This window comes from Cimex lectularius, unplaced genomic scaffold (genome assembly GCF_000648675.2).
Source record: "Cimex lectularius strain Harlan isolate CLEC.00 unplaced genomic scaffold, Clec_2.1 scaffold79, whole genome shotgun sequence".
Lineage (NCBI taxonomy): Eukaryota > Metazoa > Arthropoda > Insecta > Hemiptera > Cimicidae > Cimex > Cimex lectularius.
In genome coordinates, this window is record NW_019392727.1 from 949662 (window position 1) to 1021750 (window position 72089).

At 33.7% G+C, this 72089-nt stretch overlaps 4 protein-coding genes and 1 non-coding gene across 9 annotated transcripts in view; 2 read left to right on the plus strand and 3 right to left on the minus strand.

The window, feature by feature from the left end:
* Positions 1–1026: 1026 nt before the first annotated feature.
* On the minus strand, positions 1027–5370 carry LOC106663402. Its single transcript, XM_014388223.2, has 4 exons — positions 5216–5370; positions 3365–3514; positions 3147–3300; positions 1027–1214 (listed from the first exon to the last, which is right to left on the minus strand). The coding sequence occupies exons 1-4, from the start codon at positions 5259–5261 to the stop codon at positions 1073–1075; spliced, it is 492 nt and encodes a 163-aa protein (XP_014243709.1). The 5' UTR covers positions 5262–5370; the 3' UTR covers positions 1027–1072.
* Positions 5371–9567: 4197 nt separating this feature from the next.
* LOC106663323 (epidermal growth factor receptor substrate 15-like 1) lies at positions 9568–26124 on the plus strand. Its single transcript, XM_014388073.2, has 18 exons — positions 9568–9673; positions 15481–15609; positions 16873–17016; positions 17247–17402; positions 18786–18896; positions 19499–19657; positions 19736–19893; positions 19984–20134; positions 20338–20484; positions 20540–20629; positions 20706–20903; positions 22110–22280; positions 22365–22455; positions 22522–22577; positions 23371–23425; positions 23500–23573; positions 23756–23926; positions 25441–26124. Exons 1-18 carry the CDS (start codon positions 9647–9649, stop codon positions 25765–25767), a joined length of 2415 nt encoding a protein of 804 aa, XP_014243559.1. The 5' UTR covers positions 9568–9646; the 3' UTR covers positions 25768–26124.
* A 5847-nt stretch (positions 26125–31971) lies between these two features.
* Positions 31972–40325, plus strand: LOC106663368 (60S acidic ribosomal protein P0). 2 transcript variants are annotated; one of them, XM_024226737.1, is made up of 8 exons: positions 32044–32071; positions 34323–34415; positions 34496–34671; positions 34760–34994; positions 35072–35257; positions 35336–35494; positions 35567–35736; positions 40259–40325. In XM_024226737.1, the coding sequence occupies exons 2-7, from the start codon at positions 34362–34364 to the stop codon at positions 35708–35710; spliced, it is 954 nt and encodes a 317-aa protein (XP_024082505.1). In that variant the 5' UTR covers positions 32044–32071; positions 34323–34361; the 3' UTR covers positions 35711–35736; positions 40259–40325. The 2 variants fall into 2 exon arrangements, with proteins under 2 accessions (XP_014243665.1, XP_024082505.1); XM_014388179.2 differs by lacking the exon at positions 40259–40325 and having other exon boundaries at positions 31972–32071; positions 35567–35787.
* Positions 40326–41643: 1318 nt separating this feature from the next.
* LOC106663357 (putative phosphatidate phosphatase) overlaps positions 41644–72089 on the minus strand; it is a 53919-nt gene continuing 23473 nt past the window's right edge. Inside the window, exons 1-6 of one of the 4 annotated variants that reach the window (XM_014388162.2) lie at positions 54957–55405; positions 47928–48085; positions 46043–46245; positions 45857–45977; positions 43575–43748; positions 41644–41858 (exon numbers count right to left, since the gene is read on the minus strand). In XM_014388162.2, the coding sequence (XP_014243648.1) occupies positions 41679–41858; positions 43575–43748; positions 45857–45977; positions 46043–46245; positions 47928–48085; positions 54957–55002 (882 nt within the window). In that variant the 5' untranslated portion in view covers positions 55003–55405 and the 3' untranslated portion in view covers positions 41644–41678. Of the gene's footprint in view, positions 41859–43574; positions 43749–45856; positions 45978–46042; positions 46246–47927; positions 48086–49430; positions 49456–51408; positions 51510–54956; positions 55406–72089 lie in introns of those variants that run through there. The other 3 variants (XM_014388163.2, XM_024226738.1, XM_014388161.2) reach the window with 3 other exon arrangements.
* Positions 63102–63226, minus strand: LOC112126864. Its single transcript, XR_002910268.1, has one exon. It is a non-coding gene; the product is annotated as a U5 spliceosomal RNA (small nuclear RNA).

Here is a 72089-nt window from a genome sequence, read left to right on the forward strand (position 1 = left end):
TTGGACAGATTCAAGGTGTGGTTGTTCAACATGTCATTTCCATTAGTTTTAGTGGTCTTTTCTAAGAATTTCAGAGCTCTTATTTTGAAATAATATAATATTTTTTTTATAATTTACTTGATTGAGTCAATATTATTATTCATTTTGTACAGTTTGCAATAGTAGAAGTCATACCAACCCCTGGGGAATCAGTGTTTTTTTTTTTTTTTAAAGCTTATTTGCAAGTTCCAAGCTGCTGGATTCAAACCCAGGACCAGAATGAGGTAGTTTATTAAAACACGTGGTCACTAAGTAACACACATATTTTTTGAAATATTTAGAATAGAGAACGCATTAAATAAATACAAAGTTTTTAAAAATATTTTATTTTAACAGTATGATATACAATGGCAGAATATACCAAGTCTTCGTGTTATAGCATTAGTCAATATTAACACTTTTTATTGCAAAAATAAATAAATTTTTACTGCTATTTCATCACGAATGAAGAATATTGGTTATATAATTAACATTATAACAATATTAAAAAACTGAAATATCTGCTACTTCAGTCTCTTTTATTTTACTAATGTTATATGTATAAAAATTATTACTAATTTTTTTTTAATGCTTATTTAACATGAACTAACTACATCACAAATTGGACGGAAGTAATAGTTTTACGTAAAAAAAAGTTAATAAATATTTTCCAAAGATATATATAGTGAAACGTTCGGAGATTAGTCTTGATATATTGAAAACTGACAATTGCAAAACAGCGATTTCATAAAAGTTAGTCTAATATCTATAATTTAAAAAAATTGTCGATTATATACAAAACAAAATTTAAATTTAAAATAATACCGTGAACGGCAATAGTTTACAGTCTATTTAAACTCTTATCCTTACCAAACAGCTCAGTGTATGTATGCAAATGAGATTCATTCGTATGTCTTAAAGTTTGATTTTTATGAAAAGGTTTTACATTTCTAGTTGTATACCCAACCAATTTTTGTATTTCATTATGTACTTACAACCTATCAACTAGAAAAATAATGTTTTTATTTGGGTGAAATGACAAATACATATTCGTTTATCTTAGTATTAAGAAATGTATAACCATAAATAATGCTGTTAAAGAAAACATGACGGATTTATTAACCTTTAATGAAGAGCTACCATTGCAACGGTTGTCAAAACTACAGAAGCAAAATGTGGTCTCATCATAATAGTCTCTGTAAAAATAAAAAATAAAATTAACAACCAGTATTTAGGCAAATAAATACAGAATATGAAAACTCAAATTAATTTTTATATTATACTAGTTAACCAGAAAAGTTAATTTGTTTTATCATTTGATATGGTTTTAATACTGTTAATCAACATTTCTACTTTCATAGGAGGTTTAAGTTTTTCATCATCCAATACCAAAAGGATTATGCATTAGATCATAAAGAAAAAGTGTCTGGAACAGTTCCCTATAAATTATAAAATATTTTCTTTCTAATGGCTTCACACTGATAATTTGTCTGTGCTTATTCTATGAATTTAAGCTGGGTAGTCATAAAATTTGCATTGTGTTCAGTGATGAAACAATGAGTGCACTGCTCACAAGTGGTACAAAAAGTTTAAAAAAAAGTTCTACACCAACCACAAAGCATCACTTTTCGTTAGAAAATGTTGGTCATTTGGTGACAGCCAATGGTACGACTTCCTCGTATTACCATACAGGATCCATATTTTGTAGCATGTTGACTATCCAGTAGAAAGGGTGTTGTGAAAGCGATGAATGGCAAATATTTAGATGCTGAAGCTTGCTACCGTCGTGTTATGAGGAACTCATTTGCTTAGCTTCTTTGATTTCATCGCTTATGTTGAACAATCTGGTGACCTCCTGACATACTTGACTCAAATGAAGTTCAGTATCTTCCCCCAATTTGTTGTCATTCCAGACAGTGGTTCATCTTCAATCCCCTCATACACAGAAGCAAATTTTTTTAACCACTTTTGGGTAGTGTGCTCACTTATTGTTTCATCACCAAATGCAGTGAAAATTTTACCGGCTGCCCTAAGTACCAAGATAAATTTCATACAACAAGCATGCACGAATTTGGTTTTCGATGTCATGAGAAAGAAAATATTTTTTAATTTATAGGTAACTATTTAAGGAACTTTTTCTTTATGAAGTGATGCATTATCTTCTTGGTATTACATAATGTAAACACCTAAAACTCCTATGTAAATAGAAATGTTGATTAACTTTTAAAACAAAAAATGAAAAACCACACAAACTTTTCTGGTTGCCTGGTTTAATAATGTTAAATTGATGCAGAAGTTACATACATCCAAAAAAGTTATCTAAACTGATTACAGAATAAACAAACAGTAATTGAGCAATATACTGCTACTTTTGTTGTACTCTGTTCAGAGTACACTCAACAAAAACTAATGCCTTAGAGTTTGCAAAAATTAAACCAAAAGGATGTAAATATTAACAAAATTATGATAAGTATTTTATTTTAAACATAAAACAAAAATGAAGATATAACAAATATAAAAACAAAATCTAGTTATTATAGTTTGTCTACCTAAAAGAAACTACTATATGGCTTTTCTATTAACAGTAAAGAGGCACCTGAAAAAGTTCATCAAAGTACCATCGCAGAAACTAACAGCAGAACTGCTAAATCTAGGATGTGTTAAGACTGGAATAATAATTCGATCGCTAATTGGACATTGCATACTATGGAAGCATATAAGCTCAGAGTGGCGAAAAAAGCCTGGGCAGATATTGCAAGGAACACGTCCTCTGTTGGAGTGAAGACTTATGTAGGCTGAGATTCATACTCCTGGGAGAAGAAAAGCCCAGGCCTTAAAGATATACACAGGAGTCTTAGGATTTTTTGGGATATGGTAAGAACAATGAGGAGCTAGACAACAACTGAGAAGCACAACAGACCAATACTGGCCATGGTGTGCATGTTGTAAAGAGACCTCCATCTCTAATCTAATGTTAAATACGCTCAAATCTGACAACTTGAAAATTATGATATATTATCAAATTGAAGTGTTTATAATACAAATGTATGTGAATGAAAATGGAATTTAAAATATAAAAATCAACTGTAATTTAATGATAAAATAGTAAAATGTTATTGCATACTTACTTTTTAACATCCAGTTCTTTTATAGAACTGAAAACATAATTTCCCAGCTTTACATCCACAGCAGCCGGTTTGCAACCCTCATAGTGGTCAGCAGGTATGTCGGTTCGAACACCTTTCAAGGCACTCAAACAATCCCTCGTTACCACCTCAGAAGCTACAAAATTACAACAAATATTACCATATGTTGTGTAATGAAAATATGATATTTTATTGCATACCTCCTTTTCTTTCTATAACTTTAACGCAAGTGTCACCATCTTCTGGGCATGCTTGGCTCCAGTGCCAAAACCAGTTAAAAGGGCTACACCCAGGCTGTGTAGAAACGCATTGATAGCAATATAATGTAGATCCAATTCCAAACGATTGAACTGTCAACAGAAACAAATTTAATATTATATTTTAAAAAGTTATTAAAGATGTATGAGTAGTATGATAATAAATAAAATATATAAAATTGATATAAATGTGCATTTGAGAAAAGAGATTTTTAATTTGATGTATGAACATGACTAAGCATTTAATTAGACTGACCTATCTAGATTTAGGTACACATTTACACAACTTTTGGTTCCATAGACCTTAATTTAGCAATAGTTAGGTGGGAACAGTCTTAAGTGTAAACAACATTAATACATCAATGAAATGCAATAAGTCAAAACAATTAAATTATACATAAGTAACATTATACATATGATACGAACAAGGGATATATTACATCTTATATATGTATAGCTGTCCAAAACCAAAAAAATAAAAGACTGCACAAGTAAAAAAATTCGAGTAACACCAATATTTAGAATTAATTAAGGTTTTTAGTTGAGGTAAAAAAATCAATGGCACTAGCGGGACACGAACCCATGATCTTCGGCTAGATACGCCGCTGCTCTACCACTTGAGCTATCGTTACCTCGATCCACTCAGACACTAACTTCCCATCTCAACCGCACCTTTTGAATTTTCCCTCTTTTTTGCCATTTGACATGGCGCTCATCACTGAAAGGTAAAGGTCCTGGGTTCGAATCCAGTGGCCCTGCATTCAAACCCGACATACTTACAAATGTTTTTTTTTGTTTTTTTTTTTTTTCAAAAACCGGCGCCCTGAGGATTTATATGACCTCTGATGTTGCGAACCCTTGTAAAAAAAAGAAAAGAAGCTAAATCATGTATAAGGTTGTTAAATGCTGCAACACACCATTCCCCATAGATTTTCCAATTTATCATTAACACCTACTGCAACTATTTCTGCTTATAGGGTTGTACCAACCCAAAAAAAGAAGAAAAAAAACCAGCCCCATTGTTCAAGTGTCCAAGCGAGATGCCGACGTGCAAATAGTCACCTTTCTGCTCGATGCCTCTCCTAAAGTAGCTTTTTTGGGACATCTACAGACCAGGCTATTCTCATGAAGCCTTTTATAGAACAACCTTACATTTTGGCCTGCTTGGAGTTGACTATCTATCAAGGAAGCCGTTAAATGATGTTTGTGTAGTGTGGTAAGAGCAATAAAATTGTATCTAGCGGTTGTACATCGAGGTCAACCACTACCCTCTCTGCGATCGAGACTTCTTGTAGCACTAAACCGCTATCATCATGGATAGGAGTAAACCAACACACCTCTGTGATACTACGTCTTTACGCCTCAGTCACACGATAGGAAAGAACAAACCCAAATACCAGCGCTAATGCAATTCCATTACCATTAGAGTCCCACACGATTAAAAGACCTATTGCCTACTAAAACCAATAGTTCTATTGTGGATTGAACCACCCACTACGAACATTCTCTCAGAGTAGCATAAAAACTAAACAAAAATCCATTAGCGAATTCATACTTTTCATTACTGTTATAATATTCAAATCAGAAATAGCGGACCAATAATTAAATAAACTAGTAAACAGCGAGAAAACTTGTGTTAATTGTTAAGATATAATATTTTTATTATTACTGATAGACAAAAATTGTTGAATTAATTGTAAAGAGAAATATTGAAATCCTCAAGAAAAACTGTTTAGCCACGCCCATCTGTGTGGTTGTCTGAGCAACAAGTGTTCAGGTTTAAACTGGTCTCACCTCTTTGACTCAGGGCGATGAAAACGAGCAGAAATAACTTTGACATCGTCAAGAGTTTATAAAATTAAAACTAAAACTATGTAAAACTATTTGAATCCACTGAAGCAAAACATAAACAGGCCGAGTTCAAAAACCTAAACAAACCACACCGAGACGGTTATCGAAGGACGTTCATCGATATGTTGTCATAGACATCGATGGTTAGAAAGATTGATCATCATTGATTGCAACCGTCATTCTGACATAACTGACTTAACTTCTGGTAGAAAAGGAAAAAAAAGTCTTCAATCTGAGCATATTACAGAAAGAAAAGTTTACGTTAGCATGAAAGTATTCAGTTATTAAACTATTGCTTTTTTTAATTTTTTATTTTTAAGTTACTGTTTACACTAGAGTTAACATTTTGATCGGCCAACATGGGCTCTCTGGGACCAGAACCCTACTGCGACTTAGCAGCCTGCCACAAAATTGGATACATCTTAAAATGGGTCCTTAATGAGTCCAAAACCTGGTGGACAATACCACAGGTGCGAGGCACGCGAAGAGATTCATAGAAGGACCATCCGCAAACCTTACAAAGAATTTACTAGAAGGCAACTGTAACCGAACCAAGATTCTGGTTGGACTCCTGACAGGACATTGCCACTAAGAAAGCACATGCAACGGATAGGAGTACCGACAGAAGAAACACTGTGCAGATACTGCCAGGAAGAGGAGGAGAGTGCAGAACACATTTTATGTTTCTGTGAAGATAAGGTAAGTGTAGGTTCTTGCAACTAGGACAAGAAAAACCACAAGCAAGATCCTACACTAAGGAGCCGCTGGCAAAGATGTGGAGGTTGGTTAATAACTTGAAGCTGGGCAATGAGTTATAAATAACAGGGAGTCACAATAGTTCTATTCAGGTCGAGGTGCAGTAGGCCTTGTGGCCGCCTCTTTTATCCCTATCCCTAACATTTTGATCTAGCATAGTGACTATTATATTAATCCATTTATGTTTAGTAGTCATAATGGACCATATTAATTATTTCAATTAATTATTCTTTTTATGTAAGGTCTTGGTTGAGATGAAAAAGTTAGTGACATGAGCGGGATTCGAACCCACGATCTTCAGCTGAATATACCGCTGCTCTAACCACTTGAGCTATCGTGACATTGGTACTCTCGGACACTAACTCCCCATCTCAATCTACCACCTAGTTGAAGGTCGTGGATTTGAATCCCGCTCATGACATTAACTTTTTCCTCTCACCCAAGACCTTACATAAAAAGAATAATTAATTGAAATAGCAACTACTGTTTTTCATGTTTAATAATTTAACTTTGTATTTTTCCTTCTCTTTCTATGGGAAGTATTCTGTGTACTAAAGATAACTAGATTAGTGGACATACTCCATTTTAGATTAGCTTATTATTATTGTACGTTGATGGAGAAATATTGAGTCCTCCACCGACTACTAATCAGAATGAGTTCAATGTATTTATTTGTGAGAATGAATTATAGATGTAAGTTTTAGGCTAGGTTATATTTTGTATATGTTGGGTCTGAAAAGAGCCAGCATCCTCCATTCTTGACACTACTATAGATCAACATCTCAGTCCACTAAAGGAAAATCCACAACTACAAAGCCTCTTTTCTGTATGCCTAAACCTCCCCTAAATCCATCATCCCAGTTCACTAATGAGGAACATAACAGAAAAGAAATTATTTATTTACCATAAAGGATATCCTGTCTAAGATTAAAAATAAATGGTTATGGAATTTAAAATGCAAGGCTAAGGCTAAGACAGTCTAAGACATCTTCTATACAGTAAACTATATCTTGAAAAGAATGCACTGAAGGGCTAGATTGTAACTCTGTAGGATGGTTAATAAAATGTCGTGGAGAGAACTTATACCTCAATAAGTACATTGGCAACCAGGAGGTGATTGTGCAACCTGGGATGAGAATATATTTCATTTTATAGCCGTCTGCCTTGCACTAAAATAATTTAACAAAAATACCCTAAATCTTGAGGAGCTGATACAGATTTTAAATGGATCGGGTTGGCAGGAGCCAGTAAAATACTGCAAGAAAGCATCAAATTCAGATACTTCCTCATCACATACTTTAACTATTAAAAGAATCTTGTTTATTATTACCATTCTTTTTTTTCTTTAATTTGGTGTTACATATTATACTTTATGATTTTTTTCTATTTGTAACTGTGCTTTTTTCCTGAATATTATCAAGCAACACAACCTCTCCAATGGTCCAGATGACCAGTATTGCCATTCATCTTTAGTTTTTTTTTAAATATTAATTTTGTATATTATGTTTCTAGTAAAGCTAGTTTTAAGATTATGATAACTCATATTGTTACACACAATAAAGTTTTGAATCAATGGTTTGACCTAGAATGAACTCATAATGAATTATGCCTTTGTAATTCTAAAATACAGAGAGCATTGTCTTTTTGTCGAATTGCTTGTGTTTAGCAACTTGTAGAGCAGGTTGATTGTAGTCTAGCCATTGTTCCTTGGTTGTGGGGTTTCTCCAACATATCCACTTGTCACTGCATTCGTTTGATGAACCGAAGGTCATTTAGGTTTTTCAAAAGATGTTGACAAATTTCTAATTGGCATCGTGCTTGCTCAATGGTCAACTCATCAGATACTGCTCTTAATGAGCGATTCACTTTCATCAAGTTATGAAGTACACAATTTATGTGGATTGGGAAAGGCCAAGCTCTCTTGCCAATTGCCAAGTACTTTCCATTGGGTCTGTCCCGCAGATGCTTCAATGCTGACCCAAGGCACTAGCTGGGGATACCTATCCCGAATCTACCACATCTTTATCCAGGGAGAGGCCAGAGCCACAATTAATAGGCTAATGTAGGGACAGGCACCAATAGCTTACTCACATAACAAGGAGCAACTAAAGCTTTGAGGGGAGCTTCAGGTAGACAGAACTTTGGGGGTGCCTAGTGATGCCGTACCCTTAATTCAGTTTTGACAAAAAATTTCTATTCAAAATACCTTGTAGAGCAGACTGGGAGAAAGGGATCCCAGTTAATGCCGAACGTATCTGGTTTACGGATGGCTCCAAAACCGAATAGGGGCCAGGAGCTGCATTTATGGAAAAAAAAGACTAGAATTCGTATAACCTTGGACAATATGCCACTGTTTTTCAAGCAGAAACTTTGGCCATTGAACACTGTGCCAGGGAGATAAAAAGGCTTGGGATTGTGAATAGAAGAATAGCAGACAGCTGGGCAGTGAAGGCAATTCCCATGTCGACGGTAAAGTCCAGTGTCATTTAGGACTGCATTAGGCAAATGAGGCATGGGGAAAATAACAAAAATTACCCTTGTCTGGGTGCCAGGGCAGGGGCAATGAAGAGGCAGAGATAAATTGGCCAAGGAAAGTTCAAATAGGACACCTATTGACCCTGAAACCTTTTGTGGCTTACCAAATTGCCCAAAAGGCGGATCCATTAGACAATGAGTTAATAATAAGTCCTTCGGTCAATGGTAATGTAGCCTAGGACAGAGGCATGCGAAAAAGTTTATCTAGTTAAAAAGTTTATCGAAAATAATGGCAGAACTACTAAATCTAGGACGTGCTAGGACTAGAATAATAGTTGGACTGCTAACTGGACACAGCAGAATCTGGAGGCATAGGTACAAACTCGGGGTAGCGAGACAAGCCTGTGCAGATACTGCCAACAAGAAGAAACAGCGGAACACATCCTCTGTTGGTGCGAAGGTCTATGTAGGTTGACATTCTTAATCCTGGAAGAGAAAAAGCCAGGGCTTGAAGGATACACACGGGAACACTGGAAAAAGCTTTGGGGTCTGGTAAAGAACCTCAAGCTTAACGAGGAGCTCTACATAAAAAAAATGGAGATAGACAATAGACCTGGTCGCGATTCATAGGTCGTAAAGAGGCCTATATAATCTAATCTAGGTTTTTTTTTTGTAGAGCAGCGGTTATATCAAAGCTCGAGGTGCCGCGGGATTCGAACCCGGGACCTTTACCTAACACTGATGAGCGCGATGTCAACGCCTAACCGTAGCGGCCACCGACGCCCCCAATCTAGGGGGTTTATTTTCAAAAAAATGAAATCGGTCTTTTTTTTATGACTCATCCTGTTATTATGTTATATCGATATTTCTTCCATGGCGCCGCAGATCCATAGAGTAAATTTTACATGTAGTGTCAAGAAAAGGTAAGGCTTTGGATATCGAAGCCAGTCCAATCCGAATCTTTTGGTCGAATATTTGAAAAAAGGCGGTTGGGATATGTGGTGCGACTGGTTCCGCCAGAGGGTGCGCTGATTTTTGGCATTTCTCGCGGAAATCGGAGACTTTATTGATCTCGGTTACCATTGGCGAGGGCGGATTTCACATCCATCCAATAGAAGATTGAACAGTCAAGGGATAGTGAAAATGGCGGCTTTGCCATCTCCTTCGCAGGTGAATACCATTAGAAATTACGTTGATTTTATTAGAAATTTCAATTTGGAAAACCGACCGCGTTTCCGAACGGGTCGGAAACTCTCGACCGACGGGCCGCATCCGGGAAAGCGGAGCGCGATTCCAGGCCCCCGACGGCCCTTCTACGGAGCCCACCGACGGAAAACCCTTTTTCCCGTAGACCGCCTGACAATTTTCCGGACGGCTTTCCGTCGGCGAACCGTGTTCCGACGGTCGTCACCTCTTACGTCCCAGGACCAGCCAGGTCGTAGATTCCCACTGTTTACAATTATCGAAAAATCGGCCGTGTTTCGCCTTTTCATTCTTATCAATACAGGTCTCGACTCACTTTCCGGCTCCCTTTTGGTAGAATAAACTCGATTTTGTTTTACAGTTTTATTTTACTTTCCAATCAGGGCCTTTCTCACCGGAAAACCCTTTCTAACCGTCTAGTCAAAGTATCCATCGAAATTTCGTTTTAAAACGGTTTTCCCGTTTGATCAGCATTTATAAAATATTGACATATCAATCGCCAAAACGCCTCTTCCGCCTTACGTGATATCATTATCGTCCTTATTTTAACTTTAATGATGGTATTCTTAAAATTAACCAATTCCACCTGACTTCTTGACAAATTATTTAAACCATTTCCATAAGAATTTATCCATATAAAACAAACCAATTTATTATTAGTGTTTTCATTGTTAAACCTTTCTCTATTCCACTTGTTTGTCAATGCATTTTTTATTATATTATTTTCATCTTTCAGTTAAATTTCTTGAAACTGTCTCAATTTTTTTTTTGTAATTCAAATGTAGACTTGACAAGATTTCACTTGGTGCCATTTGTCCAAAATGAATAACGACCTATTTAGTAGTTAGCACTACACCCCCCGCCTGTTTGAAATTTCTTATCAACTACTTCTGTAGTGATAAGATGTAGAATGAAAAGCTTTACAAGTGTTAAGATCAAAAAGATTTTGTAATATTTTCTCAATGCGAATTATTTTTTAATTTTTCGTTTAAATTATTGTTGATATAAAAACTGATACAGCAGTAGCTGAGCTGTTAAGGTGTCTGTTGTCGAAATCCAGACATCGCCCGTCAAATTTTAGAATAACGAATTAAGAATAATTTGAAAAATACTGGGTGCATAAGTATTTTCAGTTAAAAAGTAAAATAAAATACATATAAAAAATCGGAACTCGTCTTTTGTTGTTTATTTCAAACCACATATATTTTTATCGTTGTATTAATACTTATTTTGTTGTAAGCCAAATTAAACGAGATCCAAAATTCGTGAATTTTAATAATAGTTCAAATGAAAGTTCACCACAACACTGGAAAATCTAGTGATAGATTAAAATTTAACTAACAATGATTACCTAGTTTAGCTCTTAATACTGTATATTACCTCTTCTGACCTCGCAAAGGGGCTTAAGTTTCGGATGCATCGAGTTAGTGACTGGATTTTGTCTTGTGAAACACAATCCAAGACCGTTTGGAATCTGTTCAACGCTTGTTGGAGGCGGTGAGCAATGTCTAACCCATGTTAATCATGTCCTATAAGTGTTCTTTGGGATTCATGTCAGGAGAACATACAGGCCAATTCATTGTGGTTATCCAATTATTGGGTGACAACTCGAGCTACATGCGGTCGAGCATTATAGTGCATTAGAACAAAGTTGTCCCCAATAAATGAAGTGAATGGGACCACAGCTGCAGAACTTTCTTGAGTACCTTAGTGCAGTTAAAGATCCATTTTATATGATAATCAGTCGGTATGGGCATGGACTCCATAGCATAACTGTCTTTGAAAACGCTATGACTCACCCATGGCACATGAATAAAAGCGTTCTCCATACACTGTCCCAGTCATCTGATTGCCACAAATCAAATAATCTATGAAAGAACAACCCATTGTTCAAGTGTCAAAGCTAGATGCTGATTTGCAAATAGTTGCCTTTCTTCACGATTCTCTTATGTTGTAGAGAACTTTATGGGAGTCGTCTAGAGATTAGGCTATTCTCATGGAGCCTTTTAGAGCTCTCTATTACATTACGGACTGTTGGGAGTTGCTTAAGGAAGCCATCAAATGATAATTATGTAGTGTGATAAGACCAATAAAATTGTCTCTAGCCGTTTTACGAGCCATTCACTACCTTCACTTTGATGGAGACTTCTGGTGGCCCTAAACCGCTGTAGACCACCGCGGCACACCCAAGATTTGGAATATGTAATGGATGTGTTTTCCTCAAATAAATTAAAAACTAATTGTCACAACAATTTCACACAAAACCAATATGACACCACACACACCACAAGAATAGCACCACACTTTATGCCCTGAAGATGACCCGAATAAAGATCAAAATATCGGCCAAAAAAAAAAAAAAAATAATAAAATAAAAATGTGTTTTTATAAAATACTTCATTCTTGACTGTTCCTCATGGCTTAACAAATTACTGAACAACAAGATTACTTAAAAACATTTTTTTAAAATCATCAAAATAAATGTATAATTTAGTAAAAAAAAATAAGAGAACCCCCATTTGCATGTATATATTAAAATAATAATAACTAGAATATGTGTCATAAACTGTCATATATAAAGTAAATGAAAATTAAATAAGTTTATACATATAATTAATTTGTCATAATTACCATTGATTAGACTATATCAATTTTATGATATATTATGCAGTTATATCCTCTTTTGTACAATAAAAAAAAGAAAAGATTTTGAGTAATCTGGTCGTTACCAAGCATTCTGGTCTATCTATTCTTACTTACAACTATATGTACATACATTTATTCAACAATAAAGACAAAAAAATGGTACATATGTTATGTCTGGCATGTAGAGAAAGGTTGCTCGATGTCCCACTTAATTGAAGGGTGCCATTCCTTGGCTGTATATAGAGAACGTATAGGAATAACACCCGATATGTGAATTGTGTTTGAGCATAGCAGCAAGTATCTGGGTCCTCTGTTCCCTTTTTTGGAGGAAACAAGCCTGTTTCTACTGTGTCTTGTGTTTCTTTGTGTATTTATTAGTGTAAGTGTTTAGTGGGAGAGGGCTGATGGCGGAATATTGAGTAGAATGTAATGGTGAAATACCGTCTACCGTCCTGAGTGAGTGGAATGTAAATAAGAAAGAATGCATTTAAAAGTGAGTGGGTTTTGATTGAGACTGATGGCATTGGGGTTGAAAAACTGAAAAACGGCTGGACAGATATGACCAAGATCTTACCCCAGACTGAACTAATGATTCGCGAGGCTGCCAGTGATTTATTGTAAACAACATAAAAACTGGACCTGCTGGTGGGCTATGGGAAGTATTAGGATCAACTCTGCTCATGGGTGTATGGCCCCGTTCCCACTATGCCAGGCCGGTAAAACTGCCGGAAGGGGGGCCAGTGGCTGTACATTTTATATGAAGTTGTTCACATTTAGCCAGATCCGGTAAAAATACCGAGCCCAGCATTTTCGTCGGATGTTTTATCACTGCAGAGCGCCGGCAAAATGCCCGGACTGGCGTAATGTGAACAAGCTCTGCACTGCTGTAGCATATTCAGCAAGTAGCTCAGCATGTTTGGAAGGGGTATAGAAACCCAGGAATGTCGGGTCGTTTTGGCGTTCGCATTCTGTAGGTCATACGCATGCACGTGAATATCATGGAATCAAATGCAGAAACTTTAATTTCACTGGTCCAAGAGAGACCTGTACTGTGGGATAAAACCCTAGGTGAATACAAACTGCTGTCATTCAAAAATAATTGACGAACTTTATTTCGTCACTTCTCAGTTCACCCATTAATGTTTCAAATGTTCTTAGTGAAAATCTTTCCCGTAAAATAGGATGTACTCAATGTTTTCTTTTCACTTTATCGTCTAAAATACTACCACAACAACAATTTCGTCGTTCATCGTGCACTCAGTTCTGACCTCGACTGAGAACTTGAGTCTCCGTTTTCTTGCCAAATCCGGTCTAATACGAACGCCTTTGGATGGGCGCCGGTCCGGCATAGTGGGAATGAGGCCTATGTCTTTGAGTTATTTAAAACATAAACGAAGACAAAATCAAAACTACTAGACTCACTGAACATAGTGAAATGCCAAAACGCATCTGACAGACTAATACAGCGAGGATAGGTAGATTTGGATGATAGGTAGTGACCAAATTACAGGTTCATGCACTGTGCAGACCACAGGAAGAAATTTCATTTATTTTGAGTGTTCGCTTTCTTTTTTATCATTGATTTTATTTATATATTATATGTTTCTTTCCTTATTTTCATAGCAGCTTATGTATTCATATCTACTATTATTCATGCAAATTAAGCATGTTGTTATTTATTATGATATTAACAGGATATATCTTTTTATGTGCATTTGTGTTTCTAATACAGATATTAGTCGGGAATTTGTCTTTCTTTTTATGCAACGATTATTGCTATATAACTAATTTTAATTTGCCCAATTTTTTATGCAATCTTCTTTGGTTTATTTAATTTATTCAAATACAAATGTGCAATAGATTAAGTATTTAATAAATAATAACGTGATTAATATAATAATTTAACCCCTATCACACATCCTGTCACACATTTTGGTTTTTTGTCCTTTTTTTACCATTTTGAAATGAATATTTTTCAATATTTCACATATTAAAATGATAATAATAACAACATAATAGATAATTTTATTTCTTCATTATTTTTTGGCCATTTTTGAAGCCGGGAAAAAAAAATAACTACTTAATTTTACTACAAAATTTCAGCATCATGTGTTGTCCAAAATGCATATTAACTGTATAATTCTTCCGTTGTCATTTTTTGTTTTTCCGATCATCATTAAAAAATAACCCTTATCATTACAATGACGAATGGATATAATTTTGTGTATTTAAGATTTTTCAATCGAACATTGGTATGAAATGTTTGGATCCCCCCTCAATTTTCCCTACAAAATGATTCAAGTGTGTTATTAAAATTGAAAAACTACAATAAAATTGTCAATTAAGATAACATGAGGGTGCAGTTTTTAACAATTTCTAGTTAAATTATTTATTGAAAAATGGTTTTTCGTTTACAAAATATACTTGTTTACCTATCAGTTAATTTAATAAACCTTGTGTTTTTATCTCAAGTACCAAGTAAATAATTTTTTTTTTAAAGAAAACTACTTAATATCATATATATTTTTTAAAATATTGATTTATGATCTAACAATATTACATTTATTTCAACTAAAGAAAACATTTTTAAAATTGCTTTTTAATTGTCCTCGCTGGTTTAATTTTTAGTTTTATTTAATTATTATTTTTAGGGTACAGTGGTGGCCGAATGGTTAGGGCGTCCAACTCATATTTGCCATGCTAGCAGTTTCACAGTGTTTTTATTTTTAATTTAATTTTTTAATTTATTTAAAATTAAAAAAATTTAATTCATAACAGTATTAAAAATGTTGACCCATTGTCCACGACACCCAAAAAGTTGGACATTAAGCCCTCCAGTATGACAGGAATTATTATTTTTTCCTTTGTCATTGTAAAGTAAATTCATTGAATAATTTTTAAAGTGTAATTTAATATCCTTTTAGTATAGCATGAGTTTTCTAAATACTAAATTAGAGATTTGCATTAATCAACTGTTTCCATTATCTTTTGGTGTTTTTATGTCGTGTTTTCCCCTTGATATATTGGCACTTAAACAATTGTAATGATCTAATAAAAGACAAAGCCGTGGCTAATAAAATTTTAAAAAAATCTAATCTGTTTTTGTTTTTTTTAATTTTTCCATCTAGGTCGCAGGGAGTCACGCTGGTTTGTACGAAGTATATTTTGCCTCTGTTGAAAGACAAGGAACTGTACCAGCTGTAGAAGCTGCAAAATTTTTAAAGAAATCAGAATTGCCAGATTCACTTTTAAGTACTGTAAGTATTTATTATGTCATTACATTCTATAAGATTGACAATTTAATCAATTAATTTAATTTTAATTAGGTAATTAATTGTAATGCTGCATATATTATTAAAATTAACTAATCTCTTAGTACTCTCTCAACTAACCTCAAAAGTTCACGCAGTTTTTCATTTGTTATTGTTTTAATGCCATTTAATAACATTTCTATATTTACATCAGAGGAATAGGTGTTTACATAACATAATACTGAGAGGATAATGCATCAGCTCTAAAAAAAAAGTCTTGAACAGTTCACTGTAAAATATAAAATATTTTCTTTCTCATGTCTTTAAAACCCATGATTTATGTGTGCTTAATAAGCACTTACAAATTATGGGTTTGGAAGCCATGAGGAAAAAATAAATAAATAAATAAATAAAATTTATGTGAACTATTGAAGATACTTTTTCTTGATGAATTGACTTGACGCATTATCCTTTTTGGTATTACATGATGTAAACACCTACTCCTCCTATGAAAATAGAAATGTTGATCAATGGTATTAAAACAATAACGAATGCAAAACCACATGAACTTTTCTGGTTACCTGGCAAGATCATGAATGTCTATATTTATTTATAATTAATTTTCTAAACTATAAAATTTTTATTGTAATGTATATAATCTAAATAAAAACTTTTTTCTTCTTCAATCTGTTTCTATGCTCAACAAAAGTCTGGTGTATGTGGTAATGTTTTAGGCTGTTCTCTAGTTTAAACAGGTTTAACTTATTTACTTCTTCAAGGAAATCTATGAGTGAATTTAAAAAAAAAAATCTATCAGATTTGACCACTGCTTCTTGATATAAGAATTATTTTGTAATTGTTCTCTATACAAACCACACCTACAGATTAACACCTCTTGAAAAATTTGTAATAAATATTTTATTTTTAAGCAAAACAGACCAATAACTATTTATTAATTAATTTGCTCAGTTTCTTCATATCAATTGTTTGAGATTAACAATTCATAAGGGCTTTTAAATTAATCACTTCAACATAAAATTGTGATGGGGTTAAACACTTTATTTAAACTTTCTCCTTTTGTATCCTGGGCATTAATAATAAATCTGTACTTTTTTATGGGTTGTACTAGTATAGAAAAGATCACTGTGTAGATGTAATGAAATTTAATTAGAATATTCTGCTGCCCTTAGTATGAGTTTTTTTTTACTGAACAAAAAGGTAATTGGTTTACTATAGACTAAATAATATAAAAATACATTTTTTTTTTAGATATGGGATCTCTCTGATCCAAACGCCAAGGGTTTTCTTACTAAGTCTGGTTTTTTTACTGCCTTAAAACTAGTCTCATTGGCACAGTTAGGTCATGAAGTTTCAATTGCTAATTTGATGATGGATGTACCACCACCAAAGTTGGTAGGTTATAGTATTTTTGTACTGTAAATTCATATACATTTCATACTAATTCCATACTAAGATTGTCATCTTCATCACAAGTAGATTATGTTGTATTTGTATGTTCTCATCTATTACCAAATTTACGGTAATATTAAGATGTGAGATTGTGATATGTTGGCTGTGTCAAACTTTCTGATCACTAAATTATTTTTATGTTTCGTTTAATGTAAACTTGTCATGGATTTTAGGTGGGAATGGCACCTCCTAGACCTCCATCTCAGCCGACAATAAACTCAGTTCCAGCTGCTGTTAATGACTGGAAAATGACACCAGCAGAGAGGCTGAAGTATGAAACACTTTTTAATTCACTTCATCCTTTGAATGGAGTCATACCTGGAAGCAAAGTACGTTAAATGATTGTATAATGTTACATTTAAAAAGACTAATTCAAAATAATAAATATGGTTGTATTTTGGATGGGGTAAAATGTTAACGTAATAACTAGAGCTGGATTTATATGCAATAAAAATCCTTAAATACGTCATAATGTACACTAATAAAACCTCAAATGTGCACTAACTTTAAAATACACGCAGCATGTAGCAGGGACAGAGAAATACCCAACTAACTATTAACTAATTTTTTTTTAACCTAGACATAGTTTTTCTCTTTGATCTAGTACTTATTCATTTTGAAAGAAAATAGGACAGAAGAATTAAAAAAAAAAAAATTAAATATTATACAAAAAACTTACGTTCATAATTAAATTGAATTAAAATTGACAATGAGATACATTTCAAAGCTAGTTTCTGTAAAAATACAGTGCTGTATCACTCAAAAAATATTTTTGTACCTTGAAAAAGATTTTTCAGCTTTGACAGAGGTGATAGGACCATACTTGTAGGAACTTGGAATAACTGGGTCATTTACTCCCTGCATAACTTCATTTTTTAAATTTAAGATTTCATTAATTTTCTCCAGTTCAGTCAATCTGGAATTTTTGCAAAGGATTTTTTTAAATTTCTATTATATTAGGATTCCTGCATTGCAAGGGATTTTACTAATTTCTGTTTTATATTGAAAGGAAAAATCCAACCTGCTATTTTAGTAGAAGTTAAGTTGTCGCTTTTGGCCCTTTTTTTGGTTTACTAGGTTGAATGTATGGAAGAGGACTGAGACTGACTATTTTTATGTTTCAAATGAGGCCCTCTTTTCCACAACCAGACTTTTTCAGAAAAAGTAATTTTTCAGAAAAGGCAGAAAACTGCACCTAGAAGTTTGTTTTTACTCCTGAATTAACTAAAATCCAAATCAAATTTTATGCTCTTGGTTTTTCCTCTCATGTTCTTGCCTAATTTATTTTTAATTTTTAAAGTAATCAAAAACGTTTCAAATTTGTAATATTCCTCAAATGTGCAAAATTATACTGAATAAAATTTGAACCATACCACAAAGGTTGAGATCTGATCACCATGTTCATAAGTGTTAGCAAAAAGAATATGCAAATGCATACAAATCTGGGCTCTCATAATAACAAAAATGTGTAATTTGGTCATAACCGATCATTTTGGTCTGCCTATCCTAGCTGGGTTGGTCTTTCAGACCTGTTTTGGCATTTCACCATCTTTGGTGTGTAAGTAGTTGTTTTTGTTTTGGAAACTGCAAAAGTTTATAAATTTATGTATATATAATTGTTGTTCAATAAATGAACGGTTTTTCTTGGTAATAATTTAGCTGATAAATTTTTATGCTTATGATCGTAATTAGTTTGATTTAATTTATTCCAGGTAAAAGGCCTTTTAAGTGACTCCAAATTACCAATTCGAACTTTAGGAAAAATTTGGGATCTTGCTGATATGGATAAAGATGGTAGTTTAGATAGACATGAGTTTACGGTGGTAAGTACTCTGGCAATTTAATATTTAGGTTTTTTTTATACTTTAATCTACACTTTTATGAGCTGTTTTATGTTTCAACTTGCTATTCAAATTTTTCGTTGACATAATGTGCTTTAAGAACAGCTGGTCTCTTAACCTTTTCGGGATTGATTTTGGATGCTAAAATGCGTTTCTCTGCTTATATTCTTGACCACTATATGATGCATATTATTAAAATAAATAATAAAATCTGAACATCAGTAAAAAAATTAAAATTATTTACAAATTCACTAATTATTTCCATATTTACTGTTAATTAACAATTATTTATAAAATTATATCCAAATACATACATATTTACACATATATTACTACATATATGTTAATAAAAAAACAAAAAAAGAAGAAAATAAGGCAGCAAAAGGCCAAAAAGATAAGCAAAGAAATTTCTTTGACGTGCTGTCTTTGATACCTTCAAATAAAAGTATTTTTGAGAAAGAAAATTTACCTTCAAGAGAAATGTATTTCACAACAATATGATAAAAAATATATATAATTTAATATTGTAATATAAATTGATCCTCTCCTTACATTATTAGGATTGAATATTTATTTGTTTTTAGGCGATGCATTTAGTGTACAAAGCTTTAGAAAACTATACAATACCAAATAGCTTACCACCTGAATTATTGCCTCCTGAGAAATTAAACAACTCAGTTCCAGCAATGGTACCACAGGCAACTCCTATCGCACCTGTTGTCACTCAAACGCCGATGGTTAATGTAAGTCGATTTATTAAATAGATTTTTTTTTAATGTAATGACAATTCACGGTATTTTATTTTTTATTTTTTTTCAAAGGGTGGGTCTACATGGGTAGTCAGCAGGGAAGAAAAGGCTAAATATGACAATTTATTTTTTCTCACTGATGTCGATAAAGATGGTTTTGTTTCTGGAAATGAAATTAAAGATGTCTTCCTTAAATCTGGCATCCCACAAAGTGTTCTTGCTGATATTTGGTAAATAACAGTAATATTAACAATGCGGTATATATTCATTTTTTGTAATTTAAAAACAAATAACTGTATTTATTTATTTTTTATATATAGGGGTTTGTGTGATATGAAGCAATCTGGTAAACTGAATAGTGAGCAGTTTGCACTAGCAATGTGGCTTATTAATAAAAAATTGAAGGGAATCGATCCACCATCATCACTTAGCCCTGATATGATACCTCCTTCGATGAGGCAGACTCCGAGTGTAAGTATTTTGTTGCTGAATTATGCACTTCATATTAATCAGTAGTGATTACTTTAATTTAATGATTTTTCTCAATTTATTGCATAAATAGCTTTTGTAAATTTTTTTCTCTCCTCGTCATGATTGGTTCACATAGTATAAATAACGAGACAAAAGTCAAGTTATAATGAAACTAATGGTTTGTCCTACCTTCCCTTTACTAGGAATCTGTTGTCCCTTCTAATCCTGAATTAGATATGATATCTCAAGATATTGAGGAACTTGTGAAAGAACGATATAATTTAGAGAGGGAAATAATGATGAAGGAATCAGAAATCAAAATTAAATCTGGTGAAGCCGTGTCATTACAGGTATGAAATAATATCAGTGTAAAAAAACGGGGAATTCATTCCTGAACATTTCTAGGGAGAGTTAGATACGTTGGCAGCAACCCTCAAGCAATTAGATAATCAAAAAGGTGAGGCAGGGAGGAGGTTAAATGATTTGAAGAATCAGGTAATTTCCTAAGCCATTATTATTATTTATTTTTAATATTAATCGTATTTATTATTATTTTTTAAATTGTAATCAGGTTGAGAAATTGAAAAAGGATGCAGAAGAGCAGGAAGTTCTCGTGAAACAACAAGAGGAAGAACTAACAAGCAAAAAGAAAGAATTAGAAAATCTAAAAGCTGAGGAAATTAGGTTAAGCAATTTACAAACTGATCTAAATTCAAAGTTAGATTCATTGTCAGCTCAACTACAAAAGTCACAATTAACAATAAGCCAGGTATTTTTTTTTCTCCTAAATAGTGTTGTTTTTGTTTTCCCCTGTAACCGTGAAGTCACTGTTCTTGCCGATGGAGTTCTGCCATCGGCCTTATCATTAATCACAGACACCATAATTTTAATTATTTACTAATTTCACATTACAAATAACACATATATATATATTTTACTATACATACATAACACACATATACATCTACAAGTACACACAGTATATATGATTATATATGTGAGGAAATTCCCCCTTATTTCATTTAAGAACCAGAACAGGGGATCCACTATTGGCCGCCCGTCCAAGTACCATCATTATGTGAGGGGGTCATGCCTACTCTCTCACCCTCTCTTTCTCTCTCTCTCTGTAAAGGATCTCTCACTCTTTGATCGAACGTGATACACTGAGCAACCTTTCTCTACAAACAGGACACCTGCACGGGAAAATATTTAGTTATAACTGTGTTGATTGAATTAATAAAATAAAATGTTAAAAAGTGAACACAAGGGCAAGTTGTTTAGTGAATCCCTTATCTTTTGAAATGGATGTAGCTTAAAAATGCAGTTGTATAGTTTATTTATTACCAAGTGTGAAAACCAGAAATTTTATTTTATTTTTATTTTCCTTTTAGGCGATGATGGTCAATTTTATTTAGATGGATCAATAACTATTCATATTCCAAAACAATACTTTCTATTGTAATTTATTTGGGGTTATTTCAAGTACGAGGTTATATGAACCCTCGTAGGTTTTTTTTTTTTTTTTTTTTTTTTTTTTTAATAAATAAATAAATACATAAATAAGATATAAAAAAAGCCTGCTTGTAAGTAGTCGGGTTTGGATCTCTTAAGTATATATTTTAAGGTGATTAGGATGTTTGAGGGTGGGATTTTGTATGCAACATTTAAAAATGAAATCCCTCTGTAATTTTTGCCGACTCCCTTTATCTTCTTTTCCTTTGTTTAATGGATATTTCTTTTTTTCTTCCTTTTTTTTTTTTTTTAAATTTGCTGATTATTCCATACTTTCCCGGAGCTTTATTAGTTTTTAGTCATTGGATTGCTTTCCAAATTTCACCGGGACCTTTAGCTTAGAGTGATGAGTATTGTGCCAATGTCAACCAATGTGGCCACCACCGCCTTTTTTTTTTTTTTTTTTTAATAAAATATGTTAAATCATAATTAGCCTTTGTTAATAATGTTTCATAATTTTCAGGCTAAAACAAAAATGACTGACATAATTGAATTCCAAAAACAGTTAAAAGAGGCGATAGACGTATTAGAAAAAGCATTAGAGACATCAGATATTTCTGTTCCTAATAGGTATTTAGAATTGGAACCTGATTTTAGGTATCCTGCTTACACTAGACTGATTAATCCAAGCGAGGTAAATAAATTACATATTACAAAATATGAATTAAACTTAAAGAATCTTATTTGTAAATGTATTTTTTTTAAAATCAATTTTCAGACTGAAGAAATCAAACCGGTATCCCAAACTACTGCCAGTTTAACAAATGGCACTCGGACAGACTCATTTTCAGAATCTGCATTTAAAGACGGTACATATATTTTTTATTTTTTAAATAAATTATTGGAAAAAATCATGATAAAAATATTATTTTTAGATCCATTCACATCAAACAACTCCTTCCAAGCCACATTTCCTGATCAACCATCAAAGGTGATTATTTTGCCATTATTATTTAGCTATAATGTTACATGCAATACTTTTTCTCATGTAATAAAAATAGCAATAAAAATGTATATATATATTTTTTGCAAATGGAAAGTGCATAACTTTTTTCTATTAGCATTTGATACTTCCCGATTCAGTTAATGTTATAACAAAATTAAAATAAACCTTTTTTTTAATTGATTATGGATACCAGGAACTGGAGGAGTTCCCCTGAACACTGCACCTTTACAGCTTATTGTATTCCTTCCTGGTTCCATTTTGGGAGCTCACAACACGTGTAAATTGAGACCCCAGTGTGCCAGTGTTTGTCTATTGAAGAAACTAATTTTTGAAAGGGGTCAGGATTGAATTTAGGGTCTCTTGAGACCCAATCCTGCCGGACGTTCTATTGATGAGTGCCATGCCAACTTTGTCACTGCCCCCTCATGCATCAGAAAAATCCAGAGGTGATAGTGGGAATTGAACCCATGATCTACTAGCTGAGAGTCTGATACCCACGAACACTCGGCTACCGCGGCCCACAGCTATAGTTTGAAAAAGCCCAACTGTGATTACAAATAATTTATCCATGACCGACCTACCAGTATTTCTAAATGTAACTATCATTTAAAAGGAAGTTGACAGTGTGATTGCAGTTCAATATAATTCTATCAAAACCTGTACTATATTTGTGAGTACATAGTAAACTGTGAAATTATGGAAGCTCACTGTGTTCATCAATATCATGAATCAATTTCATTGAAGATTTGCAGATTTAGTTATTTGATTTATGTTTCAGATGTCATTTGGAAATGATCCATTCAGTTCTTTTGGCTCTTCTGTGATGAGTACAGGTGATTTGAATTAGACCAGTTAACAATTATTCATTTCTAAATGAAAAATAATACACTCATAAAAAAAATTTCAGGTACCAAAAATGACCCTTTTGATCCTTTTGGAGGCAGTACTGCTCCACATTCCACAGTAAAAAATACGGAGGATGTAAGTTGGGCCAATGATGTATTTTATTAAAATTGTTTTAGTTATAAGTTTGATCCTCCTTTATCATATCGATCAGTGAGATTGACATATGATGAGGGAAAATCAAACTTCACAATTGAATAAACTCCACTGAACACTTCACAAAGCTTTTTATAACTAACTCTTATTTGTTTGCATGGCAGACAAATCAAGATGCCTTTGGATGCGAACCATTTGCAGCTCCAGCTTTGCCACCAAAGAATAAACAACCTCCTCCTAGACCAGCTCCACCTAGGCCTTCAGCACCACCAGCACACATCACAGCAACACCTGGAAACGACTCATTTGCTGACTTCTCGAATTTCAATAACAAGGTCAGGTCCTTGGGTTAATTATCGTTTTTGATGTTAACAATTATAAAAGTATACAGAAATTTAGTTCAAAATATCAAGAGTTTATTACATATTTTATATCATGACCAAGCAGTTGAGAAGGATTTAAATGAATCAAGTAATTATAATTATGATTTACTTAACATTATTTATAGGTGACTTATACAAAAATCACCATTTAATAAGCAAAGACAAATTTCAAGATGCAAGTAGTTTTTTTTTATTGTTTTGATTTTGTACACTTTTTAAACTTGAGTTCTAAATTCTTTTAACACCTTTTTTTTAAATAATTTTCTTTTTTAAATTTTTTGTTCTGTTTTTGATTGATGAGATTTTAACATGTTGAATGCGGGAGCCTGAAATGCTGCCAACTGTTCGGGGGTGGCAATTTTTATTTTATTATTTTTGTTTATTAATTTTTTGTATAAATGACCTCTTAATAATTTAAAAAAAAATTTTTTTAAATAAATTTTATCTTTCCTCTAAATTATCATTTCCAAGTGGGTCTAATATGAATTTTTCATTTATTTATTTATTTTTTTTTTAATTTGTTTTTATTTTTAATTTTCTTTTATAATGCGGCTATTTTGACAATTTTTTTAATTGTTATTTTTTGAGGTAGTAAGGTTGAAATTTCATTTAAAAAAAAATTAAAATTAATAATTTTCTATGAATATATTTGAAATATTTTTATAAAATTAATTTGAACTGTTTACGAACTAGTATTTACTAAAACTATTTACAAACTAATTAATATAAATTATTTTAAAAAATATTGATACAAATTATTATTTACACATACATATTTGATTTATAAAAATTATACATTTACATAAAAATATTACAAATTTTTTCAGTTGAGTTGAAGTCACAGTCCAATTTTTCTGTATGCATTGCTACAACTTGGGCAGTAGAATCATGTCCTTACTTTTTTACCTTACCTTCCTCTTACCTTTTTACCTTTAGCTACTTTTGCTACAATATTTTAACTTAATGTTTAAAAAGTAAAAAAAAAAAAAAAATCTATGCCAGTTTTCTCAGTTGACAAAGGGTCTATATACAGAAAAGGCCTACGTTTGAAAGCTATTTTCATACTGAAACTAAAAATTGCTTCAAATTGGGTATCCACAAAGCTGGGGAGAAATAATAGCCCATAGAAAATGAACTGTCCGAAAAGTGAATTTGGGTCTCAAATGAGACTAACCACCCTGTGTGTGTTAATAGACCCTCTAAAAGAAATAGTTAATGCTGTGTTGATATAAACAAACAAAAAGAAAACAGTTGATTAATCTTTAACATTAATTTAAAAAAAAAAGGTCAGTGTTTAAACAAATTTCTGTATACTTTTCACTATTTGCGACATAATAATTCTAACTTACTAACATTCTTTTTTCCTCATCCCTCTCCTTTCTTTTGTTTTCCCCTGTTTTATTTGCTTACATAATTTTAACAGCCTTAGTTTATTATTTTTATTCCCAAACCCTTTTTATTTTTAGTTTACTATGATTATACAGGATAACAATAACTCAGACCTCACGTTGGACTTCAAGGAGGATCCATTCAAAGATTACAGATATGAGGTTACTGGGGACCCGTTTGAGAATGATAATCTATTTGACATAGCCAAGTGTGACAATTTTGCGTTTACCAAAAATGATCCATTTGCACCTTCGAAGGATCAAAAGAACCCCTTAAATGGGAAATTCAAAAGCTGTGAAGAACTGCTAAACGATAATCAAATTGCTAACAATGCTAATGTAGATTCCCATTCCAACCTAGTTAAAGAAACAAAATGTGATAGCCTTCCTAGTCTGCTGACATGATTTATATTTCTTGTTTCTTATTTATTCTTTTCTTCATCCACATTAGTTTTTTTTTTATGTTTTTCAGACATAATTATTTAATTTCATGGTAATTCAACTATGAAGGCACACATTGTGCTTCCCAACAATTGAAAAGGTACACAAATATAATATAATATATAAATATGTTTACATAACGTTTCTATTGTATGAAAAGTAAATGAAAAAATAAAAGTTGCGCACAGTATTAAATTTACATACACAACTGCACACCGCATAATGAGTATGTAATGTAATTGTATACAATATTTATTATATTTAAGACATTTGGTGTGTTAATTGCCTTTAAATAAAAGTTATTAAAAAAATAATAAAAAATAAAAACTACAGTATTGAATAAAACTAATTTTTGAAATAACTTTTGTAAAAATAAAAGCAGTTGTGTTCCCTATGAAAAAAAAAAAATATATATATAAAACAAAAACATGTATATATTAAATTTAAATAACCCTAAAAACCAGTTTTTAGTAAAGCGGCTTATAGAACTGAACACATAAACATGTAAATATTACATATTATGTGGGTAACATTTCTTTTGGAATCTTATTTTTATGAGAGAATGAATACTGAAGACAATATGGTTTAGTATTTCTAGAATGTTAGTATATTTCAACCAAATATATAATTGTATGCCAATTTGCAATATCACTATATTTTATCATAAACATTATTCTTTAAAATATATTTAACTTACGAGTTTGTCATAACTTTTGTCATAATAATTATGATGCAAGTTAACCAAATGTATCAAGGTCTTTTTATCTTTGTTTCAAATTATAATATATAGCAGATAATTTCACTGCATTTTAATAAAAAATTCAATGCAGTTGTTACAAAAAAAAAAAAAGAAAAAAAAAATGTTTATAACTTTGATTATGAATGCTGTGTTTTAACAGAAACTTAAATGTATATAAAAGAAGCAAAAAATTGGAAATTGCTAAATTAGCAATTATGGATTTTTGCTCATATTAATTAAGTTTAACTAGTTAGTATATTGCAATCACCATCAAATTGCGCAATGCATTGTAAATATGTAAATAATTGGCGTAATATATAGTAACAATTACCAGTGACGTCATTCCTCTATTAGTATTGCCTTGTTAATTTATAAAAAATACAATCATTATTAAATGTGTAAGCACGTTGTTATTGTTGTAAACAAGGGTTATTCTCTTTTTGTAGTTAAATACATCACAATTTGTATAACATACATTTTAGAGAAAATTAGTTTAATTTATTTAAAAAAAAATTAATAATAAAATATTTTCACAAGAAGAAATTCACCCACATAATTAATTGTGTAAGTCTACTATTGCAAAATGCATTAAACACAAGTATAAGAAGCTTTAATAAAACAGGTTTTTGAAAAATTGACAATATTTAAAATTTACTATATATTTTAATAAACTAATTAGTTGTTCGAGCATTTATGTTGGCAAGTGTAAAAATTTTACACTTATTAATCATTTTTATCTTAATTATTGAATTATATTATGCTGATGAATACATTTCATCGAAAATGGGAATAGTTTGATCTTAAAAAAATAAATTGAAATTGAACTGAGCATACACCTAACATGCAAATGTTATATATAATTTTTAAAGCTACTCAATGATTTGGATTCGGGGTCATTAAGGCTGAGAATAGATAGAAGGTAAAGTAATTGAAATAAAATTAGTTGTTTATTGTAGATTTAATAAATTTACAAGTGTTTAAGTTGTGAAAATTGACCAAAATATTACCAAAAATAGGAATATAGAAAAGTTCACAGAAAATAATGCAACATTAGTGCATATTTATTTGAATTCTTTTTTTAATTTATATTTTAAAAATTACCATGGTTAATATATATTTCACTGGTCTACTACATCGATTCCTTTGATTTAATACATTTAATTTCGTTTTAAGGGTACAATTGAGAATTAAGTGTTGTTTAAAAAAAAAAATATATATACAACATTTATAGTTGTGTTTATGATCTGGGTTTTGCTGAGAAGAGGGTAGTACTGTAAATCTCTTGTCTTGTTAAAATTCCAATAGCTCCTTTTTGTTTTGCCTTAGAAATATTTTTAAAAAAAGTGTAAACATGTAAACACAGAGATGATACATTCACAAACTGTATTTGAATCATAACTTCATCTTTTGAAATGTTGATATTTTGTTTACAAAACTGAAAGGTGATTAATATTAGATGTATTATAAGTAATTTGTACGGTTGGTAAAAAGTGTTTTTAGGGTCGAAGGACTACATTCTTATATCTAATTGATACCTTAAGGGCTTTCTGGGTTACAATAATGAAGTAATTGTATATTATTGTTTAATTTTTACATTTACAGGGATGTACCTTAAAGCGAACTTTTGCATGTGCTACATAACGTTTTTTCCACTATACAAAAGCAGTTTTGGTGCCTTAATTTTGAATGCCTGGCTATGTTCTGTGTTTACAACTTGTTACTGTTGTTCCACAGAACTTCCAAGATGTTAACTGTTATTAACTATTTGCAATGATAACTATTTTGCATGCCTAAGGTATAAATTGTTATTAGTTGACATAAAATTATAATTAATCTTATTCTGAATTGTACTTTTAAGGTTAGGTCAGGTATAAATATGTGCATTGCAATGCAGAACTACTTAATAATGTCTGATTTGCTTTTTTTTATGAGAATACATTTGCAGTACTCAAAAGTATGTTGTTCAAAGGCACTAAAATCAGTCTGTTACAAGCACTTAATTTAAAAAAATGAGGAAAACAACTCTAGTGGTGTGTAAGACTAAAAATAAGGGAACAACAGAACGCTGCAGAGCAAATTTACATAATATATTTGATAAGCGATATATGTATGTATATGTTGATTAATTATCATATCAAGGATTTAAAATTTAAGTTCTGTATAAGTGTATATAATTGTACATTTATATATTTTTGGTTTTTTAATTGTTTTTTTTTTTTTTAAATATATATTATATGCTCAAGGTGTTAGTTTTTTGTTTTCTTAAAGGCAATAACTAATTACAGCTCTGTACAACGACTAGAAATAGTAATAAATGCGTCTATGAACACCGAAACCTTAATAGCAAGGAAGAGTTGTAATTGGAAATCTTGTAGTACTTTTACTTTCTAAATTACAACAATAGAATAGTTTGGTTTACGATTATGACCCTAATTTCTTTCTACTGATTTATTTTTGCCATACTTTTATGGACGTTGTATATAAATAATATGTATATGTGTGTAGATATGGGTATAATTGTATATTTTAGTATTCTAAGTTATGCTTCCTTGTTTTTGTATCAAACATTCCAGCGACTATTACTAAATATGGCGTGTGTATTACTTTCCCTTTGAAATTGTACACAAATTCATAAATACTAGTCTTATTGTGTTGTTAATTAAAATATATATTTTTTGTTGCAAGTAGATTTTATTCACTATGGGAAACATATCTAACAAATAAAAACATGATGTAAATCTTTTTACCCTCATGTGTATATTGCTGTGTACATCATTCATTCGTTCTTTACAGTTGCACTGTTATTCATCGATTGTTATAATGTTTTCCATCAAAATGTGCACTGTTCCACTCTGATTATAAATGTATAAGTGTGGATGTATCAATATGGTGTCATAGCTGTATATGAAATATACATGTTTAATATGTTAAATATATGAAATGTTTATATTATTAAATTAATGTGCTCTGTTGTTGTTATTTATATTATTTTAATTCAATAAACACACATTTTTAAAGGGATCATAGTTAATTTTCAAGATAGGCATTGCCTTTCAAACAAAGCATTAACATTAACTTTTATTTAGTTAAAACTAACACATAACAAGACAAGTGAGCGACAACAACAGTCAATAAAATAAGTGCATAAGTCTTAACAGATTTTAAAATGAAACTGCAATTTATCCTTGAGATATCAATCATTTGCCAATGCGATAAATCTGTGTGCTAATTATTTATTGATTATGTTTCTAACGAATATAATTGTTTTAACATTTGCTTGTTCGTTGTAAAGATTTTTTCCTTTGTTTTTAATATGTTTTCTGGGAAAATACATATACATGAAGTTCTGTTTCACAGTTTTTGTTTACTCACCATTGAATCTTTATAAAATTGTGGTCAGTTCATTATTCTGCTTCTTGTCTCTATTTTAACTCGTATTAAAACGGGTTTAAAAAACTGCATTGAGAATTTGAAATTTTCTCTGTGAGAACTTACTTCTAGGGCCATGTCATGGGATAGAAGTCTTAATCCTGTTAGTGAGTTTTGAATTACAGATTATTACAGCGAGCAAGCCCTGAGTCAGGGGGTTTCCCATGCTAGACATCAGGTGGTCAGTTTCACCATATATATATTTTTTTTTTTTTAACTTTTTTATTTTGGATGACATCGCAATCCACTCCTCACATTTTGACCCTATCCTTGGAGCAAAAGCAACCCAAGACTACCTACCTAGACCTCATTACCAACTGTTGTACTCAGTGGCACATCGAGCTAAACAAACAAAAGAGCTGACACGTGACAAATACATTTAAGCTCATGCCCACCAGTATAGTAAGGTACACCATACAGTGAGGTAATCCTTCCATCGAACCAAATTTGCTACCTTGGGTTCTTCTTGGACAGCAAATATGGAACACACATAAAACAAAAAGTCAGCTCAACCGAAGATAAAAACAACTGAGACGCCTACTTGCATCCAAATCCACAGTGAGTATACACAATAAATTAACAATATATAATTAGACCGATTTGAACTGATGGAGTCAAGCTGTGGGGTGGGGGTTCAGCCAAGCCGTCCGACATCCAAAGAATCCAATCCTTTCAAGCAAAAGTCCTCAGTCGCATCCTCAATACTCCGACAACACTAACCAAACCATCCACAAAGACCTAGACATTTTTTTCGTAATGAACGTGATACAAACACGCTTACACTCCAAGCTCTCCTTCCACACCAATCTTAAGCTGGTGTCCTTGTGACCTAAACTAATCAACGAACATTGAAACATAACCCTAAACATTGAGAGTTGGATCAATGGCTGGCTCCTCTCCCCATCCCTGTGTTCTGACAGGTTCCTGCCAGATCTTTTATTTTTCATAGTTCCTTGAGGTGATTGAAAACAACGGTTATATTGAAAAAGCTAACTGTATTTTTGTATTGACAGTCATTCAAATAAAGACTAAAGTATACCACAACAGTTCTATAATGGAAAACAGTCCAGCATGATAATGCTAACCACAAACTGAACTTGATTGGAAAGTTGGATTAATTCTGGTCTATGGCTCATGTTTTACTAGGACAAACATTCAAGAATTAAGAAAAAGCTGGTTCAATTTTTTCACTTTTGAGTAATAATTGCAGTAACATAATTTTCTCTTTAAGTCCTGGGAAACAGTGATATGAGTGTTACTTTCTCAGGGATTTTTGGTGTTTCAAACAAGAATTAATGTATTCGTTGGAATCTTGATTTTTTTTTTTTTTTCTTAAACGAGGGTTCGCAACAGCAGAGGTTATATCAACCTCGGGCCACTTTCCGGGAATGTATTACCAGCTTTTTTATTTCTCTGGCGCAGTGTTCAATCGCTATGATTTCAGATTGGAAAACTAGCATATTTACCTAGATTTACCATCAGTTCGGTCTTTGGGTTCATCCCAGACTCCAGTTCCCGAGCCCTTGTCGGTTTTGGAGCCGTCAGTGTACCAGTAGTATAAAATTAAGAAAAAAACTTTTAAAATACGAGGAGTGACGGCGCGTAAACGGTAGACGCACTGATTCACTGACGGGCTGTCTTTATTTTTAAAAACATTCCCATCGAATGAACATAAGTATAGGCTAAGTCTCAGGATCTTTTGAAATAAAGTTTTCAAAAACTTAACAACAACAAGAAGTTATATATACTGTACATATTAGATAAAATACATTCTTTACAAACACAAACCAAAAAGCTGAAGTGATATTCATATTTCATAGCCATTAGCTTAAGTTCCATTTTGTTCCGCTTAGCGCCGTAAAGCACAATACAAAACTTACTTGTTTAACTTGATTTTAAACAATTTAATTTGTATAACATGTGTAGTCATTTAATTTAATTTATTGTAGATTAAATAACGGGAATTCGAGCAACATTTAGAAATGTTTTTGTGATAGTTTTAGTCCGATTTCAACCATGTTGGTTTTGAAGTTCCCAGGAGCCACGAGGAACTCTCCTCTTCGTCATACGCACCTCAACCACGCTTTGGATGTTTTCGAGGTAATTTTCTCCAAACAATTATGAAACTTTTTACCGCTTTTTAAACCTACTTAGAACTTTTTATGACCAGTTAGGCCCGAATATAATTCCTTTTGCCGGGAAAAATGATTTCTGTGGTGATTTCAATTAAAACAAAACCGGAATCTTTCTAACCTAGCGTTTCTCCTTCGTTACTCAGTTTCCTTAGTAGTAATAGTTCACCTTTAAAAAATTCCGTTGTAAAAAAATTGACTCCCTAGATTGCTTCAAATTCTACAGTAGATGGTCTTTTTTTTAAGTTTAAGTTTTTTTTATTTACCTCGCTTTTTTTTGTAGTTGCTCCAATTCTTTTACTAGCCCCTACAAGAAACGTTAAAAGAACAATCGTATATAATAAAACTAATGAAAGTAAAACTTAAGGACATTATTTTTAAACAATGTTGGAAAATGATATAATTAAAATTTCGTTAGGACACATTAAAGAACAATTTAATCATAAAAATAATGAAAGCTGAACATCAGAACATTATTTTATAACATTTCCGTTTTGAAGGATTCGTTGAATTTGCTGCACATTAATGGTCCTTCATTATATCAGTTCGAATGATATCGATCAGCTTGGAGACATCTGTGATAGATGTATGAGTGATTTGTATTTACTCGTTATGTCTGTTAGTTTGAGATCAGCACTTAAGCTGTAAGTGTACTCAATGACCAGTTTTGCACTGCTCCTTAAAGAATCACTTGCTCAGCACATGATATTGGATTACCGGTCAATCAATGGAATTGTAACTGGTGATGGGAATATTTAATATAAAGGGATTCTGAAAATATTGTTTAAATGGATTTAACATTGTATGTAGGATAAGAAACAGTGTCGGCAAAAGGGGGACCGAGGTGCTATGTCAACCTGGCCTCGGGTGAACGGAAACAATAGGGGTCAGTAGACGCGGAGCAGTCAGAGGAAGCAGTGTGCTATAAAATTCGTGTAATGTGATGGGCTTTCTTCTTGGCAGGAATAATCAGTGAGTGCCTGTTTTGATCGGAGTTGTGGCACAAATTTCATGTTAAATTTCACAGTAGTTTCTATCCACCTTCCCCCCCCCCTTTTGACGACACTGTTTCTTATCCTACTTACAATGTTAAATCCATTTAAACAATGTTTTCACAATCCCTTTATATTAAATATTACCATCACCAGTTACACAATCAGCACTGTGTATTGTTGCTGCCAACTCTAAAGCGCATGGCATGATCTCAAGGTCGTATTAGCGAGCTGACCATATAAGCTAAAAAAATGGCAAGCACTTAACATCGCAAAGAATATTTAGTGATTTTTAAAGCAAGATGGTTAGACCATTTCAGTAAAGTATGACTTTCCGTTCTGATACCCATATGTATCAGTAGATTTGAACTCGTCAGTCTACATTTTTAGGAAAAGTTTTTGACTCTGAATTCAATGGTGCAAACGGTTTTTAATTTGGAGGAACCGTACTCAACTAACTTTGTATATATCTTCAATTTATATATTAATTTTAATTCATAGCAAATTAGTTGCTCACGTTACTGATTTTTTTTTTTTTAAACAATTTTTTCAAACACATTGACTAACAGGAGGATGTAGCTCGTTAGAGTGCAATTCAGTCTAGTGCAAATTTTTTATTCCATTAGCGAAAAAATAGTTTGCTTTTAGAGATGCAGTTATATGCCGTGATAAAATTGTCAAAAAATATGCGATAATAGGTTTGGTGACTACTTTCAACAAATAAGAAAATGCATGTTGCCACATACCACTGTTTTCTTGGCTCCTAAGACTATTGACGAGAACACTTGGATAAGTCCAAATATTTTTCATCCTAGTATCACCAGAAAAGTTTCATCATTCATAGATATTCCTGTGTCCGTAGCCTACCCCATGTGACTGAAGGGTGGCTGTGCAATGGCACGCTCAGTACACCTTGGTACAGAACTGTTTTAATTTATTTTACTGAAAACTGTTTAATTATTTGATATAATCTGTTGTTAAATTTCGATGAGTCATGTTACATCATATTTCTGATTAACTATATTTTTCATAGGAATGGTTTAACAAAATAAACCGAGATGTAACTACACAACATTGTACAAGATTATCAGTGCTATCTAGGTCAAAGTGTCTCATCAATTTATTCTGTATTCCTAATATAAATAATCAATTAATGCTTTGTAGAAACATGTTTAATTAGAAATCTATAAATGTTATGTATATTTTCTAATACTTGTGTCTTTTCAGTCTTTAAACATCGTCAAGATATCCCTACTACACTGAAAGATGGGTAAGGAAGACAAGGAAACATGGAAGAGTAATTATTTCAACAAGTTGATTGTAAGTAAAATAATTTCAATTTTCGAATCATATTTAAAAATATTGAAATTGATTAATATATATGTATATATTTTTTTTAGCAACTTTTGGAGGAATATCCAAAGTGTTTCATTGTTGGTGCCGACAATGTCGGTTCAAAGCAAATGCAGCAGATTAGGGTGTCTCTCCGAGGGTCAGCTGTAGTATTAATGGGTAAGAACACCATGATGAGAAAAGCAATCCGAGGACACATTGAGAGAAATCAAGCACTTGAAAAGTAAGTGAAAAAAAAATTATAATAGGTTGTCAATTACATTTTGGCTTTTGGCATATTTAAACTCAAAACTTGATTTTTTCCCCCACAGAATCCTTCCACACATCAGAGGGAATGTTGGCTTTGTGTTTACACGAGGTGAACTTCCTGAAGTAAGAGACAAATTGTTGCAAAACAAGGTCCGTGCCCCAGCTAGAGCAGGTGCCATTGCTCCGTGCCCTGTAGTAATTCCAGCGCAGAATACTGGTCTCGGTCCTGAAAAAACTTCCTTCTTCCAGGCCCTTTCCATCCCGACCAAAATTTCAAAAGGAACAATTGAAATCATAGTAAGATTTATTTTTTCGGTTCTCTTAAAATAAGAAATATTATAACCATAAAGTTGTCTTGTTTATAATTTATTCAGAATGATGTCCACATTTTAAAAGAAGGTGACAAAGTAGGAGCATCAGAAGCAACTTTGCTCAACATGCTGAACATTTCACCATTTTCCTATGGGTTAGTAGTGGAAATGGTGTACGATTCTGGTACCTGCTTTGAACCCAGAATTTTGGACATTAAGCCAGCAGATCTACGTGGAAAATTTTTGGAAGTAAGTGGTTATTTTTATTTTTATGTTTTTTTAAAGTACATTTTGTGTTGTTCTAATTGTTACTGAAATTTCTTATAGGGAGCCGCTCGTGTGGCATCAGTTTGTTTTGAAATCGGGTATCCTACTATTGCATCTGCTCCTCACAGTATTGCCAATGGATTGAAGAACCTGTTGGCTGTTGCTGCTGAGACTAATGTTGAATTCAAAGAAGCAGAAATGATTAAAGAATATCTTAAGGTATGACAGATTGTAGCATACAATTATATTTTTATCGTTATTTTTATTTATTATTATTTGTTTTAATTTTAGGATCCTTCTAAGTTTGCTGCTGCTGTAGCTGTTGCTGCTCCAGCTCCTGCTGATGCTAAAGCAGCTGCTTCGCCAGCAAAGGAGGCTCCCAAGGAAGAATCTGATGAATCAGATGGCGAACTTGGATTTGGCCTTTTTGATTGAAAAGCTTAATTTTATGGAGAGATAAAATAAATGTTGCATTTGTGGAGAACCTGACGGTCGGAATAAATTTTAAAAAATAAAAAAAAGAACTTTTTATTGGCTTACATTTCCCTCTTTTTTCAACTAGAGTCCTGGCTTTGGATTATTTCTGTTCTATGGCTCATGTTTTACTAGGACAAACATTCAAGATTTAAGAAAAAGCTGATTCAATTTTTTCACTTCTGGGTAATAATTGCAGTACATAATATTATCTCTTTAAGTCCTGGGAAAATGCAGGTAACAGTGATGTGGGTGTTACTTTTTTTTTTCTTTTTTTTTTTTTGTAAGTATGTTGGGTTCAAATGCAGGGCTGCTGGATGTGTGCTTACCTTACAGTGTTGAGCGCCGTGTCAACGCCTAAACCATTGTAGCCACCGACGCCCCCTCCGAATCTTGATATTGTCCTGGTTTCTGTGCATTCTCTAAATTCTGATAACCACCTGAGCCAGCTCACTCAGAATTTCACAATTTTTTTTATACCCAGGTGCAGTAGCCACCAGACTCCCTTCGAGAAATTAAAAGTTTTATGCAATCAAATTTCATTGGAATATTTTCATATTATTTAAATTGTTAGTTAAAATCTTTTTCACTTGTTATGTTTAGCAATATTGTTCCATTTTTAAGAAATTTTACATTGGATTGTGGCAATAGCTTTTAATAAATCTGCAGGTTTTAAATGGGCTGAAATCATTTAGACTAATGATAATAAGTATATAACTGAGCCATTTAGATTTTATCTTTGCAAAGACTTTTATCCGGTTCAAATTCAAAATTCACTCAACACCATATTGCTTGCCACCGTTGGTTTGGTTTATTAGAAAGAAAATTTACCTCTAATCACCACACAAAAGACTAAAAAAGTTAATAGTAATGATTATTTAGAGATCGTGTGATGCGGCCTGGCGTGACATAGGTTTAGAAAAACATTTTCTTTACCATACATCTTTCTTGAGATCATCTTCAGGGCTCAAAGTGTTCTTTTTTTTGTGTACACGTGTCATTACTGTGTGTTGGGTTGAGAGTGCGCAATTAGTTAACAGTAATGATAAAAAAGAGAAGGAAAATATATTATACTCCTTGAAAAGGGCTAAATCTACGACAATGAGGAAAGAATGTGGTTTAAAGTTTCAACTTTTTTAAAAAGTTCATTCTTGTGTAAGCACATGGTTCCATAACCGTGAAAAATAACAGTCGTTTTTCGAGAAAAAAAGTGTAAGTAAGAAGTAAAAACGTAATTAAAAGTAAAAAAAAGTAGGGATAGGGATAAAAGAGGTAGCCACAAGGCCTTCTGCACCTCGACCTGAATAGATCTATGGTGCTTCCTTGTTTTATAACTCACTGGCCAGCATCAGGTTGCTAATGCCTCCACATCTTTGCCAGCGGCTCCTTAGTGTAGGATCTGACTTGTGGTTTTTCTTGTCCTAGTTGCAAGAACATGCACCTCCTTAAACCTTCACAGCAATGTAGAATGTGTTCTGCGGCCTCCTCCTCTTCCTGGCAGTATCTGCACAGTGTTTCTTCTGTCTGTACTTCTATCTGGTTCATGTGTTTTCTTAAGTAGCAGTACCCCGTCAGGAGTCCAATCAGAATCCTGGTTCGGTTGCGGTTGCCTTCCTGTAATTCTTTTGTAAGTTTTGCGAATGGTCCTTCTATCAATCTCTGCTCGTGCCTGTTTTGGATTGAATAAGGATCCATTTTAAGATTATCCTCTTAGGATGCTAAGCCACAGTAGGGTTCAGGACACAGAGAGTCCATGTTGGCCCCCTCTTGGGTCAACCTTTTCGTTGCCTCTATGCTCCGAGTGTCCAGGGTCTCTGCCAAGGTCAGGTCATTAGTGTCACGACTTCTGTCAGGGCCTCCATGCAGTTCCAAACGCTTTGCCTTCACCTTGCATCAGGCTAGGGCCCTTAATGCTGCATTAGTGCCTGACTGTCATTGAAGATGGCCATCTTCCAGGAGTGTATTACCAGCTTTTTTATTTCTCTGGCGCAGTGTTCAATCGCTATGATTTCAGATTGGAAAACTGTAGCATATTTACCTAGATTTGGGTTTATCCCGAAGACCCCAGTTCCCGTGCCCTTGTCGGTTTTGGAGCCGTCAGTGTACCAGTAGTATAAAACTAAGAAAAAAAAAAGTTTTAAAATACGAGGAATGACGGCGAGTAAACAGTAGACGCACTGATTCACTGACGGACTGTCTTTATTTTTAAAAACATATTCCTAGTTTAGTTCCCATCGAATGAACATCAGTATAGGCTAAGTCTCAGGATCTTTTAAAATAAAGTTTTCAAAAACTCAACAACGACAAGAAGTTATATATACTGTACATATTAGATAAAATACATTCTTTACAAAAACAAAACAAAAAGCTGGAGTGATATTCATATTTCATAGCCGTGAGCTTAAGTTCCATTTTGTTCCGCTTAGCGTCGTAAAGCACAATACAAAACTTACTTGTTTAACTTGATTTTAAACAATTTAATTTGTATAACATGTGTAGTCATTTAATTTAATTTATTGTAGATTAAATAACGGGAATTCGAGCAACATTTAGAAATGTTTTTGTGATAGTTTTAGTCCGATTTCAACCATGTTGGTTTTGAAGTTCCCAGGAGCCACGAGGAACTCTCCTCTTCGTCATACGCACCTCAACCACGCTTTGGATGTTTTCGAGGTAATTTTCTCCAAACAATTATGAAACTTTTTACCGCTTTTTAAACCTACTTAGAACTTTTTATGACCAGTTAGGCCCGAATATAATTCCTTTTGCCGGGAAAAATGATTTCTGTGGTGATTTCAATTAAAACAAAACCGGAATCTTTCTAACCTAGCGTTTCTCCTTCGTTACTCAGTTTCCTTAGTAGTAATAGTTCACCTTTAAAAAATTCCGTTGTAAAAAAATTGACTCCCTAGATTGCTTCAAATTCTACAGTAGATGGTCTTTTTTTTAAGTTTAAGTTTTTTTTATTTACCTCGCTTTTTTTTGTAGTTGCTCCAATTCTTTTACTAGCCCCTACAAGAAACGTTAAAAGAACAATCGTATATAATAAAACTAATGAAAGTAAAACTTAAGGACATTATTTTAAACGCAAAATGATGTAATTAAAATTTCGTTAGGAAATTAAGAACTAAAGAAGAATAAAAAAAAAATTAATCATAACAATAATGAAAGCTGAACATTAGAACATTATTTTATTACATTTTCGTTTTGAAGTATTTGTTGAGTTTGCTGCACAGTAATGGTCCTGCATTACATCAATTCGAATGATGATATTGATCAGCTTGAAGACATCTTTGATAGATAGTGTTATTTGTATTTACTCGATATGTCCGTTAGTTCGAGATCAGCAGCTGTAGAGGGGCTTACGCTGTAGGCGTATTCAATGACCAGTTTTGCACCGTTCCATAAAGAATCCCTTGCCCCGCACATGGCATTGGATTACCGGTGCATGACCAAAATCTGCCTGAATTTGTATTTTCGTCTGACTTTTGCTGGCTGAGGCTGTTTTATTAAATTTCTAGTCTTTTTACATGCTCACTTAACCTTTTTTATGTGGAAATATTGTCTAAAATACGCTTCCGTTTTTTTAAATTGATTGATGGCTAAAAAACTCTACATAGAAACATGAATTACCACACTGCCACAAACGTCGTAGTGTGATAAGTTAGATGGAATGGAAAAGATCCATTGTGCCAGTTTCGGGCAATCAACACTGTGTATTTTTGCCGCCAACTCTAAAGCGCATGGCGTGAACTCAAGGTCGTATTAGCGAGCTGACCATATAAGCTAAAAAATGGCAAGCACTTAACATCTCAGAAAATATTTAGTGATTTTTAAAGCAAGATGATTAGACCATTTCAGTAAGGTATGACTTTCCGTTTTGATACCTATATGTATTAGTAGATTTATAAATTACAAGAACTTGTCAGTGTACATTTTTAGAAAGGAATTCAATTAGGAAGTGCAAGCGGTTTTTAATTTGGAGGAACCATACTCAAGTTATTCACAAATAACTTTCTGAACCGTCAATTTATTTATCATTTTAAATGCCAGCAAATTAATTGCTCGTTACTGAAAAACATTTTTTTGAACAATTTCCTCGACACATTGATTAGCAGGATGCTAGAATGTATCTAATAACTACACAATGTTGTACAAGATTATGAGTGCTATCTAGGTTTAAGTTTCTCATCAATTTATTCTGTATTCCTAATATAAATAATCAATTAATGCTTTCTAGAAACATGTTTAATTAGAAACTTAAAATTTTATGTATATTGTCTAATACTTGTGTCTTTTCAGTCTTTAAACATCGTCAAGATATCCCTACTACACTGAAAGATGGGTAAGGAAGACAAGGAAACATGGAAGAGTAATTACTTCAACAAGTTGATTGTAAGTAAAATAATTTCAATTTTCGAATCATATTTAAAAATATTGAAATTGATTAATATATATGTATATATTTTTTTTAGCAACTTTTGGAGGAATATCCAAAGTGTTTNTAAAATAAATGTTGCATTTGTGGAGAACCTGACGGGCGGAATAAATTTTAAAAATAAAAAAAAGAACTGATTATTGGCTTATATTTCCCCCTTTTTTCAACTTGATTGAGCTAATCATATGAAGGACTGACGAGCAAGGTTTGTTACAAAAGTAATGTGTGCTTCTTGAGGTGATTGAAAACAACGGTAAAGCTAACTGTATTTTTGTATTAACTGTTGTTCAAATGAATATTTAAGACTGAAGTATACCACAACAGTTCTAGATGGAAAACACTGTCATGTTAACACTTAACCATAAACTTACTCTTATCGAGTCCTGGCTTTGGAATATTTCTGGTCTGTGGCTCATTTTTTACTGGGCCAAACATTCAAGATTTAAGAACAAGCTGATTTTTTGAAAATGCGGGTAAGAGTGACAGGGTGCTGGGACAGGAGATAGAAGGCAATGAACAGGCTGTCAAGCTAGCAAAAAAGAGACCTGAACTGCAATCAGACCAAATTAATGGTGAAAGAATGTCTTGGATAAATTTACCTAATGCAAAACAAAAACGTTACTCAACTGGGGAAACAAAAGCTGGAACTGCAGGGGGCCTGCGAAATGTGATAAGCTCAACTTTGTACATGTGTGTATGTATGTATATGCATGTGCAGATTTGAGCTTATGTAAATCAGTAGTCAGTAAAAGAAACTAAAAAAAAAAAAGAAAAAGAAAAGTAATTCCTGTTACATAGGAGGGCTTCACTCCAACTACTCATTGAGCATTGCGGACTAGGGATCAAATACTTTGCCATACTCCTTTCAAACTATTTTCAGTAAAAAGCCATGGGCTGTGCTAGTATTTGAACTCAGATTGCTTGTGGCAAAGTCGGACACCCTAACCAATTAGCAAAAAATTTGTATATTCAAAAATGGAATACATAGTTCCATAATTGATTAGGTTGGTTCTCGAAATGATTTGGCACTGAAAATCTAGAATAAATAACAGAGGATGGAGGAGCCTTTGAAGTACTAAAAGGAAGAGTTTTCTCACACGTTTAAGTAGCTCACCTCAGCAAGTCACCCCGTAAAAATGGTTAGTACTAACACGTCTCAGTACTCATCAGTCAGATAATGTAATAATAAATTAATAAATGCGGTATAAAAGCATCGAAGGTTTGTCAGCTTTTTTTCTGTCAGAAAAAAGATACTTTATAGAAGATGTACTTTTATAGAAGAAAGCATGATTATCAATCAAATAAAATACATTGGCTCATTAAATTTTTTCGGTAACATTACCTCCATTTTTACACAGTTCATGGTTAATTGGTAAATCATTTTAGTTATAATTTACCTTTGGTATCAATTTTTTTGTAAGATCAGTTGCAGGTTTTCAAACAAATATGCGAAACATATTTTTGTAAAATTATTGTTTTATTATAAATATACTACATTATTGAAGAAACATTTTCAGTGCTGTAATTGCTGTTCTTTTCCAAAAGCCATCTTGTTGACACATTCCTTTCTCCGACAGTCGCAAATTTCATAGGTTCGTTCGATTTGCCATCTTTGTTTGTTGTAATACTGTGATTCATTTCTGTTCTAAATCCACAACAAAATGATTTCACCTGGAATAAAAGGGATGTTATTTATTCTAAGATAAGATGAAGCTCCTATTACTATTTTTTTCTTTTTTAACAAGGGTACTTCAACTTCGAGGTTATATGAACCCTCAGGATTCCAATGCTTTAAAAATACCCATTTTTAAGTGTGACGGGTTCAAATATAGGGCCGCTGGATTTCAACCTGGTACCTTTACCTGATAAGTACCGTGTCAACGCCTAAACCATTGCGACCACTGACGACCCTAAACTTTTTGTTGTTTACAATAATTTTAACCTGTGATGGGAATTTCCTCGAACTGAACAACACTTTTTTTCTTCACTTTTAATTGCTTACATGTATTTCATGAACAATGTATGTATAACATATATGTATATAATCGTTTTTTTATTTTTCATTTATAGGTCTAGTTTTATATAATTGAGTTTGTTAATTATAAATATGTTTTTCCAAGAGAAGTGAGTTCCGGGACATGCAGGTATAGAAGGAAATGAACAGGCTGATCAAATAGCCAAAAAAGAGGCAGCCCTATCATCCATGGAACCGGAATCACAACTAGGTGCACTGGAGTGTGTGCTTAAAAGTGGGAACCGAAAAATGGCTTGAGAAATAAAAACTAAAAAGCACTGGAGGAAGCTAAGAAATTTATAAATCTGTCAAAAAGGAAATCAAAGGATTTCCTCTCTCTCAGCAGGCAGGATTTGAAGAAAATTATAGGCCTCTATACTGGCCACTGCCATCTTAAGTACCAACTAAAGAAGATAGGCAAAGCAGAGACAGAAACATGCTGACTCTGTCAAGAAAAACTAGAGACACATATCTAGTCACGGTACAGCCACTTCGGTAAGACAATTTTCACACCAAAAGAGGTGCACAAAGAGGCACCAAGGAAATGTTTAGTCCTATAGGAAAACTGCACTTTCCAAGGTATGGTAATAATTTATAGGGAAAGGATTTTTAAAATCCTTATTTGACCAAAAAAAGTTTTTTACCTGTAGCTGTGAAAAGGAATACCTAATATCTACTACTTGCATCGGACCCGAAATAAATAGGTATAGACCATGCCTACGAAGAAAAAGAGGTTGTGCAGTTCATGAAAATTCTCATCACAGATAAAATTGTTAGTTATTCCCGTTATACAAAAAATCAATATATAATTTTAAAAAAATTTTGTTTATTTGAGTTTTACAACTCCGATTTTTAGTTGTAACAAGCACACATGTTACACATGATGAAAAAAGAATGAATTTTCTTGAGATTTTATGTCGTGGTCTGCAGGGTGATAAACCTGTAGGTTGGCCATTTCTAATCATCCTATCCTGGTCTTTCAGATGCATTTTTGCATTTCACCATCTTCCATGCTTTTCAACAAACTCACACAAAAAGAATGTTGAAACAAGCCTGACAGCACAAAACAGAAACGATAGGTAAAATTATTGAACTACAAAGTATTTATAATTTGAAAGTTACCTATCATCTTGGTCTTCCTAACCTCACTGATTTTGCTCTGACCAAGATTACAGGTAACTATCAAACTATAGGTTTTTCACCCTGCAGGCTGCAGGAGAAAATCTCATTATTTACAAACTATTTTGTTCATTGTTTTATCCTGTAAATTACTATTTTCAAAAATGCAAGAAATTTTTCCACAAATGGCATGTAAGAAATATGAATTTTATAACTCCACATTTATTTAATAGATATTATATAGAACTACTTACCGAGCATACTCCTATGAAAGTTCCCAAAAGTGCACCAGCTAATACATCCCACCAATGATGTCTATGATCCGTAATTCTAGACAAAGCACAAAATGATGCCCACAGAAAACAGATAGTTTGTAACCAAATTAATACAATAGGTTGTACCCTGTGTAGCCTTGTCTGTAAAAACCACTAAAAACAAATATATTTTTTTATTAACATCTTAATCTTCTGTATTAATATACATACATATTTAAAAAAAAATTGACTAGTTTTGTCGGTCTAATAATTGGTATATTTAGTTGTTTAGATGAAAGGATGGTCCGATGTAAATCATTTTGTTGCCAAGCTTTATGGCCAATATTGTATTAAATAATTAACAGACAGACATTAATATACACATATAAAAATTTTCTCTATTTCAATGGGATTCACATTTTTCTAAAAAATCGTGGAACCTTAGTTATTACAGATGCTAGTAATCAAAAGCCAAAAGTAGACTAAGAAAAGAAAAACAACTTAATAAATTAATTTTATTATAATNTATGTGAAATAAAATATAAAATATATACATATTATTTTTTAACAAATAAGCAAGTAAGAAAGAAAAACATGTGAAATAACATTAAATAACTAAATTTTACATATGCATTTTTTTGAAAGAATTTTATAATTTACACATATTAGTTGAATAAAGTATAAAAAGGAAAAGTATAATAAGTTAATGAAATAGAAAATAAAACCTTAATTTTCAAATTTATTTTAAATAGCGTTCATAAATACAAAATGCATGTTTATAGTCCTAAAAAAAAAATCTATAAATAAAAACCATTTTTTTAAAAATGGTTCAGTTACAAGCATAATTACATTACGTATTTGAACAATGCTAAAATATGATAATTTAAAACTTTACTCTCCAAAGATTTTCAAACAATGTATATTTTTAAATTTTTGAAAGTAAAATTACGTCAATCTGGTGGTAAAATATTTTTGTACTGACTAGAAGAATGTTCCACATCTACGGAATTAATGGGGGCCCAATCGAAGGCTATGATTTCATGTATAGAGAGAGGAATTTCTTTTTTGCTATTTTCCCACAACAAAATAAAAAATGAATGCAATAAAAACTAAATTTTGCATGAGTGTATGTATTTCTATAATTTATTTTGTCTTTTCTAGGCAGGCACGTTTTGCAATGAAATTTTAGAGAGATTTTCCTACTATATGGTTCCTTCTATCCAGGTCCACCATCTCTTTATGATAGGTTGTAGCGGAAGTGATAAATTTGGATAGTTATCCCTTACTCTACTCAGGGCTTTAAGGAAAACTTTTCATGTATGATATCAAACAATCCACACCTCAAAATTCATTTTGTAAATTATAATCAGTGATTCTATGAAAGGCATATGCATGTGCACGTTATGTGTTTTGGCCTATGATAGAAGATTTTCCCATTTTCTTTTTCTCAATTTTTTTGGTTTTTGTCTTGAAATCTTTAGTTACCTATTTATTTAGTTACCTTCTTAGTTTTGCTCTTTTTTTTAAATGTTCCATCATTTGTTGTTTGTTTTATTAAATATGGACCAAAATATGTAAATTAAGGTAAAACATGCAATAATATGTAAAATCCTCCCAATATTTACAAATATGTCAGATAAAATACATTATACAGTGCTTCTAAATAGTATGAAACATGAAATAAAAATTTCAAAAATGGTTTATGAGGCTCCAAAAAATATGTGAATACATAAAAATCTGGTCTTTAATAATGAACAGTAAAACAATTGTATTAGCTTTTAGGTATTAATTTTCCTCCTAATATAAACAGTCAATTCCCAAAATATTTATTTCTTTGAACAACATTGAAAGTACGAAATCCCCTGCCTTTGAATTGAAATATCTTTGGAAATGCACTATTAATCTAATTGTTCTTGGTGTTATTTTTTTATATAAAAAATATAATGTTTAAAATTGCATTAAAACTTGGTTCAATTATTGTGACATTAAAAAAATGTTTGACCACTTATTTTATATACTTGGGAAACTATGTTGGGCTACCATTTAAACATTTTTCTGTAACCCTTCACTATCGAGAGAAGTATTGAAATAGAGACACCCTGCATACTTTTGACCCAGAAGATTTGACAAATAAACGCTTAAGACCATGCTTTCATCCATTTTTATCTGTACTAGTTTTCACCATAATGATAAAATATTTTATTATTATATTTGAATAATGTATCGCTTGAATCAACTCAAAACAACAAATAAGAGAGAGCAAATTTAAGAAAAAAACTTACTGCAACGAAAATAAACAAGTAGAATGAAAACGCAGCATGGCCTGATGGAAATGATTTGCTCGCATCGCTGATAAAATACTGCGATGCGTTTTTATTTTGACAATTAAAGTTAGTCACAAACCTATAACAAGTAACACTTAGATACTCGGATCAAATGTATTTATTGGTGTGTAAATTTTTAATTACTTTTGAGAACAGTTGATCGCCTCCTTGGGTTGGCAAGTGTCTAGAAAATGAGGCCTAGGTTCTCCAACCATACACTTACAGATCACAATCACTGTAGTCAATAAAAGAAATCCTGCGAGAAAGTCCATATACCAGATCAACGACTGTTTTACCCAGCTCCTGTGGGGGCCACTTTTTGAACACCACCATTCAGTCAATAATACCTTAAAAAAAATCCATTAATTATGCATTATAAATATGCTGGAAAATATGTAATGTTGAAAGTAAAAGATAAGTATGAAATCTGTATAGCAAAACTACCTACTTACTTTTATTCATATATATATTAAATTTTATTTACAAAAATTATAAAATATCAAATATCAATGGTTATTTATTAAAAAACAACTTTGAAAAAGGGAAAATATATTCCCATAATGTTGTGTATGAATTATTTTGTCTTGTTCAAACATGTCCAACTGATTTATGTGTAGTGACAAGGGTGGGATTAAAACCAGTACCGTTGCGAAGGCGACACCTACTGGCCCTAAACCTTTTGTGGTATACCAAACTGCCAAAAACGTGGATCCATCAGGCAATAGATTAAAAATAAGTCCTCAAGAACAAAGGAATATGAAAAAGTTCATCAAAGGGCCTTTGTAGAAACTAACAGCAGAACTACTAAATTTAGGACGTGCTAGGACTAGAATGATAGTTGGACGGCTAACTGGACACTACAGACTCCGGAGTCATAAGCATAGTCTTGGAGTGGCGGAAACAAGTCTGTGCAGATATTGCCAAGAAGAAGAGCCAGCGGAACATGTAGGCTTAAGGTTTCTACTCCTGGGAAAGGAAAAGTCTGGGCCTGAAGGATACAGACCGAATCCTTGAAAAAGCTTTGGGATCTGGTAAAAAGCCTTAAGTTTAATGAGGAGCTCTAGACAACAACGGTGATGCACTGTAGAGTCTATAGACCAATAGTGATCGTGGTGTGAATGTTGTAATGAGGCCGACTCTTTTTTTAATTTAATCTAATCTAATCTCAACATTTTGATTCAACCTGGTAATACTGCACAAATATATTAAATAAAAACAATGCCTTTTGAGTATAATCCATGCCAGCATACATCAACAATGTTGCTAACAACATAATAAAATGCAATTTGTAAATGATTTATAATATCCAAAAATTGAGACCTGACATGTAGGCATAATTTGTAATTATATTAGCCTACAGAAGTGTTGAACAGTATTCCTTTCAACATCAATTTTGCATTATAGGAAAAGAATTTACTAATTTCAAAAGTTTCTAAGCATAATACAGATGTAGTAGTGCTACAATTGCTAATATTAGAGAAAAGTTAATTAAAATAAAGTTACTATAAAGCAGCTAATATTAAAACAACAAGATACATTTTATTATATAAAAATCAAATTTCTTTATAATAATTTTAAATTATAAAGTAAACGTAGTAACTTTTTTTCTGATTCTGATATGAATAAAACCAGCAATACTTGTTGGCTACTAAGTTTTGTAAAATTCCAAGCTAAAATTACTATTTCAAGAAATAGAAATGTCTAAATCATGCATATTATCTAAATCTTAAATTAATTTGAATTGCATTTGGTTGAATTGCTCACCGAGTTGATCTTACTTGTGCCAGTTGGCATTAAATACAAGTTTGCCACATCAAAATTTCTTCCACCACATCCATTTATATGTGACAATGCATGAATCTTATTATTTATTAGCCTCCCTAAAGACATATATGAACGTTGAATATACAAAACCAGTTTAGCATGGGAGCATGCTTGAAAAGTTGTAAAAAAGAAGTTATTACTGTTATTTATTGTAACCAGCTTTTAATGACTATGGTTTTTATTTTGAATTATATTTTAAACTTACTATAACAAGAGGAGATGCAGCTGTAACAGATATAAGTAGCTTGGGTGACACCGTGTCTCCTGCAAATTTGTGAGAAAGTTTTGGATCCCCGCACATGAATCCAAGCGGCCGAAGTAAGGGCACAACACCATATTCGATGAGGACAAGAACTGTTATCACTGAAACATTAAAAGAAACCTTACTTAAAAATGAGTGCATGTTAACATTTTTTATTTAATTATTTTCTTTGTTATTGCAAATTAAATTGACTGTTTTTTTGTATCTCAAACTTGAACTAATTTTTAAATGTTCATTATGAAGTTTAGTAATACCATGAGGCTACATTTTGTGCTATGGACAATACTTATTCTATAATCTTTTTTCAATTTATTATTTATGAAATAGACTGACAAAATAACAACAATCTTGGAAGCATGGCAAAATTTAACGTGTTCAATACAGGGTGTCAGGATACTCGCATCAACAACTTTGCCAGTGAATTTCACACCTCCAGAGCGCCAAAAATGTTGGTGTGCACCATGGTCCAATTCTCAATCCTTTTGCAGATATTCAATATTTTGTTTTTTCAACTAACTACCGTTTTCTTCATAACTCTTCTTGTAGCTCTTAAACTATTCATTTTTGGGAATTCCAAAAAAGTATTGAAAAGAGTGTTTCTTTCCTTTAAGAAGGCACCCTTCTAGTACTTTCAATTTAATTTTTAGTAGAGCTGCCCGGCAGCCCTCTCTGGCTGTAGGAATGAATTTGCCAGACTTGGTGAAGATTGTTTTAGCATAAGTTTACTGTGTTTAGCATCCCTTGAGTTTATAAACTTCTCCTTTTGTTTTATTTGGATCCATTCTATGATGGAGGATTTGGTTTTGTTATCCAAAGTATAGGTTCAGGGATTATATATGGACTTGCAACCTCCCCTGGCCGTTCTGTCTGCTTGCTCGTTACTCAAAATTCCTTTGTGTCCTGGCACCCAAGTTATCAGGTTGTTGTGTTTCCCCAGGTTTTGGATGCATTCACTGATTAATTTTGATAGGATTTTTCTAACGCTACTGCTTTGTTAGCTGCTTGGCTATCCATTCTTATGAGGATTTTTTGCCAGTTGCCTCTTTTAAGATTTTCTAGAGCACAAGCAGTGATGGCATGTATTTCAGCTTGAAAGACCGAGTTGAGCTTGATATCTCATATTTTGGGCTTGTACAAAAAACGCCTGATCCGGTTCATTCATTTGTTTTGGGACCACCTATATACCATATCTTTGTATCTGATTTCCACAAAACCAGTGAGAATAGGCAACTAGGATGAACAGCGATGATCAAACTAATAATGATGATTAATTAATTTTTACTTAATTTGGGGATTTAAGAGTGCTAACTGAAAATATGTATATTTTTAGGAATGAGAGCAGATTTTTTCCTCAGGGTTATAATTATTGAATTGTGTACTATAAAATCAATCATTTATATCGATTTGATTAGGAGTTTTAATGTATTATGAAATCAAAATACCTACTTTATGGCTAAATTCTTTTTTGTTTATCATGTTTTTTCATTTATGAGTTTATTATAATGTTTCTGAAAACTCAAAAAATTCACATAAATAAAGTTTCCATAAGTGTTTCTGTAAACGAAATAGTAATATTTATCAATTCTTATTGATCTGAACGCTAGAGGAGATTAGTTTTTTTTTATAATCGTCGTTAAAGTAAAATATAGTCTAACCGTTATCGGTAAGAACTAGTGATTAGCTATTATGTTATTAAATGACGCCCGGAGCACACAAAGACGTGTGTGATCGAAACGGACAGCATAATTTCATCTCCAATAAAATTTAACTAGTAGGAAGAAAAAAAAAATTCTGAGATGATAAACAATCTATTGGTATGTTGCCTATGTTTTAAAACAACTGTGAGATTTATTCTCGATGATAAACGATACAGTTTGTATATGACCTGCGGATTGTTCGATCGAAGTCTATTTCTGTTGAATGTTTTCAGGTATTAATCGATGGAAAAAAGTAGAATGAAATAAAATTCAAAAGTAAGGCCCGCATCAAATCAAGAAGAAGAATTAAGAGAAAACGTGTGAATGTAATTCATTAGCGTGAATGAAGGGGTGTATCCCTAATACCCCGAGGAATATCGAGTACGCTGGGGTAGAATCAATGCTGACCAGACTATTATGTTTTTATTTATTATGTTTTTGTGTATGTGTTTCTTATTGTATTATTTTATCCTCAATTAACGGCTGGAGAAACATTAAAAGAAATTAGAAGGGTTAAAAGGCGAGAATGGCAGGAAAATATTTGAGGGCGATGACCAATGTATTTATCCTGTAGTTGTAGTTTACCTGCTGGGTAAATATTAATAGAAATAGTTCGAAAAAAGTTTTTTTTATGTATGCATATACTTTTATGCTATAGTGAGATCGGCCCTTTCAATCGCTCGCCAACCCCAGGGCTTCGCGGGCGTCCCTCTTTTTTCCCATTATTTTCAGCCAAACATATTTTCTACAAACTTTGTCCTTGTATCTTATTCTCAACAGATTCAACCCAGAACTTGATATTCTTTTGAAGGCGAGAACTTTGTCATCAGCATCGAAGTTGTGGTACTTTTCCCTTGCAAAGAAAGACTCATCATATAAATTGCCATTTCTCATCATTGAAAACGTTGGCCAGTTTGATATTGTGATTCATCAACAGAGATAAGACTTCAGAACGTAATTCCAGTCGTGAAAGTGTTTTCCCATGAGACAGCCACCTCACTTCTCTGTGGAGAAGCAGGCTTCCCATATCGGTACATAGTAATGGAAAAGTCTTGACTTCAATGGCCGCGGCTTGATATAATTAATAATTTGAATAAACTCACCCAAACTATCTGAAAAGAAGCTGGCATTTTTTTCAGCAGTTCAGTTTCAGTTTCGTAGCTAAAGCATGTCTGTGGACAACACATATTGTTGTTGCAAATCTTCGATTTATTTTTTATTTTAGTTATCACTCCGATCGTTCGGCTTGTCATTGCTTTTGCACCATCTGTCACACGTCAATGCAATTAGACCTTGGAATTTCGTTCGTTACACCTCGATAGGGCTACATGTAATTGTTCGTGTAAATATTGTGTTTTTTGAATTTATAATCAAACCTATTTTCTCAAAACTTTGTCTTTGTGTCTTATTTATGGTCATAGCATGTGCTAGACGGGCTGGTTGGTATTGCAACCGTTTCAAAACAAACGACATTTCGATATCTCCTCGGGGGTCTAAATATATTCGGGGGATGTATCTCACTTTTTATTCCCAGTTAATATTTCGCAGTGTAGTGTTGACCTATAAATTTTTCTTACTATCCAACGGGTCCCGTTACACAAACCGCCTCCTATGCATAAAATTCTCAATAGCCTAACTACACATACTGTTTTTAAGTGCAGTTCTGCAGGAGGCAAACCCGAAGGTGTCATTAATTGTAAATACTCAATGGGATACTGTAAACTTACATTTTTATTGTCGGCTTTGTCACCAGCTAGTGCCTCAGCATGATCTATGGAAACACACTTAACAATTTTCCCTGGTAGTCGTTTCACAATAAGGCGATTGATTTTTTACACTTCGTCATTTCTATCTGATTAATTACTCCATTACTCATTTCTTCCTCAGATAAATGTCATGGATAAAACTCTTCCATTAAATTATCGAATAACATTTCATGGGGTGTTTCACGTGATTTTTTAAAACATTATTTCCAATATCTAGAAACCAAACTGAGAATTCTATCCATTATATTTCGTGGTCCGATTGGCCAAATAACTTCTTTCAATTAATTAATCTTTATGTAAGGTATTGGTCGAAATGAAAAAGTAAGTGTCACGAGCGGGATTCGAACCCACGACCTTCGGCTAAATACGCCGCTTCTCTACCACGTGATCTATCGTGACTTCGATCCACTCGGACACCAACTTCCCATCCCAACCCCACCTTTTGAATTTTCCCTCCTTTTGGCATTTTTCATTGGAATTTTTCCAGTAAATGCACGATCATCATTAAAAATATCTCTAAACATCCTATCGATAGCGGCTAATACAGTTTGGGGAATCATCGACGCTTCATCCCGGATGAAAATGTCCGTTTCTTGGAGTGCGTGTTTAATTTTATGTGGCTAATTCAGTGTGACTCGGTCATCAACTAAATTTAACAGTAACCCAAATGTTTTATGTCCTGTCCTTCTTTATGTGAGAAAAAGCCGCTATTCATGTCCAAGCAATGGTTGCAACTTTTTGCACCAATGCCTGCAGAAATGTGTACGCTACCCCCTGGTCCGGCAACACAGAAAGTACTTTGAGAGCTACTCATTTCTCCAGTTACGGCCACTTTAATCGTATCGAAAACTTTCGACTGTATTTATTTTTCCATACATTTGTTCATAAATGACTTTAAGATCATAACTCTGTAGATCTTCGTCGACCACAATTTCTTTCAAAATTTTCGAGTTTTGAATCTTTTCATGAAGGTCATATTGTTTCTGGTCATTCCTTCGTTTTCAAATACATCTCGAAGGTTGGACAGTGCACTAACGTCATTAGAGTATTTGCTTAATTGATCTTTAAATTGTTCCCAAAGCATCGGTGCATCTATTTCTCTACTCATTATTAAATAAACAAACAAAAGGCCTCAATTTATTTGGAATCATTACTGAATCATTTCGAACATATAAATTTCCGATTCGCACAATCCCGCTGCCTCCTGAGATCTTATGATAATAAACTTACGCAACTTTGCGAATTGTTATACATCTTAGCGTTTTTCTATTTAATTGATCTTAAATAGCTGTTTAATATGTACGTAAAAAAAGATACCGTAAAAAAACATAAATTTGTTAAATTCTGGATTAAAATAAGTAATGATAGCAATTGTTATACATTTCAAATTAGGCTTATTTTGCAGAAAAAACGTTCATTTTTCCAACGTGCATAATATGACATAGTTTCTTAATGTTTAATCTGAGAAAATAGTGAGAGAAATGAAAAATTATTTTAACACGTTGCGTTTATTCATACTCCCCCTATCTTATCTCTTTCTACACCACTAAAATCGTAAGGTCCTTCTTAAATATTATAAATATTATAATGGGGTGTAAAAAATAACAGTTTATAGGAATATGTTTGAGGTCTTTTCTTGATTGGTTTCCTGGGAGAAAAAATCGATTTTTAAAGAAAGAGAGTAGATCATTTAAATATTTGATTTTGACTAAAATTCGCAACATAGATCAATCGTAACTAAGTATAAAAAGTTTATATACGCCACAATCTAATTTCACTTTAATAATTAATAATATTTTGTGTGTACTATTTAAAGTGTTTTTAGCCCATCTTAAAGTTTTAATGAGGCTGTAAATTTAGTTTTTTACAAATTTTAAATTTAGCAGTTTTTGAAATATATAGTGTTTTTTTTAACCAAAAATTAAATTGAAAGTACTAGAAGGGTGCCTACATAAAGTAAATTTAACGCTCTTTTCAACGCCTTTTTCCCCCGAAAATGAATAGTTCAAGAGCTACGAGATTCATGAATAAAAATGTAGATAGTCGGAAAAACAAAATGTTGAATATCTGCGAAAGTGTTGAGAATCGGACCATGGTTCTCTCGAACTTTTTTGTTACATTTGATATGGAGAAGCACCGGAAGAACTTTGCCGTTGGAGCAGCGAATCACCTTGTATATAAAGACATCAGGCATAAGGCGATATTGCAATTGCAATTAACTCTTCAACTATTCATTTTTGGAATATATCGCCAAAAAGAAAAATTCTCGTGTTTTTTTTTTTTTTTTTTTTTTTTTTTGACACCGAAAGCATATTTTTATAGTTATGTCACTATAATGGGCTGTTAAATATCCCATGATTTAAGTAGTTCCTTCAAGGTTTTTCTATTTTTCTAGGGTGATAAAAAGTTGATTTGATCAAAAGTGAGCAGAGCTATTACATAAATATTTCATTTCTATTCAAGTAGTGCAAAAAAAGCTTTTTTGTGACTGATATCAGCTTTAATTTTATAATTAAATAAGCATTTACAAAGATATATCGCCAAAAAGAAAATTGTCGTGCTTTTTTGTCGTATTTTTGATGCCGAAAGCATATTTTTATTGTTAAATCAGTATAATAGGCTGTTAAATATCCCATGATTTAAGAAGTTCCTTCAAGGTTTTTCTATTTTTTAGGGTGATAAAAAATCGATTTATCAAAAGTGAGCGGAGCCTATCATTTAAATATTTCATTTCGGTTCAAGCTGTGCAAAAAAAGCTTTTTGTGATTAATATCAGCTTTGATTTTATAATTAAATATGCATTTGCAAAGATATATCGCCAAAAAGAAAAATTCTCGTGTTTTTTTTGTATTTTTGACACCGAAAGCATATTTTTATTGTTAAATCAGTATAATAGGCTGTTAAATATCCCATGATTTAAGTAGTTCCATCAAAATTTTTCTATTTTTCTAGGGTGATAAAAAAATCGATTCGATCAAAAGTGAGCAGAGCTATCGTATTAATATTTCATTCAAGAAATGCAACTTACATCATTCGATATATTTAATTATTAATCTTTATCTTTGTCTTTTTTTAATTTAAATTGTATGAACTTTTTGTGTTACTTAATAATGAATTGACTGTCAATTTCAATAACGTTAGACACTGACTTATAATTTTGCACAAACGTATGAGAAAATTGAAAACTCCACGTACATTATGTTGTACGGCATTTGCAGGTGTATTAAAAAATATGGGAAAGTCGGTAAATATTTAAAAAAAAATTAATTTTTCCTTGTCATTTTTAAAATATTATATTTTATTATGGTAGCAGGTTCTTTAATAGGCGAGAAATCAAAGTTCATATTTTGTTGAACTACCGGTAGCAACGAGATTGAACTAATTGGATAGACGTCCTTGTCCGAGTGCAATATCACGAATACGTAGACGTAACTAGTGTAGGCAGATAGTCGGAAATTATTGCGCAATTTAATTAAAAAGCAGAAAAAACTATTTAGTCATTGTATTACCTGCAAAGACACTCAGACAATTTCTCTTTCCGCCTGAAGATCTCATTGTTTCAGAGTCGGCAACACAGTCGTTTATTAAATCTCCCTAACCATCCCTAGCCAGTCAATTACGAAAGTCAGTATGTATTAGAAAAGAATTAAATTCGATTTTCTTTTCTTCTTTCTTTGGTATGTGTCACTTTTGTAACGAAACGACTGACGGGTGAAAGAGGCGTGAAACATCTTTCAAACGTAACAATTTTAAATGAGAAAATTTTTCGCGATTCGCTTTCATTTATAGCCCGACGACGACTGAGATTGAGGCGCGGCGAGACGAAACCGGCCGGAGGACTAGACGAGTGTCATCGAAAGGAATACGGGCTGACGTAGGACAAAAGGCAGGCCGAGAGAGAGAGAAAGAGTGATAAGCGACAGTTGGAAGCCTACCGCCCACTGTCAGTCACAGTTGATGGAGATGGGTTTTTCAACTCCGTCAATTGGGTCGGACAAAAGACAAGAAACCCTTGAAACAAGTTCGATCTGCGAGCGCCTCGGTGTTCTGCGGCCTCCGCGGTGAGCGCTGCCCGAGCAAATCGGATAGCGTCAAACGGGGAGTCGTTCAAAAGTTTCGGTCATCAGGGAGTAACCATATTCTCTCGTACTTAACTATCAATTGACCGGTAATTGATAAACGTTGTAATTTAATGATTATTTGGAGATCGTGAGATGCGGTCTTGTGTGATGTAGGTTTAGAAAAACGTTTTCTTTATTGTGCCAATGTTTCGATCTTTATTTAGATCATCTTCAGGGCCTGGGGTTTACATTGTTTGGATTATACAAATACATTTATATGAAAATCAATTTATACAATGATGTACGCAATATAGAAATTTTAGGTTTAATCAAAATATTTATATATTTGTGCTCTGTGTAGGTGTGTCATTGTTGTGTGTCGTGTTGCGTGTTGTTGAGAATGCTACATCACTGGCTACCCACCATTTTGAACACTTAACACAATTTCGACTTCAACAATCCAAAAATATTAATTAGGCCTTATATTTAGGTTCTTCGTTTTATTTAGCACTTCTTCCCCCCTTCTTATCATATGTTATGTATGTAATCTTTATTATTTAATAAGATTAAATATTAAATTTATTGTGTGATATTTCGTGACCGTTAATTGATGATTATATGATTATAGACATTTTAGATTCAATCATTGCATAAATTCACTTTTTCATATCTTACATGTATTTGTATAATTTAAACAATGTTTTTAAATCCCAGGCCCTGAAGATGGTCTCAATAAAGATCGAAACGTTGGCACGATAAAGAAAATGGTTTTCTAAACCCACGTCACACCAGACCGCAACTCACGATCTCCAAATAATAAATTAAATTTAGTTTTACTTTACCGTTCAATTTTGGGTTTTACCCTAGTATTTGTAATATGGTAAAACCCAAAAGTGAACGCTGAAAATATATCTACACAAGTGCACAAGCATATAGGGTTAAAGCTCACAAGTTTTTTTGATTTGTTATTAAAACCATGCTAAAAAAACTTGTCTAATTATTACTTTTACAATTATTGTTACATTCACAATAACAATAAAATTAAATCCGAAGTTGTTGTGTTCAGGAAGGGTGGTAGATTAAGTTATCGTTTCTTCTACAAAGTTGAGACCTTACAGGTGATGAACGAATATAAATACTTACGCATTTTATTTACGCCCAGGCTTTCTTGGTCGAAGCATGTCTCTTCAAAGGCGTTGGCAGCTAAATTGGCATTGAATCAAACCTGATCGTCTATTATGGCCCATAACACGATCCCGATCAATTTTAATCAAGTTTAATATATTTAACTCCATGTCGCGAACCTTGCTATGGGTGTCAGGTGTGGTGCTTTCAGAGGTTCGAAGCTGTAGAAAAGGTCCAGCGATTTTTCATAAGAAAACGATTTTCTCTACCAGGTGGCACACCAAATTACCTCATCTATTTAGAAACTCACACCGATTTACTGTTTGTGTTCACTCTCAAACTGCACTTTTCCTTTATCCTGAAGATTTTTCAGACTTGTGACTCAAAAATTACCTCACTTGAAATAGTTCGATCAGATATTTCTTGGTTCTTCTGCCTGTCCCCACTGTTCGCGAAATATGATATTGGCTTCTCCCTGTCATTGGAAAATATCACTAACCCACCCATTTCTCGGAGTTAAGGAGTGCTCCAGCGTTTGTTCGATCTGAAGAAGCCCCAATTTTAAAGGTGACTCTTTGGTTGACATGCGTTGGCTTTTTAAAATGTGCTGCGATGTTCTTTCATCTGAACTCGGCCGTGTGGAAGTATTGAACAGGGCTTCTGTTCGCTTTGCAATTTGCATGCCCTCGAATCTTTTTTTCATTTCTTGACAGTGTTTAAATTCTGGGTGAGATCCGCGTGCTTCACCTAGGTTACTTCACTCTGCCAAGGGTAAACATCCGGGTTTTTGGAGGGTTCAAGATCTAAGCCTTTGATTGGGTTTGCGGGGCAGTCTTTTCTCTTTTTTAAATGCATATAAGATTTTTATTGTTATTTATTTTAACACGGCGACCTACGGCACACGGATTTTTCGATCTATTCGTCTATTTACAGTTATGTTTTTCTTTTCTCTATTGTATTTTGATTTCTATTGTAAATATAACAGTTTTTCATTCATTCATTAATAACAATTCAATTTAAGTTTCACCCACTGGCGTCCTTATTAGTGAAATGTTCAAAAGGAAGTCTGGATGCAAGTTCATGTGGTTTGGTTTTCACAGCATGCCGTTTTTTTTTGTGGCCAGCTCGGGTCGATTTTTGGATGTTCACGATGTCCGGTTTGATCCCGATGAATAATTTTATTCCGTACCAAGGGCCACCAACCATGTCAGTAGTTTCTTTGAAATTTTTGTAAAACGGCTGTCCCTTCTTTTTGGCACATCTCCACAACTGTATGCCATAGATCCAGGTCGGTTTAAGGACCCGGTTATAAATGAGGAATTTGTTCTGGATTGACACAAAGGGAGTTTCTTCCCAAAAGGCAATACATACAGTTGTCTAAATTTATGACCCAGTTTTTTCTTTCTCTCTCTTTTTTTTAAAGTGTACTCTCCAGTTTACAATCTAGCTTCGTATTTAAATACTTCATTGTGTTTTGTGTCGATACTATTGTCCCTTTTATATTAATTAGATACGATTTTTTTTGCTCGTAAAAGTTAATATATACAGACGTTTACTAATTTATTTTAATTTTTCAATTTTTTTGCCCATGTGAATTCGGTTGCTCATATTTTGCATTTTTTTTTGTCGATGTTTCATTACTACATCATCCCCGGATGTTGCTATAGTTGTGTAGTCTGGTGGTGACGGATCACTGGTATAAGGCAAAATAAAATCCCCAGTCAACCACAGTTTTTATTTCAAAAATTTCGTTCATGCCAGTCTTTATGAAAAACTTGAGATACAAACTGAACGGTGGAAAAATATTGCTTATCACGTTTAAACGACTTGGGCGAGTTATCAGTTTTCAGTAAGGTGAAATAATAAAACAACTACTGACCAACATTTTACGCAAGCAGAAATTTATTTTATTTTCTTTTGGCCGGGGGAAAACTTGTAAAACTACATATTAAAACGAGTTTTTTGCCGACAAGATAGTGTTCTGACGACTCGAGTCTATTGTAAAATTTTACTCTTTGAAGATAAATTATTAACCGTTTGATTTATGATCAAAAGTTGAGATGACAACTACGTAAATCTACATGTACCAACCAGCACATAGGATTCCAGACTAGAATAGGGTAAAAGCCCACAATCGAACAGGAGAAAAATACCTACTGACCAAAATTTTGCATAATTAACAATTTAATGTTCCGGGTCATAGCTCAACTAAACTAAATATTTAGTTTAGATTATAACAAAGCCTCACAGACACTTTATATTTTATGCCGATGTTTTTTAATAACGATTTTAATAAGCGAATGTCTTCGGGTAGAAATTTATGTTTACGTTAAGATTTTTAAGATTAAGATTTTTAGTTGAGATAAATTTTTAAGTTGAGGAAGTTAGTGTCCGAGTGGATCGAAGTCACGATAGCTCAAGTGGGAGAGCAGCGGCGTATCTAACCGAAGGTCGTGGGTTCGAATCCCGCTCGTGACACCTTGTTTTTTATCTCAACCAAAAATCTTAATTAATTGAAAAATATTAATTGGTCAAGCGGACCACGAAAACTAGTGAATTTAAAAGGTAAAATTACGTTTCGGTGGCTCATAATTATATTGAAAAAATTCTGTTCACTCTCGGGACTTATAGGCTGTAGGGTGTTTTGAAGGTATTTCTCAGTTTTAAATAAATCGGTGAGTCTCAAATTGAGTAGTTGTGTCGAACGTTATCGCGAGCAGTAATGTGTTAAAGCGTATTTATGTAACGATCCTTGTCGGATCGTTATCCGAATATGTTTATTGAACGAGAAATCCGGCGGTGTACTTTGTCGATGGTCTCTGCGAGACAAATCCCATCCAGGCATGCTGTAAGCACAAATAAGCCTCAGTGGGAGATATCTTTCCACCGGGATGGACATACGTCAAGGTCAGTGGCCCGACTTTTACCGAGGTTGATAAGATCTTCCTCTTAACATGTAACATACTTACGAAAGTTATCTAGCATCCTTCACCGTGGGAATATATCAGGAACTAAAAACGAACAACGAAGAAGATGAGATAAAACGACTTTCTATATATGTTTTAAAATTAAGACAGTGATTGCGTTTTATTTTTCATAATAAATCCCATTTTATTCCACTATAAACATGTAAGGGCCGATAGTTTCCATACTGGTTTTATTTCCGTTATTCTATGATTCTCGGTGTCCTATTTTCCGTTGTTTATATTTCTCCTTGTATTTACGTTGATAATAAGACATAGTTTCGTTTTTTTCTAATAAAATATTTATTACCAACGGTATAAATTAATATATTTTGGTATTTTATGGATTTTATTATACAAGTTTACTATACTATGTCTTGTAGGGAGTTAGCAACCATAATTTTTCTACCAACTTTAAAAAAGGGATAGTTCTTGGCGAACAGGTCCCGGGTCGATCTCCGCTCGAATGACAGATTATAGGGGTAGGTTATGCTGGTGAGTGGTAAGTTTACCATGGAACTGAGAAAATTTGGAGGGGTTAAATTATTTATAAAGGATATTTTGAGGTCGTTGTGGAGGGTAGTATTGGAGACATATTAGGGAGCGTTGAATATGATTCTGGGAATTTCGGATTTGAAGGACTGAATTCATTGGCCATTTATAGGTGCGACTAAATGAGGTCCTTAAGAAATCAACCCCTCACCAAAAATTGTGAATTTAGCATGCCAAGTATCCGTTTGTTCCGCCGGTAAGGGGCCTCCCGCGAACGGCTTCTCCTACCATTAGCGAGAGAAAGAAGGGAAGGGAGATAGATAAATAGATTGATTTGATTGATTGATAGATAGATAGATAGAGAGGGGGAGGGAGATAGATAAATAGANAGAGAGAGAGAGAGAGAGAGAGAGAGAGAGAGAGAGAGAGAGAGAGAGAAAGAGAAAGAGAAAGAGAGAGAAAGAGACCGAGACCGAAACCGAGACAGAGTGAGAGAAGAGAGAGACCAAAAGACCTAGACAGAGAGAGAAAGAATGCATATCGTTTTACTTAAAAAATCTCTTAAATTTAGGTCTTACAAAAAAACTAGAGAGAGAAAGAGAGAGAGAGTGAGAAGGAGGTCGGGGGCCATTTCCTCTTGAGACCCTTGAGGGATTGTAGGAATGGTTCTGTTGGACAAGGCTTGAGCAAGATTATGGTGAAGGAAGAGTTTATTGCGGGATTTGGTAAAGCTTATAGGAATTAATTATTGAATAATTGGAATTTTAAGATCGTTGTGGAAGGTAGTATTTGAGCCATAATTGAACGACTTTAGATTGATCGGATTGGATAAGTTGGATAATGGAAGTTTTAGCGGTTCCCCACAGTTCTATTCAATACGCCCGAGATTGCAAGTTTGTTTTTCGTCAATAGCTGTTGTCTTTCTATACGTTTGTAAGTATACTGCTCGTTTAGGTCTTGTTGTTTTAGTCGTGTATGCTGACTACATGTTAAGCGTGAGTCTGGGCGGAACCCAAGGTAACGAACAAAGTCGGATTTGAGGATAGGAACATTGTTTTAGTAGATTGTTAGAGGAGATTTGATTCGGAGTGTAAATGTGACATGGACGCACTTCCTTTCATTTATCTACACCAATCGTTATACATCTGATATGTCCCTGCAGATCATCCGAAGCAACTTCAGGATCGGGGTGAGTGGATAATACAGCTGGGCCAAAGATACGAGGAGAGTGGTAGGTGTAGTTGGGACATCTGCAGTATAAAGGATTTGTCCGAGCACATGCCCCCGCGGTCAGAGAACAGTACTACTCGGAGTAATATGATCGGATACGAAAGAACCGCTCTGTTAAGTAAGAGTGGAAGATTAAATAAATGGTACTTTGTAGGGGACACGCTTAAGAAGGTCCTTAAGAGGTCCTTAAGAAATCAACCCCTCACCAAAAATTGTGAATTTAGCATGCCAAGTATCCGTTTGTTCCGCCGGTAAGGGGCCTCCCTTAGGCCCCACTGGGTGGAGGATGGGAAAAAATTTAACGGATCTAAGTATTTCAATCAAAAGACCTTAGAAGAATCCAAACTCCTTACTATGCCTCCAACCTCACAATAACTTTAACATTCCCTTCGTTAAAGAATTGATCCTTCCAGTTTCATGTTACAATCCAATTTTTCAACCCATCCTGACCCTACTGCTCGATTCCTCTCCACTACTTCCGATCCGAAGAAAGGACGCTTCGCCTCAAAGGACGATGGCCTCGAGACCTCCTCGCTTCAAATTCATTTCGTGTCTTCATAAAATCAATCTTGAGGGAGCACTAGTAAGTCATCTTTCAAGACTTTTTGAGTGGCGTTTGTTGTTTTAAAACATACTCGTGTTAAAGTAAAACTCGAGTGAATCAATTAAAAAAAAGGCTATCCCTCCCTTTCCCCGGGTGTTCCGCGTGTGAAACTTCCACGTCTGTGCGCCCAAGCCCTCGCCAGGGGGGAAGTTGTCACCGTTTGTAAACAAATACATGGCACCCTCCGAATAAGGAAGCGCTTGACATTCAATATTACAAGTTAATTTATAGGAGGAAGGTCAGAGGCTATTAAACAACACTTTCGCTTCCCCATTGTCAACAACCGCCACTTTGTTTCCATTAAAGCACGCTCAGACACACCTCATCAACACGGGGGGGAAGTGGAAATGTTTTGAAAATGACCAAAATGATCATTGCCTAGACGGTGTGATTTATTAGTCATTTTTTTTATTGTTATGAACTTAATGGGCTGAACATGCACATTGACATATGGCATCGAGACCTATTTAAATATTAATAATGAGAAGACTTTTGCAGACATTTTTTTATGTATTTACAAACTTGTCTATGTTTATTCTAAATATAGAAACAAAGAAACAAAACAATAAAAATTCTGAGGCATTGTGATAGCTCCCGTTCAGGAATAAAGGAAATGTTTGTGATATGTTGGTTCCTGAAAAAAATTGGATTTTAATAACGGTTTATGACCTAGAGGCTGCATCTTGTCAATCTTTCTTAATATAAGATGCTTAAATTGTACTCGAGCTTAAAATATAACCGTGTTCTTGTTATTTTATGGGCCCTTAGCTACCTTTAAAAAACTTGCAAACGAAGAATAACCAGCAGACACCGACGAGGGAATCCCAATGAGCAGGATCGCAAATATACTTATTTTATTGAGTGTTTACCGATGTACGTGATTAGGTTTCTCATTCACTTGTCTCGGCTCACTTAAGTCTTATCGGGCTTTTTTAGCTACTGTCAACGACATTACATTTCCTACATCACTTGAGACACGATCGATAAATGAAATTGATAACAATATCAATGTCTCATGTCCAATTAACCACAGATAAGGAGAATTGATAAGATTTACATACATTACAGAATAGATATAAGTTTATGCAAAAAAAAACTTTTATCCTGGCGAGTTGACATATAAGATGGACCTTCTTTTATGCACTTTGAAAAAGAACAACAGCGTATAAACTGATGCAGATAATAAAAAAAAATTAATAATTAAATGACTATCAGTATATTTCAGACTCTTTAGTGAGACCCCCTCCAGGAAATCTTTATTGAAAGGCGAAAGATTTATTCGATATGAAGGGAGACCAGGGAGCTATAACGTGTCAAGAGTACTGTCGATAGGTGGCCCTCGGAGAATCTGATTCCTAGAAGAGGGCGATTAAGAATTCATAATAAAAATAAATCACCCAATTAAGACTCAAATAAAGTAATAAATCAACCGATTAAGATGTTGGTACTTGCTTTTGGGCCGAAGCCCGGGTATGTGTCAAGCAAGTAGAAAAAGGTTGCTCGATGTGTCCCACCTTAATTGAAGGTTTACACATGTTCCTTGGTTCCATACAGAGATGTGTGCCACCCGGTATTGGAATCGTGCTTGAACACGGCAGCTGGTGTTTGGGTCCCCTGTTCCGACATTTTATTTATCGTGCCAACGTTTCGATCTTTATTAAAATCATCTTCAGAGCTCAAAGTGTTTGTTTTCTGCGTAATTATGCCATTCTTGTGTGTCGTGTTAAGAGTGCCATTGAGATATTCAGATATGCTTCCTCTAATTGCAATAAAGTCGAGATGCATTTGGGCAAATAGAAAAATGATGCATTGCAATGTTTTAGGTCTCAGTCTACGGATCTCAGTGGATATGGAAGTGTTTTCATAATAGTTGATACAATACCATGGTTATGAAATTGATCGCCCCAGTTTGATAAAATATACAAAAAAGTAATACAATATGTTCCTAAAGTGCTCCCCATACTTGGTATTTTCTTTACTCTTAATCATATCTCAAACTTAGCCGGATAAAGCTGAACTATGTGGAAAAGGAAGGTGATGAAACAACATGACTATCCTCCATATCGATGAACGTTAGAACACTAGTTAATTAACTAATGTTTAAATTTATTTCAAACAAACAGTTGGACAAAATGCGGAAGTGAATGTGCGTAGAGGAATTAAAATGCACGTTAACTTTTGATGGCCAAGCCAATCTAAACACTGCGGATTTAATAAAACAATGTCGCTGTGATCAACATTCAGGGTCGAATGGATCACCTTCCTTGTTTATTTTCTATACAACATAGTCTTAAAACTTTGTACTAAGAACTGGTGAACCTGTGAACCCGGGGAGTTTTTGTAATAGGGCATACCTGTTTGACTCATTGTACGTACCATGATTCAGAAACACTGATACGTGCTGCTTATACATAGTATACATACAGGCATTTTAAATAATCAAAGTGATGTTTATAGGAAGTCTGATAAGAGAAGTACAGCCATATTTATTCGTAGCATCATTAATTCGCCAATAAATAACGATAGACGATGGAAGAGAAAGGATGCCTTCATTATATTCTTGAACCAATTAACGCAGGATGTTAATCAATGATTTTTGTTTATTAAGAGAAGATAAAAAGTTTCTGCGAGCAAGCAGAAGCTTTCACGAAATCAAAAAAACAAAAGGAAGTTTAATCAAATAGAAATCAGAATTTTAAGTGATTAAAATAATACAATTAAAAAAAAGTAGTTTTTCTATTTTCAAGGAAGGGCCTCAAAAGTGTAATATAAATAAAATTAACTTTATTTATAAATCTTCTCAAACCTGTTAGTGGGCGGCACAAAAACGGCCAAACAGCCAGGATATTTTACAAAAAATGGTGTGAGTAATTTGAGCTTTAAATTTCACAAAAACGAGTAACCTACCCGGATCAGCTCACATATCCGAAACCGCAAAAAGGATGTGAAGGTATGTCGAGGATATTGGTGATTCTGGATGTAGGCATGGTTTTTTCCTGGACCGATAGACCGTAAAAGTGGAAGGACAATAATTGTCAAAGGTCTTAACGAGTTAAGCATGATAGAAAAATTGTTGCTAATTCGATAAAAATCTATACAGGGTGTTCGGCTACTCGTGTTACAAATTTTGCCAGTAGATTCTACATTCAAAATGGAACCAAAAAGTACTAATTAACTATGGTCCGAATCTCATCAGTTTTGGAGTTATTCCCCTTTTTCTGATTTTTTAAGATTTCACGACCTTACTTCAAATATACAATGATAACTCCAAAACTAAAAGGATTTGGACAAATCCGTTGATACCATCGAAAAATATGTGAAATTTTTAATAAGATGTGATTCACACTAAACTTAGTGAAATAAGCGTTTTAGTAGCGAGATCTTTAACAATTTTTTTTTAAGTTGAAAAACTTTCTATGGTGATTCTAAACTACTATTTCCAAGCCTAGTGATCAGCATATTTCAGAAAACGTACTCCATTTAATATCCTTTTTAGTGGAGTAATTGCTTTTTTTAAAAGATGAAGAAATTGATGTAAGAAAGGAGAAAACCGTGGTTGACGGATTGGTAACGTGGAAATATTAATAATAATCATTAAATTCACTAATTTCGTGGTCCGCTTGACCGATTAATATATTACAATTAATTAAGGGTTTTAGTTCAGGTAAAAAAAGTCAATGGCACGAGCGGGATTCGAACCCACGATCTTCGGCTTGATACGCCGCTGCTCTACCACTTGAGCTATCGTGCCCTCGATCCACTNTATACATATATCTCGCTGGCCACCGGCAATTTCAGTTTTTTTAATTTTCAGTAAATTACTGGTAGGCTTCGAGAATCACCCACCCCTGGTGTTGGCAGTCCGGGCCAGACCTAGATTTTATATTTCTAGCTGCCGAAGTTTGGCTTCAGGGGCTACCAACAGCTAGGTCATTTCATCTCCCTACGCATTCAGTCCCTATCCATTCACACCCAATTTAAATACATTCTTTCTTATTTACATATCATTCACTCAGGGTGGTGGAGTACTCGATATTCCTCCATCACCCTTTTTTTTATCTCGGGTCTTGGTTGAGATGAAAAAGTTAGTGTCACGATAGCTCAAGTGGTTAGAGCAGCAAAGCATTGTGCCGAAGGTCGTGGGTTTGAATTCCGATCGTGTCACCAACATTTTCACCTCAACCAAGACCTTAGATAAAAAGAATAATTAATTGAAATAATTAATATGTTCAATTATGATCGCTAAACATGTATGGGTTCATATAACTAACGTAATTGAGGTCCAATGAGGTATTCAATATTTCCACCATCGATCTTCTCATACTACACATTCCCGCCAATAAATACATTTACTGTCAATATACACTAGGGAAACACACCTTTCAGTACTATATGCAATAAAACAACTTTTCTACAAAAATACAATAGGGGATCCAGATAATCAGTGCCGTGTTCAAACACGATTCTCATATCGGCTGGCATTACTAAACGCTCTCTATATAGAGCCAAGGAATTGCACCCTTCAACTAGGTAGGACACATCGAGAAACCTTTATCTACATGCTGGATAGTTACTCCTGCTTTGGCCCAGAAGTCCGTATGTAAACCTCGCATGGTTTTGCTAATTTATTTCATCGTGGTTATTGCCTTCACAAATTGTTTGAACTAGTAGTTTTCACAAACATTGAGTTTGACATTTTCGTAACGGGAAAAACTGCTGTATTGCTACGCATGGTTCAGAGGACGACACATTTTTAAAATAAGGAGTTACGCGGAAGATGGTTAAAGATAGTTAAACAAAATGTAACAATAAATTAAAATTGAATACTGATATTGATATTATAGCAAATAATTGAATTCCCATGTGAAAAAGCTGTTTCGTGTGTTCAAATTTTCCAATGCCGTTCAAATTTACTCGAAACAGCATTTTTCAATGGGAGGATGCCATCTATTTCGAGAAGGGCTGGTGGACAGTTTGAACAGGAACCGGCTTCCATTTTCGGTCCAGCCTGCGAGTTGACACGTCCCTAACCTCCTTTTACGGAGGTACATCGGCCGTATTTAAGATTGAGAAGGCCCGCGAGGCTTTGACACCCACTGCAAGCGGCCTTATAAATTATGCATTCACCGGAACCAGTTTTGATCAATTGCATCATTACCGATGTATTCCTGAGCGGTGAAAAACTGCCCTTTTTAACGTACTTTTGTACGTGCTTCATCTGCCGCAGTCCAAGTTATGCCGCGAGGAGAGGAAGTGCCTCGGCATAGCGCGTGGTAGGCGGCGGGGTTGCTCGAGATTGAAGCCCAAACGTCGTGCCGTTCAAACAGCATTTTCAGAATATTAATTGACTCGAATATCCCGTGAGTAGCATTAAGACGACGAGAAGACACAATAAATGTACATTAAATTAAGGGCAGTGGCCATTTAATTACCCGAAGAATTTTCCATTGAGAGTTTGACTGGTGGACGCGTAATTTTCATGAACAAAAATTTTCTGTTGAATCGAAATTATGTTTTAACAAGGAAAACATTGGAAATTTGATTTAAACTTTATTTTACATTTTTTAGGAATAAAGCATTCCTTCGTTAAATCATCGTATATTTATTTCCAACTATAAACGTACGATGTGTACATTCTATAAAGCATAGGAAAAATCCGAAATTTGTGATAAACCTATGCAGGTGTTGTTACAACATGGTATATTTGATCTTAACCCTTTCTGAAAATTTCTTATTTGAAATATTGGCTCAAAAGTATGAGTCTATATGTCAATCGTGTATGATTCATTTTAAATTTTCCAAGTTGGGTGAGAATGATTCTTCTTCTAACGAAACAAAACTTTCTAGGCTTTTCATTGACAAAACTAGATTACATATAGATATAATCAATACAATCCATTTTTAATTAGATTTATACTTTCACAAACTTAGTTTATTTATGTTATTAATTAGTATTTTATTTATGTGTTACGAGGGTATTTCAGCTACCAGGTTATATGAACTCTCATAGTCTCGGTGGTTTTGAAAAAAAAAATTGTAAGTATGTCAGGTTCGAATGCAGGGCTGCTTGATTCGAACGCTTGCCCTGTACCTAACAGTCATGAGTCGCCGTGCTTTAACCTTAGCGGTACCAGTTGCCTAACCGGTTGGTTACCATTTATTTTGGTTCTTTGATGGGACTGGATATTAAAAACAAATATATATTTAAAGAAAATGATGTAGATCAAATTGTAAACGATTGCACGATAGTGGTTGTGACATACATACGACATTACATATCCCACACAACCTTAAACCGAGAAAATATGCCTAAGGACTAGTTGTTTCCTGGATGCAAGAACCAAATGACACATTTTGCCTTTAAACGAGTTTCGACGAGTGAATTTACTTTGACAACACATTTTACCTCTATCATCTCAAAATAGAATTCCAGATATAGACCTTTGGTTGGTTAACTATTTTCATTCATTCAAGGCTGAGAAAGATAATTTTTGAATCACTTGTTGGCTGACCGACTAGCCAAAAAAGGGGCAACCCTCTCAACCATAGGACCAGAACCAACACTAACTATTCCAGAATGTGTTTTTAAGTTGGAACTGGAAGAATGGATGAGAAAGAAAAACTCAAACACTGGACAAATAGTCCAGGTACGAGGCAAGCTAAAAGATTTATAAACATCTCAAAATGGAAGGCGAAAAATCTCCTCTCTCTCGCAGGCAGGATTTGAGAAAAATTTTAGGCCTCTACACGGACCACTACCCTCTTAACTATCAACTTAAGCAAATGGGCAAAGCTAAGACGGAAACATGCCGGCTATGCCAGGAGGATGAAGAGACATCGACACAACATATCCTTTGGGAATGTAAAGCGTTAGCCCGTTTACGGTACAGCCACTTCTGGAGGACATATCTCATACCCAAGAGGTTCCACGAAGAGGCACCAAGGAAAGTGGTCAGTTTTAAAAGGAATCTTTCAAGGTATGGCTTTAAGGGCTGTAGGGGTTATACCATAGCCCTGTTTAGGTTGCAGTGGAGGAAAGGATTGTATTCTGCATCAACCCCCAATAAACCATAAAAAAATCCCTCGTTGGTCCAAGTAGAGATTAAAAATCGGCATGGGTTAAGGCAAGCGGAAAAAATGCCACTACTTCGAGAAGCAAGCCCGCGATCGGGTATGGCACTGGGGGCTGCTCTGGAAGTTCAACAGAGTCATCTCTTAACCTACTACCGAAATCCTACCATACCGACAGATACTTTCATGTCACAAGTGTACCCTCTAAATCAGCCTGCTATTGCACAGATGGACACAAGGAAGTATGACCCATCGTCTATATACTCTACAACGCAAACATTCCTACCCTTTCTGAAACTATCCTTCTTTATACGGATGGCACTGCCCTTGATCTTGTCATCTCATCCGGAAACCGCTACAAGAAGATTCACAAACAATTATCCATTCACGCAAACCCTCATGTCAGAAACCTTTCCTCCAGCACCCCTTCCAAGTAACCCTCCCGGACGATTGAAACGTTAGTGACAGTGACCTCTTAGGTGACAGTGAATGTGATTAACGCTAATCATAGGAGTGACTACAAGTGAATAGGTCCTGTGTTTTTATTTGTCTATATTTTTGTGTTCATTTTGTCTTGTTTTGTGTTCTAAGATCGTATCAAAATTTACTTAAACACAGCAATTGGTGCTGGTGTAAATAAATAAATATTTCGAGAAATATCGTCTTGTATTCTTATTTTAAGAATTGATTAAAATAAATACCAATAAGATTTATAATTAAACCCGAATATTGTGTGGCGTCTAGTGAATTTAACGATTTATCAGGTCAAAACCGACCTACTCTTCCTACGAACACGATTATTATTTCAATATATTAAGTTTCACGTCCCATCTAACTAGTCAAAGTTTAATAATAAAATATGTAGTTCACTCCATGTAATTATCCGTGGATGAACGGTTACTGATTGGTGGAAACAATTCATTGATGGTTAATTACTTTATTTTCTAGCGTGGTGGTCGATCCGTACGTGATGAGCATTTTTATACCGTCTCCGTGAGTTCATTTTGAACTAAAATTAGAAGATGCACTGGAAAACGCCGCGATGCTTTCATCCGGTGGATGTTAAATTATGATTAGGACTAAAAGCTCCATGCATAATGAAAGAGGGGAGTTAGAAAAGAAATACATTATCTACAAATCTTTACTAATTTATTATTCGAATTCTTGGCACGATTCAATTTGGAATTTCGTAGACGAACTATGGTTTATTAAATGTACAGTTGATGATAATGATGATGGTGAATATGGAGATTAGGAAGTGGGAGTTTTGTGTCACCCAAGCAGCCTTCAGGCTTTTTGTACTTTCTTAGTTCCTTAGTTCAGTGCAATCGACACGATCCATTTCCTAAGATGTACTAGGTCATTGATTGTCGTTGCTATAATTCCTTTCCCTGGGGTTTCTTTCTATCTCAGGTTATGTCTCCATTGAGCGGTTGCATCACATTGGCAGATGACATGGGTGGCTGTTTCTTCCTCCTCATTGTATAACCAATAGTTGGGGTCATCATTGAATATACCCATGTTATGAAGATGTTTTCTTAAATGCCAGTGACCGATATGTAGTTATATCACTGCCCTGATATACAGTAGAAAACGTTGGTTTGCTATTCCCCACGTACTACAGCTTTTTGGCTTATTGTACGTTTCCTAGTTCCTTAGTTCAGTTCAATCGACTTGAACCTTCCATTAAGCAGTATTAGGCCATTGCCAGTAGCTAAATTCCTTACCCTGGGTTTTCTTTGTACCCCAGGTTATGTCTCCAATGAGTGGTTCCTTTGAATTCGAAGATGATATGGGTGTCTGTTTGTTCCTCCTCATTGTATAACCTTTAGATGGGGTCATCATTGAATATACCCATGTTTTGTAGATGTTTTCTTAGATGCCAGTGACTGGTATTTAGCTGTATCACTGCCTTGATGATGATGAGCATAGTGGAAAACGATGGTTTGGTATGCTCCCACATACTGCAGCTTTTTGGCTTATTGCACTTTTCCTAGTTCCTTAGTTCAGTGCATTCGACTCGATCCTTTCCTTAAGAAGTATTAGGTTATTGCAAGAATTCCTTATCCTGGGCAGTGATACAGCTAAATATTGATGCTTTGTTAATGTTTTCTCAGACTGGTAGTCGTATCACTCCGAGTTAAGCACTCTCTAACTGTAGCAGTGAGCTTGCTAGTTTTGGTGAGGTTTTAACATAAGCTTACTACATCTAAAACCTTTAGAGTTTATCCACTTCTCTTTTATGGTTCTATTCTGAGAAAGAAGATTATGTTTGTTTTTGACATCCCAAAAATAGGTCAAAGACATATATGGTCTTGTAGATCCACCCGCTTTTTGTTCACCTAAAATTCTTGCTATCCAAGATATCTTGTACATTTAATCTGAGCTTATTATTTCTTTTTATTTTAAAATAATAAAAACAGAAGAATATAAAGAATAAATTATTAATTGAATATTGTTTGGTTGTAAAAGTTGTTTGTCTTCTACATAGACAGTAAAACAATATTACACTTAATCGTATAATAATACAGAATAATATTAAATTTCATGTAATTAATTTAGAATAAAAAACAAAAACATTTTAATCAAGTCAAGGACTAAAAAAAACATGTTGGAAACTAAATATTTTGTGGTTGACTAAGGTTTTAGGACAACAATATTATATATAGCATTACGTAAGTTGAGATTCGTTGGAATGCAGATTGTTCAAGTGTCTGTACTGTAGAGTTTTAAATTATTAGAAATCTTATTAATCAATAACTGACATGGTTTCTACTTGGCCTTACTTTTAAATAAGATGAAATTAAGGGTAAAAAATGAAAACACCACGTAAATAGGCTTAATTTTCCACTCCCCAGTTGTCAGCGAGCCAAAAGCGGTTAACACGTTCTCTCCCTGTTAGGCTGTCAATATGAGATATTTCTTCAGAGATAGTGGCAAGAAGCAATGAAGGCGATTCATCAACTAGAATCATCATCAACCACAACAAAGCTTATTGCCGGTCGGTACTCCTTTATCCAATTGTTCCTAAGGAGAATGTGACGAAATAAAAATAATCCAATGGTACAGAGCCAGTAAAACGAATAAACAACTTTG

Coding starts and splice junctions, on each gene's coding strand:
- LOC106663402 (XM_014388223.2), bottom strand. CDS start 5,261: ATGTCAAAGTTATTTCTGCTCGTTTTCATCGCCCTGAGTCAAAGAG. Junction 3,515..5,215: donor CATCGCCCTGAGTCAAAGAG/GTGAGACCAGTT, acceptor TTCTGTTGACAG/TTCAATCGTTTGGAATTGGA. Junction 3,301..3,364: donor AGTTATAGAAAGAAAAGGAG/GTATGCAATAAA, acceptor GTAATTTTGTAG/CTTCTGAGGTGGTAACGAGG.
- LOC106663323 (XM_014388073.2), top strand. CDS start 9,647: ATGGCGGCTTTGCCATCTCCTTCGCAG. Junction 17,403..18,785: donor GAGTCATACCTGGAAGCAAA/GTACGTTAAATG, acceptor AATTTATTCCAG/GTAAAAGGCCTTTTAAGTGA. Junction 22,578..23,370: donor TTCCTGATCAACCATCAAAG/GTGATTATTTTG, acceptor TTTATGTTTCAG/ATGTCATTTGGAAATGATCC.
- LOC106663368 (XM_014388179.2), top strand. CDS start 34,362: ATGGGTAAGGAAGACAAGGAAACATGGAAGAGTAATTATTTCAACAAG. Junction 34,995..35,071: donor AAGGAACAATTGAAATCATA/GTAAGATTTATT, acceptor TAATTTATTCAG/AATGATGTCCACATTTTAAA. Junction 35,495..35,566: donor TGATTAAAGAATATCTTAAG/GTATGACAGATT, acceptor TTTTAATTTTAG/GATCCTTCTAAGTTTGCTGC.